Below are 53,629 nucleotides of genomic sequence, written 5' to 3'. Positions count from 1 at the left end.
GGTCTGCTTGCGCACTTTTAGCTCGCGCACGAGCAGATCCGTTTGCTCTCTGGAGAAGCGTTAGGTCTTTCCACTATTAAATTCCGTCATGTAAATATCGAATCTGCCATGGCGTGAGTGCAACTGGTATTTAAAGGGAATGGGAGATGAGACTCTGATTGGTTTAATGCACGTAAATCCCAAAACACACCCATTACTCATTAAGAGAATAGGGACCACCCTTTTAGACCATGAGCCTGGCGCGCCGACCATTTTTCCCGTCGTTAAACTAGCAAAAGTGGATTCAGACGCCCTAAGTGAACTTGTGCCGTGCGCTTTAGACCATGTGCTTAGATCGTTAAAATAGGGCCCATTGTCCATAATGATTAGTGAGATGGCACATTCGGACGGGACTAAAATCACTGAGAACCTCTGGTAATTATTACTTTACCCCACCTCTCCATGTTAAACCAGTCCAGTCCGAATAGGGCTTTACAATGATCTGCCGCTGACAAGAATGTAGAGAAATGGTTGACGGCTTATATCCAGACACTAATTGAGATTAATGATATTTGGGAAGTGGTCTGGAGCTCTTATGACTCAGTTCATGCTCCAGGGTCTCATTCCTTAAGAGATGTTTAGAGTTCTCCTGCCCACTTCTTTCAAATGCCATTTGACTACAGTATGAAAAGTTGGTGGGCCCATTGTGTCATGTTCTATCTGTAAGTTGTCGCTGTTCTGAAAAACGTGGTCTTGTTCAGCGTGTCCATCAGCAAGTGTGTTCGTTGCAGGTTTTACGTCGTTCTGTTGTGCAGGGTGGGGTTTTGTTTGCTACCAAGGAGGCAACTCCCATATGACCATTATCCTCACCTTCAGAGAGGCCACATCATTCATAACATTGCATTAAGGAGAGAGGTTCAATGCCAGAAAATCCCTTAAGAAAACAACTGCAACTGAAACAGTTTCAAAGGACATAAAGGTCCAGTTGCATTCAATTAAGCTTTGCTAGATGTTTGAGAATGACCTGGATGTTGGGAAACATGCACCGATCTAATGTCTTTCTTCTTTTGACCAGCTGTACGACAATGTGGCTTACATATTATTGTTTGTGCTTGTGGTTGAAATATTAAAAACACAAAGTCATAACTAATTCTGCAAACTTTTCGCACTGCCGTGTTAAAGTCGAAGTGACTGTATTTGCTTGATTAATATGTGTTCCTTGTCTTATTGTGAGCGATTCATCATGTTATATATAATTGTTTGTCGCTCTACCCTCTTATTTTTGCGATATCTCTGCTAATGAATCTGATGAGTCCCATTGGAATAAATCATGTCCCGCTAAACGTTTGTTTTCTGTTGAATGTCTGATTTTAGTTGGCAGTTACACTACTGAAATTGCAATGAAATTTTGTGGGACAATAAAGTCCATTGTTTATTGTCAATAGTGTAGCGTACAGAGAAATCACTTTCAAAGCAGCTTTCTGTCGTATGTTGCATTTATCTTGCTGTTGATATGTTTGGTCTTGGCAGAATAGATCTGCTACACTGCTGCTGAGTGAGAACAGGACTTGCTACTGCCAATACATACAAGACACGCTGCTGCTGTACAATATACACGAATTACCCGTATCAGATCTGTACAGGTGGAGCTGGGGAAGGAGGAGGGTTTCTGAAAGCGCACTGCAACTGCTACAGCAAATGCTGATCAGTATTAAAGGTTGAGCAGCGAGTTCATTGGCTACTGATACAGCAGGAACCAATCAGCTGTGCCCTATAGAGAATGATGTGATTATAAGCAGATTGAGTTAAGGACTATCAGCCTGGAGTTTCATGACAGAACTTTGCATTTATATGCTATTATAGTAATTATTTATATTTAGAATTAGCATTTATTTTTACATTTTCAGTTTTCATTTTATGTGTTTGTCATTTTTATTCCTTTTTTAATTTATATATATATTTTGGATATTCATCGGTGCATGTTAAATAGAATTGTTTGTCACTTCGCCCTCTTATTTTTCAACTTCTCTCCTCAAAATTTGATGATTCCCATCAGATAAAACCAATTCCCGCTCCAAACCAAGCAGCTTTCTGTTGGTCAAAGTGACGAATCCATGTGAGCAACTTAAACCTGTTGTGAAATCTGTGAGGGGAAATCTTTCACAACACTCAATCGTCCACGAAACTTGCCAAACAAAGAATGCGCATTTACAGAAGTAAAATGGATTAGGTTGTGAATTAACTTAATTGATGATAAATTATTGATGTGCAATGAATTGTGATGATTAATTAGCGTATCATGTAAATTCATTGGCTCAAAATATTTAGCCTGAATAAAATTCTGTAAATGATGTGCTTATAATTACTAGCCTAGTCTAATTCAGTGATACGGAAAGGGTCCATATGAATATTTCATTGCAAAAAAAGAAGGACAGAGACACTGCAGAGAGACCGCTGGAGGTTCTGCTAATGGGCCCCAAAAATATGTTCAAAGGACATAAAGCTGTCTCGTCTTGCTCAGTCACTCCAACCACTAACAAGGTCCACCATGAGTCACTGCTTCTCTCATGTGGTGCGTCAGCACTCAACTGTTTCGCTCAGCTTTACTCTGTGGTGTAAGTGTATCTCGCTGATGAGCAGAGAGTTTGATCTTTTATACAGGCTTCTTCTGTCCTTCAGGGATGCTTTGCAATTTAGATTCTGCTTTGAGAAACCAGTAGAGGCTTATGTGTATGTAGTTTTTGTAAGCGCGCATCTCAGGTGTTTTGTCCCTGACTTTGTTGGCAAGTCCACAGATCGCTTACGATCATTTGATGTGTAGTTCACACAGGCTTTTGAGCATGTTCGAGGAAGAACTCAGTCACTGGAGGTTTGTGTAATTGTTATGGAATCTTTGGATGATGTTTAAAAGGACGCTTTACTCAAAAATGAAAAGTGTCATTTTCTCCCCCTCATGTCGTTATAAATCTTTATTTATTCTGTTAAACACAAAGACAATCCCTTTAACAGTGTGGTTTTTAGACACTCATTTACATTTATGCATTTAGCAGATGCTTTTAACCAAAGTAACTTAATACGTATTTATAAAGATATTTTTGAGCACCTTTTTTTCTCGTATATTAAATAAATTTTACTCGTCTCTAAAAATTGCATGATTTGCATGATTTTTGTCTACATCTGTGATGTCTAAAATACCTACTGTAGGTCAAGCTATCTAAATCTGCCTTCTTTGCTCATGGATCATGAATGATCAGTTCTGAGCATTTAAAGGTGAACTAAGTAACTTTTTTTACCTTAACTGAACAGCTTCGGAGTCATTGGAATGGTTATATTACTTATTTCGGGTTGAATGGTGGTCGTTTCGCACCCCCCTGGTGCCCGTGAGTGGAAAATAAGCACTTGCAACTTTGAGACGGCGGGCCGCCGGCAGCCGCGCCAGGAAGTCTCGCGTGATATCAGGTCTCGCGATGTAAACAATTGCTTTACGGCCAAAAGAAATCTGCTAAAATGCTGTCATTATTGCGCTCCCTCACGCTGTCCGAACCCGAATGAAGAAGACGTTTTAAAGAATGTCCCATCTGCTTTGATGTCGTTGATCTACTAGCCTCTGGTGTCTGAGAATCACCAACGAGTTTTTACAACAGTGTTGTCAAATATCTATTCCGAAGCTGTAGGGGGAGCTCTAGAGAGAAACCTGCGAGCAAAAAGCGAGAATACAGCGAAGAAATCCCGAAGCTACTGAGTGCTGCTTTAAAGCAACACTAAGGAACTTTTGTAGTTTTCTTATGTCTCATTCGAACTACAGAAACGCGACCCGGTTTGGCAAACTTGCATAACGCGGTTATAGCAGATATAGGGCTGCAAAGCGAATCCATAAGTGCCTTTCACCCTGTTACGACTTAATGAACCACTGATATGATTTTGGAAACACTATTTTAAGGTAAAAAAAGTTCCTTAGTGTTGCTTTTAAGGTTTTGAGCCAATCACCTGAGATATAAATGTCATGTGACTAATCCCTCTGTAGGTGCAGGAAAATTGTCAAAATATGTCACTGGGAAAAATTCTACTTTTATACATGTAATATTTGTCATTCTTGTTTCATTTATCTGTTGCTTGCCAAAAAAAAAAAAAGAGTTAGAATAAATGGCAGTGTTATTTTACAATTTAAATATTATTATAGAATTTATTCATTTTCAGTTTTAACTCTAGTTTAAGTTTTAGTAATTTTATCATGTGGTTTTGTCATTTTTATTGTTTTGAATTTTTCCATTTAGCTTTATTTTATTTTATTTTTAGCAATTTTACTTAGACCTATTCCATTTCAAGTTTTCCATCTAATATTTATATTTTATTTCAGCTTTATTTCAATTAAAATGATTAGAATAAGATGCATTGTGTGCCTTATGTTATGCCAGTAAGTCTGAGCACATAAAACTATAGAGCTGTTGGTGCTCAAAATAACTACATGGGTTCAAGAGAGGACCGGATATAACAGAACATACAGTTTACAGCTGCAGACGGCTCAATATGACTCATATGTCTCAAAAACTCATTATATTAAGCATGGTTATTTTATTTCAGTAGCCTTTCAGTCTGTTCAGATTTGGTTTTACAAAACCCAGTCCAGCCCTGTTGTCGCCAAAGAGCGAATGAACCAGATGGATTATATTCAGTCGGCTCCAGTAAATGGGTCCTCTGGAGAACGGCTGCATACTTTCATTTGATGCTTTTTCATATGAGTATTTTCTGATATGTAAATATTTATGTCGTTGTATACCATGCAGTCAATCCAGGTCAAAATCCTAACTCCACTGCCTTGCTCTCCTCTTCTCCTCTTACACTTGAAGACTAGTTAAACTGGCAAGATTCAAACCAGTTTGATTTACCACAGCATCTGCAGAGTGCACACTAAGTTGTTGCAGAGTTGCACATTAAAACACAAACAGTGTTTTTTTCCCCTCTGGGTCCCGAGGGCTTTGATAGTGAAAGTTCTAGAAAACTGAGATGTTTACACAGATGTCATATTTCTAGTTTGTTTACTTCAGAAAAACAACGACTCAAGTACAAATATCAGTGTACTTAGTATGTATTGAAGTATATCAGGGTGGGATGCACATCATTGCAATCTTTCCAAATAAACACACAACATAAAGTAATAAAGTGTTTTTCTCATCATTTACACTTAGCATAATAATTATTCAATGACAAAAGTTACAACAGGCTTGAACTTGGCACAACTATTCTTCTTAGCTTGGCTGAATTCTACAATGCCGGCTCTCCATGAACTATTTTAGCTTGATTTGATTGGACCCTTCAACTTTATAAATAGGCTACTCTTTTTCGGCTAAAAGACAATGATGGCAGCAGGGATCACGGATCTTGTTTTGTCTCCCTCAGTCTCTCAATCTTTTCCTTTCTCTTTCCTGTTTCTTATCCCTCGCTCTATCTCTCCTCTCCATTTGTTCTCTCACTGTCTGCAATGATCGTTGTCTGTGTCTTGATTGTTTAATTTGGATGTCACTTGCCCACTGGCTCTGTGGTAATGGATTTAAAACTGTAACATCTCATAACCTTTGAATGCCTGTTTTCTTTTCTTTCTTTTTTTTTAATTAAACAAAGCAGGATATTGTTCAGGCTTAATCTTATGTTGAACATACTCATTAATGCGATACCTTTAATGTTTTTCCCACAGCTGAGAAAGATTTCTCTCTACACCCCACCGCCCACCGCTTGCTGCACGTGTCCTTCAGTTTCCTGAGCCGAGTGGATTATGCTTTTCTTTTTTTAAAATCCTATCTGGCATATAAAAGGCTACAAAATAGGGTTCATAAACTCTAAAAATATATTTAAATATCTATTTTTCAAAAAACAATTGAAAGACTTATATATATATATCTTCCATGTTCATTGAAGATCGCAGAAGATCAAACTAAATGTCTAAATATTTGCACATTTCTATTTATAACCTTCCTACAGTATATAAGAGAGATTTATATGTACATGTTTTCTTGACTTCCTAGGGATGACAAACATAACGGACGGACCGATGGATGCACCAATGGATGGCTGGATGGCTGGATGGATGGATGGATGGATGGATGGATGGATGGATGGATGGATGGACCGACAGATGGATGGATGGATGGATGGGCCGACGGATGGATGGATGGATGGGCCAACAAGATGGATGGATGAATGGACGGACGGATGGATGGATAGACCGACCGATGGATGGACCAACAGATGGATGGATGGATGGATGGATGGATGGATGGATGGATGGAATGGATGGACCGACGGATGGATGGACGGATGGATGGATAGACCGACCGATGGATGGATGGATGGATGGATGGATGGATGGATGGATGGATGGATGGATGGATGGATGGATGGATGGAATGGATGGACCGACGGATGGATGGATGGATGGATGGATGGATGGATGGATGGATGGATGGACTGTCAGATGGACGGACGGACGGAAGGATGGACAACAAAAAGAATGATGGATAGATCGACAGATGGATAGATCGATAAATGGATGGACCAACAAAAAGAATTATGGATAGATTGACAGATGGACGGAGGAATAGATGATGAAACCTCTGTCCTTGTTTGACTTTAAACAGGCTGAGCGTCTAGCCTAGCGTAACATCCATGAGATCTCGTTCTTGTTTCATCATAAACAGGCGACGTGGTCGCACATGGATCTGCTTTGGGAAAGCACTCTACACATCCGGCATCATATGAGGAACATATGAATTACGTGACAAGTCATAAAATCAAGCGAAATCAAAAGCATTCGGTCGAGCCCTTTCAGTGTCTCAGGGACTGAAGCGTATCCTCAGTGCACAAACAGAATAAACAGCGATCAGATGAATTCAAAGAGTTTAGAGGTTGAAATTCCCCTGTGAGTGAAGCCATGCAGATTAAAGCTGCTCTCAGTGCTTTACGTGTGTCTGAGCTTTTGAAGGTCAAGCTTGTGGTTAGAGCAGAAAATGCCCGGTATGTGCAATGTTGCCATGCTTAAATATGGCACAGCTGTGAATGAAGCTGCTTCAACTTTATTTACCCAACATTAATATGCTGGTGAGCATGGCACAACCTGTGAATGGCCGATGTCTGGGCCAGTGCAAGCGATGATTTCCAGAAAGTGTTGAAAATACTTTTTTCGGTTGTACTTTAATTGGAATATTTTTTATGTGTTGTGTAATAGGGCCAGAAACAAGAGTTATTAGAGCAGTCAGTCTAACTTCAATGAAGACCATATGTCTAATAGCGTCTCTACAGCTCTGAATATACCTGGGTCACATCCCAGAGGAATGGTTAATGGCTCGGAGGTTGCTCTTTGAGACTTAATGGACTTCTTGAACATGGACAATTAAAGGGTTAGTTCACCTAAAAATGAAAATTCAGTAATTACTCACCCTCATGTTGTTCCAGACTTTTGTTCATCTTCGGAACACAAATTGAGATATTTTCGATGAAATCTGAGAGCTGTCTCACTCCGATAGGCTGCTAGGTAATCGATATCTGCCATCCCAGAAGCGTTAGTAAAGACATTGTTAAAATAGTCCAAGTGACTACAGTGGCTCAACATTAAGTTTATCAAGCGACGAGAATACTTTTTGTGCGTAGGCTCAGAACGTAGGCTCACTATTGGCCGACGCTGGTCATGTGTGTAATGCTGGCCAATAGTGAGCCTACGTTCTGACGTACAACCCAGAAGAATAAAGTTGTTATTTTTGTTGTTTTTTGCGCACAAAAAGTATTCTCGTCGCTTGATAAACTTAAGGTTGAGCCACTGTAGTCGCTTGGACTATTTTAACGATGCCTTTACTAACGTTTCTGGGTTGGCAGATATCGATTACCTAGAAGCCTATGGAGGAGTGAGACAGCTCTCAGATTTCATCAAAAATATCTTAATTTGTGTTCCGCAAATGAGTGAAAGTCTTACAGGGTTGGAACAACATGAGGGTGAGTAATTACTGACAGAATTTAAATTTTTGGGTGAACTAACCCTTTAATTGTGTCTCAAATGTTCCAACTAAAAGTCGTAAAGGAGCTTCTAGAACACAAATAGAGACAATTGTTGACATTCAGCAAGAGTATAGAGCTATAAAAATGAATGTGGAGAGCAGATCAGATCATATGCTCTTGTTGGAGTTCATATAGAGGTCTCTGACTTTTGATTGTAGATTTTAGGATCTTGGCACAGTCTGAGACAGTTCAGATCTCTTTTGAAACTCTAGATTGTCACGTGAGAATGCTTTTTTGTGAAGAAAGTGTCATTTTGCTCTGTGAATTTGCAACTGTGAAATGAAACATCTCATTTGTGATTAATAGAATCTTTAGAATGGATATTTGCCCATTTTGGTCTCTTTTTGTCTTAGTTTATGTGCTCACGTTTGTTCCTCCCCGTCTGCAGTGTTTCCGAGGCTATACTGTGGTCACTACGCAGATGGTTTGTGCCTGAGAATCGAGATTCACTGGAGATTTCATAAAAATATATTCTGTTCCTAATTTATCTCTTCTGAGCACATCTGAATCACATCAAGGACTAAACTAAACCGAATGCTTTCATCATAAATGCCCATTTAAGTCATTGTTTTCAACTTTTTTTGAAGTTTAGCATACCAGACAAACAGATAGATAGATAGATAGATAGATAGATAGATAGATAGATAGATAGATAGATAGATAGATAGATAGATAGATAGATAGATAGATAGATAGATAGATAGATAGATAGATAGATACAGTAGATAGATAGATAGACAAACAGATAGACAAACAGATAGACAGACAGACATAGCTAGATAGAAAGTTAGACAGATAAGATAGATAGATAGATAGATAGATAGATAGATAGATAGATAGATAGATAGATAGATAGATAGATAGATAGATAGATAGATAGATAGATAGATAGATAGATAGATAGATAGATAGATAGATAGATAGATAGATAGATAGATAGAGAATGAAGTATATAGCAGCTGCTATGGGAAGCGATTATGGGAAAAATTCCTGTAAATTCGGAGCAAGATTCAATAAAGCTCAAATTGACCTTACGTTTTCTGTCTCGGTGATTTAAGAGAGAGAAAGAAATGCAGGAAGTTGTTTTTGATTTGTACCAGATTTTCCATTTTTAACAAGTCCCTATCGATATAGTCAAAACCCTTTGTCAGCAAACATTACACAACAGTGACAACACCAAAAAACCCTTTTTGACGGCACAAAACAACGGCAACAAAACAGCTTTGCTGCATTATATTTATAACTGGAAAAAACGCTGTGTTTTGGGATTCAGACTTGGTAGTGTTTGTGTCAGGGTAATTTATTCTATTAGTCAGTGAAAATCTCCTAAAAATGGAGATTGTAATTACATTGTAAAACATTCAATGCTCCTTTTTTTTGTAAGTTTTAAAAAGGCGCAATTATCCATTTTCTGCTATTCTAGGTTTCAGGCTTGTGTCTTTCTTCTTATATTCAGTTATTAATGTCAAGCATCACTATTAATGTTGTTTTTCTGAACCCCTAATCCCAAAAAAAAAAAAACATGATACTTTCTTGATACATGTCCACAAATGTAATTTTTATTAGGGTCCTGTTGATAAAACTTTTCCAAGTCTAAAGTCTTCTTTGTATTCCCAATTTGATGTTCTCCAGAGAAAGAGTGATTCACCATGTCAATGTTTTATAGATGGCTTGTGTTTATGACATGTTATGATTACCGCAGCTGAATGTTATCTCCACTTGCTCTGAGATCCAAGCAACATCTTCTGGATCTGTTCTGTTCTCTTGTTTTGTGTTTACAGTGTGAAGCTGTTCAACCATTTTGTGAAAACTTTGAATATAAAACTACCAAATCCATCCGGAACTGTTAACATCCATGTGAACTGCGGACGACAACCAGATTACACGAGCTGAACAAAAATCTGATTTTGTCTTTAATCAGCACATTCAGAGAAATGCAAATAAACACGATCACATACACTGATGAACAAACAAACACAAGTCACTAACACACTTCAGATGTCATAATCACTATTGGCTATTATAATGTAGTTGATCAGTCCATGTTTATGTAATGATTAGATTGAGATTGATAGATTTAGAAAACAGGGTGTTGTTGTATGAAGCAAGAGGAGTTCTGCTGTATCTCAAGTCTATGACCGCATCTACGCTGTCAAACAATCACCATTTTTTTCACTGATTTCTGGCACAAATCAGATCTTGAATCAAAGGACAGATAAAACGCATTGAGATTGGGGTTATTCAGGTTGAAAGTTGAATAGACAATATTGCAAACACTGCAATAAAAATCTTAATGACATATATTTTTTGTCTTATTGTCCATGTTAACATATGAAACAAAAGAAATCCATTTATATAAATATATATATATATATATATATATATACAGGCTTGGGAGGGTTACTTTAAAAATGTATTTCGTTACAGTTACAAATTCATGACACCTATGAAAAGTTTCAGTCTGGATTCAGGCCGCATCATAGCACTGAAACTGCGCTCGTTAAAATCACAAATGATTTACTTTTAGCTTCTGACCAAGGCTGTATCTCAATATTAGTTTTACTTGATCTTAGTGCTGCGTTCGATACTATAGATCATACAATACTCTTAGATCGACTACAAAATTATACTGGTGTTCAAGGACAAGCATTAAGCTGGTTTAGATCGTATTTATCTGACCGCTACCATTTTGTTTATTTAAATGGAGAAAAATCTATCATAACTCCAGTAAACTATGGAGTGCCGCAGGGATCTGTGTTAGGCCCTCTATTATTCTCAATATATATGCTACCACTTGGAAATATTATAAGGAAACATGGAATTAGTTTCCATTGTTATGCTGATGACACTCAAATCTATATTTCATCACGGCCAGATGAAAACGCTAAATTATCCAAATTGACAGAGTGTGTTAAAGATATAAAAGATTGGATGACGCATAATTTTCTTTTATTAAATCCAGACAAGACAGAGGTACTACTTATCGGTTCAAAAAACCACCCACAAAACCTCTCACAATACAACTTTAACATAGTAGGATGTCCTGTTACTTCATCCTCTACAGTAAAAGACCTGGGTGTTATATTAGACTGCAACCTGTCTTTTGAAAATCATATTTTATATGTTACAAGAACAGCCTTTTTCCACCTTAGAAACATTGCTAAGCTACGTAATATGCTATCAGTTTCTGACGCAGAAAAGTTAGTTCATGCATTCATGACCTCGAGACTAGATTACTGTAATGCGGTTATTAGCCGGTTGTCCTGCATCCTCAATAAACAAGCTACAGTTAGTCCAAAATGCCGCCGCTAGAGTTCTAACTAGATCAAGAAAATATGATCATATAACACCGATTTTAGCATCCCTACATTGGTTACCTATAAAGTCCCGTATTAATTACAAGGTATTGCTACTGACTTATAAAGCCCTAAACGGCTTAGCTCCAGTCTATTTAACGGATCTTCTATCGCCCTATAATCCATCGCGCTCTTTAAGGTCACTAAATTCGAGGCTTTTGGTCATACCTAGGATATCTAGGTCCACCAAAGGAGGGAGAGCATTTTCACATTTAGCACCAAAACTCTGGAATAGTCTTCCGGATACTGTTCGTTGCTCAGACTCGCTCTCCCAGTTTAAAACTAGATTAAAGACGCATCTTTTCAGCCAGGCATTCATATAATACTTTTAATTCTACAGTTAAATCCGACCTCTAGTTCATAAACGCCAGAGGAGAACTGGCCCCCGACTGAGCCCGGGTTCTCCCAAGGTTTTTTTTTTTTTTTCTCCATTAGGTCACCTGATGGAGTTTTTTCGGTTCCTTGCCACTGTTGCCTTTGGCTTGCTCAGTTGGGGATATTTGGGGATATTTAATTTAATTAATCAATCAACGATACTATTGATCAGCATTACCGAACGTAGACGTTCCACTAGAAACAAACATTGATGTATTGTTCTAATTTATTACTGTGAAGCTGCTTTGATACAACCTGTGTTGTGAAAAGCGCTATATAAATAAACTTGACTTGACTTGACTTGACTTGACAAATTACTTCCTGAAAAAAGTATTCAGTAACGTAATCCAAGTACTATAATATGAAAGTAATGTAACTGATTACTTTTGGATTACTTCAAGGTCACGTATATAAATAAAGTCAAGCAAGAAGAAATATTATAAAAAAAAACAACAACAACAAAAAACTTATTTATTAAGAATTTGGTCCAGTATACAATATTTGCAAAATATACACACAGGCCTGAATATATATATTTATGTAAAGGGCTATACAGACATCTAGTGGCTAATGTATTGTATTACAGATTATTTTGTTTTATTTTTAACTAATTTTTAACTAAAAAATAAAAACACAACATTTAGTTGTGTAAAATAGTTTATTTTAAAATAGGCCTACATGTTGACTAAAGCCGTGATCTTTCTAAATTTGCCTGACTGAACTTGGGGCGTTGGCAGTGGGAGTTCCCCTACGTTACCTAGACAGCGGACATCCCGTTACGTGAGAAAAGATTAAGAAAGGACATTTTGGGTACTAAAAAAGCTACTCTCCTAATTTCTACAAAATAGCAGCGGAATTTCCATGAATTAAAAGCAATTTTCCCCGCAGGCAGCATCGTTTCTACTAGGCTAGTAGCAGTGATTCAATCTGCGTCTGAGGAGATTGTAGAAAGCTGTTATTTGCACATGCACCAGCGCGTGGCACACGTGAGTTATTACTGGCAACAGAACCAGGAATCAAGCAGCGCTTAATATAGTGTTATTATGCCAAAATACTTATTTATTTAGTTTCAAATTAAACCATTGTAATCCTGAAAGTATTCCCCCTTTTTTCAAAATGTAACTATAATCTGATTACAACGTTTTTTGACGTAACTTTAACGGATTACAGTTATTGGATTTTTGTATCCTGATTACATAACGCCATTACATGTATTCCGTTACTCCCCAACCCTGTATATATATTACAGTTTAATGTGTCATACGTTGTTGCATATCAGATAGCTTAAAGAGCAACTTGCAGGTTAGAATACCCAACAAGTCAATGTATAGAAAAATAATGTAGGAACTAGATTTTCTTTAAAAAAAAATTATAAATATGCTACAGTGGCTTCTGGAGTCGTTTTTGTGAGAAAATTTTACTTCCGCATCTGAAAATGGGCGTGACGGGCGAGAGTCGTGACGTAGCACGAGGGAGAGCGGTCGATTCACACAACAGGGAAATATGGATTGCAATGACATTTCGGACGCTGAGGAAATTGTTTACGGACCACAGCCATACAATTATGAGCCTGCTAGGCTGCCAAGAGAGCAGGGACAGGCCAGGATTAATGTTAGACAGAACATATTGGAACTTACAATAACAGAAACTAAGCTTTGATCAGGCGTTTGTCATGCTCATTAATATCCGCCCAGACTAACGTTACGTGATATAACTTAGCAGTTTCTCATGGAGAGACAAAGAGATATTTATTCATGATACATTTTTTGTTCCATAGGTGCTTGTGTGGGAAATGCGAGGCAATGTTTACAGCTGAGGAAAGTCAGTGTTACAGGGAGGTGGATGCATACTGGGCCTTAGTGGAAAATGCCAAACTTCCATGGTTGCAGTTAGTGTTACTACAGTAAAGCCATGGTGAATGTTGCTGATCTGTGGACACTGGATAGTTCGTTCATTCATTGCACAATGTTTATTCCTGGTTTTCACGTCAGCGCTGTTTGATTCGTTAATAACGGAGAAATGTGAATATTTCTCACTAGATCTCGCAGCGATGTTATTACTTCAGTGGCGAACTCTTTATTTACTGGATCTCGCAGTTAGGCTAGTGTTGCTTGATCAGGCTCGCGCTGCACTGGTCCAAACTGATAAACGGTCCACACAAACACAATAACGAGTAACTGTTAGCTCAGTTTCGTTCCGCTTACATTGCGTTTGCCAGTTGATGTTGTGCTCGCGCCTACATCCAGCGGGAGAACCCGAAGATGCGTGCACTGAAGGAACCGCACTAGCTCTGAGTCTCACCCGGTTCTTACTTCGGTATCCCATGTTGAACTCCTTCATATCGCCGGGACGATAATCATCCGATCTGAAGTGAACGCTACACACGACCGCGTTTTCCGAAGCCGACGCGGAAGAGAAATCCCGTCTCTTCACCGCACAACCCTCACCCAGGCACGAAAGATAGCACCGTCCTTTTTCCTGTTAGGAAACCGGTGGACTCGATGTCCTGACAGGCTGGAGTTTTTGCAAGCTCCACAAACACATACATTTACCATGACGATGATAAATTGAAATACAAAAACTACTGAAAACACACTGTCTCACGACCGCTCTTACTGAATACCAACCCACTCTGCACTGAGCTGCGGCAGAGCACAGCACACGTCTCCCTCGTGTGACGTAAAATGACGCGATGTTGAAAAAAAAGCGGCTTGTACGAGCAGTCAAAGAAACGCTCACTTTATCTACTAAATTGGTGTCATTATGTCGTTTTAAAACATTTTAAATCCTGCATTATCTTTTCATATGGTATTTTCATACACGGTTATATATTCATTTAGATTTTTTTTTACCTGCAAGTTGCTCTTTAATCTTTTTAAGGGTTTTTATAGATATTTTTACTGTAAAAAGACTAATTAAGAATCCATTAAGAGGTGATTTTCTTTCTGTTTAAGCATCAATACACACAATAATGCATCAAATTAATGCATTTGATATTTTATGCTTTGCACATCATCAAACATCATTAGCGCAACATGCTCTTGAATTAATATATTTATTCATAGAGATTTTAATAAAAAGTATGTAAGCGGTACAAAGTTTCAGACTTATTTTTTTGATCATAGTCAAATTTGTGAAAAAAAAAAATTATATATATATATATATATATATATATATATATACACACTCACCTAAAGGATTATTAGGAACACCATACTAATACTGTTTTTGACACCCTTTCGCCTTCAGAACTGCCTTAATTCTACGTGGCATTGATTCAACAAGGTGCTGAAAGCATTCTTTAGAAATGTTGGCCCATATTGATAGGATAGCATCTTGCAGTTGATGGAGATTTGTGGGATGCACATCCAGGGCACGAAGCTCCCGTTCCACCACATCCCAAATATGCTCTATTGGGTTGAGATCTGGTGACTGTGGGGGCCATTTTAGTACAGTGAACTCATTGTCATGTTCAAGAAACCAATTTGAAATGATTGGAGCTTTGTGACATGGTGCATTATCCTGCTGGAAGTAGCCATCAGAGGATGGGTACATGGTGGTAATAAAGGGATGGACATGGTCAGAAACAGCAATCGACAGCAATCGAGACTCATCAGACCAAGTAACATTTTTCCAGTCTTAAACTGTCCAATTTTGGTGAGCTCGTGCAAATTGTAGCCTCTTTTTCCTATTTGTAGTGGAGATGAGTGTTACCCGGTGGGGTCTTCTGCTGTTGTAGCCCATCCGCCTCAAGGTTGTGTGTGTTGTGGCTTCACAAATGCTTTGCTGCATACCTCGGTTGTAACGAGTGGTTATTTCAGTCAAAGTTGCTCTTCTATCAGCTTGAATTAGTCGGCCCATTCTCCTCTGACCTCTAGCATCAACAAGGCATTTTCGCCCACAGGACTGCCGCATACTGGATGTTTTTCCCTTTTCACACCATTCTTTGTTTACCCTAGAAATGGTTGTGCGTGAAAATCCCAGTAACTGAGCAGATTGTGAAATACTCAGACCGGCCCGTCTGGCACCAACAACCATGCCACGCTCAAAATTGCTTAAATCACCTTTCTTTCCCATTCTGACATTCAGTTTGGAGTTCAGGAGATTGTCTTGACCAGGACCACACCCCTAAATGCATTGAAACAACTGCCATGTGATTGGTTGATTAGATAATTGCATTAATGAGAAATTGAACAGGTGTTCCTAATAATCCTTTAGGTGAGTGTGTGTGTATATATATATATATACCTGCAGAATTAATAATAAAATATAAAGTGTTTTTGAGCTGTCAAACCTGAAGAATAATTGCAGAAATTATCTTTCTCTACTGGAATTGTCAAAAAAAGACACAAGACTGTTTCTGTTTGGCATAACAGGCATTTTTCTTGGCGAGCTGCATAGAGACACTAACAAAACCGACAGCGCTGATGATCTAAATGGGAAGTCCGGCTCTCCTTTGTGAATAAAAATAAAAAATATCCTCATATAGAAGCCTCTGTAACCTCTGATAATCAATATTTTATAGTTATAATTGCCTGCCAGAATAAAGCAAAGCTACAATCCAAGCCATCCATCTTTTCTGACTTCTTAGCAGGGACGTGTTGCCGTCTGTTATTTGTGGCTAGCCCAAGAAAAATAAAAACCTCTTTGTTGCATTAAAAGTCCATTTGCGTTCAGGGCTGAGTGAACTGAGTTTAAAAGTCCAACAGCATTAAAGCAGAACCAGGAGTTGGCCTTAATGAAGCAGTTTTCCTGAAGCTCAAACAGTAGAGCGTTAGCGCTTGCAACACCAAGGTCATGGGTTTGATTCCCAGGGAAAGCAAGAACTGATAAGAATGTATTAATGTGTATCTTGAAATGCAATGTCAGTCTCTTTGGATAAAAGCATCTGCCAAATACATAAATGTAATTGTCATGACAGCAAACGCAGAGCGGTCACTGTGAAGGCACCAGAACAGCTGCATCTAATACTGTCCTACAGTAACATTAAGAAAGAGAGCAGGAGATCTGCTTCGTTCTGCATAACAAGTCTGGGCTAAATAACAGCTGTCGTGAAACCGAGGTCGCCTCATCTGTCTGTTTTTACGGGACACCCAAGGACACGTTCACAACTACAGGTCATCTGCGCCTTCATTGATGCTTCAGCCCGGCTAATCAAAATCATTACATATCCTGTCTCCTCAAAATGTACACAAATTAAATCACATGTGTTGGGACAGCTGGTTGGTGAGGCAATAGTGAGACGCTTATTGGTGTCAGAGGTTCTGATACACACCAGCAGGCGGTCAAAACGCGGCTCAACAACACCGTTTAACCTCGTTTCACCTGTCACCACGTTTATGGTGGTTTTATTATTAATATGTTGGCAATATTATTACAATTTAAAATAAGTGTTTTTCTATTTGAACATTTTCCAAAATGTAATTTATGATGCAAAGCTGAATTTGAATTTTCAGCATCATTACTCCAGTCTTCAGTGTCACATGATCCTTCAGAAATCATTGATTTGGTGAAATATTTCTGATTATTATCAATGTTGGAAACAGTTGTTAAAAACCGCGATGCATTTTTTTTCTGGATTCTTTGAAGAATAGAAAGTTCAAAAGAACAGCATTTATTTGAAATAGAATTTTTTTGTAACATTAAAAATGACTTTACTATAATTTTTGCTCAATTTATTACATACTTACTGTATAAAAGTATTAATTTCTTTCAAAGTCAACGCACATATGAGGTATAAATAAAGTCTTGTGTTAGTTTTTGTTTGTTACTGCCAAACAGCATAAAATACGGTTCAAATTTCAGTCAAGTTTCTGCCTGTTCTGTTTTTGCTCTCAAATTTCATATTTGGGTTTTGGTAATAGTTTCAGAGGGTTTGATTTAGCTTTCTGGATGGCAGTTTTTCATATTCTTCAACATTTTTAGCTTTTGTGCTCATGGTTGAGATTATTCTCCATATGATGTTTGGCAAACATTGGCATGCTTACAACTGTAAGAGTGAAAGAAATTATTATTATGAATTTATTAAATTCAGTTGTTTTCTTGAGGAATATTGGTAGCATTTTATTTTACAGTCCTTTTCCACATGCACATACTATGTACTTATTAAATAATTACAATAACTGGGTAATAACTAGGTACTACCCCTAAACCTAACCTTAACCCATAGTTACCTCATATTAACCAGTGCTTTCTTAGGCAAGTACACTGTAAGTACACATAAGTGCATGTACTGTAAAATAAAGGAAAATGCAACCGGAATATTGAAGTCATTCACTAAACAATATCTTGCCGTGTCTGGAAGCCTGTTTTCAAGTGTGTGTTTGAGCTGGAAGGTGCACTTCGGTCTGTTTTTTATGATGCACTTTTTTCTGAATCTGAATAAAACTTTTATGGAACAAAATGCTCAGACATGTACATGCTCAGATGTGAGATTTCACATGCATTTCTTGTAATGTTATTACTGAATTGCTTGTATTCACTGCAGACTTCAATACTCATCTGGTGGGTGAAATAAAAATAAATAAATAAATAAAAACATTCTAAAGCGTTTCAAAAATGAAATGAAAAACATGCCTTTTTTGGGCAGTTTTGCATTTCACCAGCCAGATGAGTAGAATAGTTTTTCTCATAAGATTTCTCAACAAGCCGTTGTGACAAGTGACAAAATGACAGAAAATGCCTGTGAAGTGTCACATTTGAACATGCATGTGTGCAGATTTTGCAGTGATTAAGGGAACATTTCAAAAAGGTACATGATGTCAAAAAGGTTAGCAACCTCTCGTGTAGAAAATGGGACAAAAAAACTACCCACATGAAAATACTGTACCTCTTTAGAATGAATGTCCATACCAAATCAATCTTGTGCAGGTTATTGTGTTAGTCTTGCTGGTTAAGCCAGTTAAAGGGATAGTTCACATAAAAATGAAAATTCTGTCATACAGGCACCAATGGAAGTCAATGGTGCCACACAACTGTTTGGTAGCTCATATTCTTCAAAATATCTTGCTTTTTTTTTTCAGCAGAACAAAGAAATTCATACAGGTTTGAAACAACTTGAGGGAGAGTAAATGATGGCAGAATTAAACATTTTGGGTGAACTGTCACTTTAAGAAACTTGGAGGGAACGTGAGCACACTAGTCCAAAACACTAAATATGCTGGTGATCATATGTAATGGTCCTTTCAGCGCAATTTAGTTTGATTATAACTCACATGAGAACCTTTAAGCTTTTCTTAATTAAAGTTTGGTTCAGAACATCATCGGTGATCTGCTAAAGCTTGACAAATAAAAGCATGTTTACATGAGCTGCAGGCGCCTGTTGACAACGGCCTCTTCTCTTAGTAGGCTATTATATTTATAACTAACCCATTTGAAGTCTGTTGGTTGACTGGTTTCTTTGGGCTCTGGCTGGTTGACAATAGCAGCTGGTGAGTCATCGGCTCACGGCAGAGTGTTCCTGATGCGGTCCGGGCCAGAGCGAGTTGGATCTCACATCTGGTTCTGATGTTCCCGTCTACTTCACCCTGCAGACAGAACCGAATCTGGCTCAGGGGATGAGGAACGGCCCGGGGAGCCCATTACAATCCTTGCTGAACGTCAAACTCATTTTTAGCCTTCAGAACAACGGCCTTTGCTTTCTTCTCTCCCACATTTTCAGCTCAAGAAACAGGAGCCTGTTGCACTGCGAAAATCCTCTAAATCCTTGACAGTCGGTCCAAAACCTGGTCCAGTGCAGAATAATTGGCCGGTTTTCATTTTCCCCCCGTCTTTCCCTAAAACTATTTTTTCTATTCTGTTAATTCCACTTTCTCAATGAGCATGTCAGTTTAATGCAGAGCATCTTACAGGACATTTATTGCAGATTCAGTCTGCTTTATTTTAGTGTCCAATTATCTAAAGACAGATTTTGCCGTGAGATAGAGCGGGAAAAATGATGCAACTAGGCCAGGTGAGTTTGCTCCTCAGTCACCTATAAGTGCACAAAGACATGGCACAGTACACATTTGTGCACCTTACATTTATGCATTTGGCAGATGCTTTTATCCAAAGCGACTTACATTGCATTTCAAGGTACACATTTACATTCTTCTTTTCCCTGGGAATCGAACCCATGACCTTGGCGTTGCAAGCACCAACACTCTATACTGTTTGAGCTACAGGAAAGCACCGTTTAAAAGTATCCAGTTTCCATTGTTTTTTTTTTTATCTGAAAAGGAATTGCATGAATTATTTTGATATAAACTAAACATTTCAGTTATTGTTAGGCTTCTGGATGTTCAAAGATTGTCCATTAACATACTGTATATTAACTCCCAGACTGACGTTCTGAACTTTAATGAGATGAAATTTTGCCACAAATGAATCATGATTATATAAACTGTTGGGAAACCCAAACACTAAAACAAAGTACAATGCTATTTGGCTCTAAAAAGACATTACAGCATGACAGACTGTTGGTTGACGATGAAAGGACAAACTGTGAATCACCTTCATGAGTTCAGCAGAGAAAGGATGAGCAAAAGGATCCAGTGGGACCGAACTCAAAACCACAGGAGCGCTCAATGTGTCCTGAGCAAACACTAACCGTTGGGCCGTAGCATTCATCATCCTTACTAAACATATATACCACAAAAGTGAACATTTGACATTGAAAAATGACCTACACAGTAAAAAAAAAAATATATATATTTTGCTGCCTTAAATTTTTAAGTACAATCAACTTGGATGTTTAAGTCATTTTAACATAAATTACATTAAACTGACTTTAAAAAGGAGTTGAATTGTATAACTTAAAGTTAAAAATTTCTAAAACTTATTTTGATGAGTTAAAGCAATGTAAAAACAATAACTTACTGATCACATCATTTTTTTACAGTGTTAGTCTGTACTGTATATCTATGACAAAGTCTTGACAAGTCTTGTCAGGCATTTACTTACTATTCAATTAAATTATTATTGTTACTATTTTTTATCGTTACAGTTTTATTTGATTTATTTTGACTGTGTACAGCCAGAAATGCTTTGATGCAAATGTACATTATTTATCATGCCACTTACAGTAAGCAAACTAAACTGAAATTGACAGAGAGAACAAAATCTGCGTCTGAGGACGAAACGTGAAACGAACAACAAATGTGGTGTTAAATGTAAAACAGCTGTGCTAAACAGCTGGAAAATATGAAGATAAAAGACAGAAATACTAAAAGAGAGTATAATAAATAATATGCAATAGGATACTCTAAAAAGCAAGTACTGTACATTGTAATATTGAAATGTTTTTAGGATTAGCACTACTTCTCAAAAGTTTGGGGTTGGTAAGATTATTTAATGTTTTTCAATGTAGCCTCTTCTGCTCACTAAGGCTGCATTTATATGATAAAAAATACAGTAAAAACTGTAACATTGTGAACTATTTTTACAATTTATAAGAACTGTTTTGTATTTGAATATATTGCAAAATATAATGTATTCCTGTGATCAAAGCATCATTGCTCCAGTCTTCAGTGTCACATGACCCTTCAGAAATTATTCTAATATGATGATTTGATGCTCAAGAAACATTTGTTATTATTATCAGTGTTGAAAACAGTTGTGCTGCTTCATATTTTTGTGGAAACTGATACTTTTTTTCAAGATTCTTTAATGAATAAATAATGTAATTATAAATAATTTGCAACATTGTAAATGTCTTCACTATCACTTTTGATCAATGTAATGAATCGTTGCTGAATAAAAGATTTATTTTCTTCTTTTTTAAAATCTTGTATGATTTACTTGTTTTAGCCAAATTCTAATCAAGCATTTCATAAATCCTTCAAAGTGAAGGAAATCCCAGAATACATTCCAACCATAGACTGTAAAATAAGATGGACGACGCCCCTTCGCTTTCTTCAATGCTGCGTTCCAGTCCAAAATTGTCATGCCCTTCACTTGCTAACTTCCCTCCGTCTCGTTTACTCGGATGTACGTCATTGCGAGTGCCCACTACTGGCGGAAACTGCAATGGGCTGAATTGGAACGTCCTAAGCCCTTGATCACTTGGAATCAGCTGTGTAGTTGATTTATTATTTACATTTGTTTTCCCTTTAAGAATTTGTTTAATGCAGCATCCAAAAGTATATATGGTGTTTGGGTTGTTTTCAATTAAAAAATTTGAATTAATATATCATAGAGTTGTTTGTTGTAGTGGTGATTAGACGAGATATGTGGTGACGTCACAATCGTACTGCATTGTAGGACATACAGGTGCCTGAAGTGTACATATGAAGTAGACTCGCTCGGACAGGGTCTGTCCATATAAACTTCCCTCGTCCACTTCATGAAGTGGAACGCACTTCAAAATGGCGGCGGGGATTCCCCTGAGGGGAAGTGCTTAGGGAAGTTCGCAAGTGCGTGTCTAAAAGTGGACTGGAACGCAGCACAAGATGTTAGGTCTGGCAACTCACCATAGACACGGCTCAATCCGAGGGGCGGGATAAACGGCTGTCTTTCAAATTCCCTCTGCACGCAATAGGACAGCGCTTCAACCAACCAGAGCGTTTTCCTAACAGCGGAGCTAACGTTAGTTGATAGATTCAACTTTTGAATCTGGCCGGCAAAACTACGAACACATCGTCCTTTTTTAAGAATGACTTAGGTGCCGCTCTTTGCTCTTTTCTCAAAGAAAAACTTAACTCCAAGTCCTGCAGAGTCGCGGCCAAAGCCGATTCGAAAGACTGTTATCCAGCAGCAGCCGCCATTCTTTGTTTTCAAGTGGTAGGGAACCATCGCAACTCTGTCGTCATTATGTGAAGCCCGCCCCGCCTACTCTATACACGATGTGATTGGCCTGACCCAATTTAGGTTTTTACAGCTCCGAAAGTCAACGGAGAGTTGCTAGACTACCCTGGCTGCAAAACACATTTTGCTGCCGCTAGGGTGCGTCTAGATTTGTAGGCTAACTTGCAGAGACATTTCTTAAAATATGTCAGTGCCATTATTTTGTCTCAAGATGCACACCAGGAATGTGTTTTCTAAAGCACATGAACTACTGAACTAAGGCCTAATCCTTGCTTAATTTAAGCCCTGTCTGTGGAACCAGGCCTTGGAGTATTACAGCTTTAGCTTTGCAGCAGGTCAATAACTCCATTAAAATCAAGTGCAAGTCCAGTCTCTTGGGCAGGTGCTGTTTGGAGCTTGTGCAGGTTTCCAAATGGATCACTTATGAGTTATGTAAGCAGTGTAGTAGCAGCTCACAAAGTTTTGAAACAGTTTTTGTCCAAGCAGTGTGTAAAAAAAGACTCAGTTTTGGCCCACACATCTGACAGTCAGTAATGATGAACTGAATGTGAGAAATGTGCACAGTCGTGGGTGTGAAGTGACTATATGATTTGTTAATTTTTAATGTTTCTACTGTCTGAGGCTCGGTGTGGTGCTATGAGAGTGTGAGAGGCCGAATTTACTGCATCTCTTTCTGGCAAAGATGAAATGGATTAATGAATTTTTCTTCCTTCCCCTTCAGCTGCTCGAGGACTTGAGATTTACAGACAGAAAGAGAGAAAGAGACCTGAGGAGGAAAATTGCATGAAAAAAGGGAGTCAATGAAGGATAGAAAAGTTCAATTTCGCAATAAGAGAAAGTTAAGTATAGTCTCTTTCTTTATCTTCTAGTTCATATCTTGTTGCCTGTATGATATGTTTACTTTATTAATAGACATTCCTGGTCTTATTGTGAACTAGTTCAGAGAAAACTGTTGTCAAAATATAGTACAGTAACTATATTTATAACTCCACTTATGAAAAGACTTTACTTTTCACTATCCACTATCTGGTCACTGTAAACAAATTGTTGAGTATGATCAACTTGGATATCTAAGTAATTTCAACTTAAATTACATTAAACTGACTTGAAAAGTTGAATCTTGTACAGTACATAATATATATGAAAATTATATATAAAATTTAACAAAACTTATTTTGACAAGTTAAAGCAATGTATACATTTTTATAAAAACATATGTCGTCATAACTTATTAATCATATAATTTTTTACAGTGTATGAAACGCCCACTTTTTATGGCCCAATCACTCAGTTATCCATTTCTAATAATGATTTACGGATAATCAAGTAAACCAGTTCATTTTAAAATATCATTAACAATTTTAAAGTTTTTCTTATGTTGACTTTATGAAAATCAGTAAAGATTTCACTGGAAACCTTGTGTACCAAGACCTGAAGATGTGAGTCTATAGAATAACATAAAAACATTGCTAAAAAAGTATAAACTATCAATCAGGCGACATAAGTTAAGGAAAAGATTGTGTGCAACAGGTTTTTCAGCAGTTTTGATCATGTTGATCAATTAGAGGCCTTAGAAATTAGCATGTCGAATATGATACAGTAGGCTTTTTAGGGTTAATGCACATTCAAATATTATTCATATTATTTGAATGTACATGAGCTACTAATATTTTCATCAATATATAATGTTTGTGTGATACATTAGCAAATTATTTCCTGGACGTTATGACAGATCCACCGTCACATCACTCAAATTCTCCAGAGCCGGATACATTTTCATTTTACCTGATGGTTAAAGCTATACTTGCCTCAGAACAGGTGTGTGTTCAGGCTGAGCAGGTGTTTGCACGCTGTTTTGTGGGTGTGATAAAGACTATGATTTGCGACAGATGAGACTAGCCTCAGGAGAACTAAAATGGGTGAAGAAATTGTGAGAGAAAGCAAGAAATCTAGAAAGAGGATCTGTTCCCACTACTGAGTCTTGGGAAATGTTTATATGCATGTTTATATGCAGAATTACAACCATACAGCGTGTGTGTGTGTGTGTGTGTGTGTGTGTGTGTGTGTGTGTGTGCGTTTGGTTTATATTACATTGTGGGAACCAAATGTCCCCAAAAGGATAGTAAAACCTGAGGGAAATGGGTTAATAAACATACTAAATTAATTTTTTTTGAAAATGTAAAAATGCAGAAAGTTTTCTGTGATGGGGTAGGGTTAGTGTTAGGAGATAGAATATACAGTTTGTACAGTATAAAAACCACTAAGTCTATGGAGAGTCCCCACAAAGATAGTGAACCAGACGTGTGTGCGTGTGTGTGTGTGTGTGTGTGTGTGTGTGTGTGTGTGTGTGTGTGTGCGTGTGTGTGTGTGTGTGGACATGTTTTTCTACACCGGTGGGGACTTAAACCTGAATGCACACAGACTCATGGGGACTCGTGTCACCATGGGGACCTAAATTGAGGTCCCCATGGGTACAAAAGCTTATAAATCATACAGAATTAGTTTTTTTGAAAATGTAAAAATGCAGAATGTCTCCTGTGATGGGTAGGTTTAGGGATAGGGGCAGTGTAAGGGGATAGAATATACAGTTTGTACAGTATAAAAACCATTACGTCTATGGAGAGTCCTCACAAAGATAGTGCACTGTGTGTGTGTGTGTGTGTGTGTGTGTGTGTGTGTGTGTGTGTGTGTGTGTGTGTGTGTGTGTGTGTGTGTGTGTGTGTGTGTGTGTGTTAGAGAAAGAGAGAGATAATCTTTACAAGCTTTGTAAACTACTCTGTCAAAGAGTGACAAAACTGTACATTCTGTCATATGATTTGATAATAGATGTAAGGTTATATATATATATATATATATATATATATATATATATATAAACTTGTAGAGAGGGCAACTCTCTGAGAGAACAAAGGAAATTAACATTTGAACTCACTCTTGTGCACCAATCGAGACGCAAGTCTCACCTCAGAATCATCCTATAATCTACACCTCTTTCCCTCTTGCCCCATTCCTTCTCTCTCATGCTGAGATCACCAAAATTCACCCATGAATCTATATGGTTTAATGTGAATAATTATCATATTACACATGTTTGGTATCATTTGAAATGTCTCAGTGCGACTAGTGCAAAGGTCCCATTCCCAAAGAAGTAAACCAAAAGGTAATAAGGGATTTAAGAGTTTAGAGATATCTTGTTAACTGCTGTGGGTGTGCCCCCACGTAAGTCAACTTCTGTCCCCAGTTGGTCTGGGACGGTGATTAATGCAAATTCCCACTGTGAACTCATAATTACATTTGAGAAGATGTTTCTGCCTTGGTCTGAGTATTTAGTGAGATGCTGAAGAAGGATTGTGGCGATTTGTAACTCAAATTAGCCCGTGATGCAAAGAGTTTGCAGGCTCTCCGCATCATGTATTTTATAATGTAAGGGTTTGCATCTTCTCTCTTTATTCCAGAGCATTTGGTGTTTTGTATTTATTATCTTTGAACTGATTATGAAATTGGCATGGTACATTTACCTACATTGACATAATAAATAGTAAACATTTTATTCTTACTGACTCTGAAATAGTTTTCCCAAGTAGATTAAACAGATTCGTATGTTACCGCAAGTTTTGCGTCAGATTAGTGACGACTAATATTTGGCATCAATTCAAGTGTACTTGGTTTGCAAAGACAAGAAGTGAATTTCCGTTTAGAACAGCAAATGCTGTTTGACCAGCCTAAATCTGGGTGTGTCTTACCTCTGTTTTAATTTAAAGTTACTTTAGATAAGTGTACGTGGGAAACCACGCCATGGCCAATCCAAAGTTATTATAAGAGAAGTAATGTTTGTCAGCTTATATCTGTAATAGTGGCCATACCTCTACTGAAGTAAACGTTAAAGGGATAGTTCACCCAAAAATGAAAATGCTGTCATCATTTACTCACCCTCATGTTGTTCCAAACCTGTATGACTTTCTTTCTTCTGCTGAACACAAAAGAAGATATTTTGAAGAAAGTCGGTAACCAAACAACTGATGGACCCCATTGACTTCCATAGTAGGAAAAAAAAAAAATATTATGGAAGTCAGTGGGGACCAGCAACTGTTTAATTACCAACCTTCTTATATATATATATGATATATATAAATGGGAGACAGTGGGTTAAAGTCTGGAATCTGTGTTCTGGTTCAAAAACCTTGATTTACTTCATTGTTCATCTTGTTGTTCTGATTGGCTGTATTGCAAGTTGATGTTGTTTTTCTCAGTGCTGAGCGGAAGAGTGAGTAAAATGACACGACTGTTCACAAGCTGCTTCTCTCTGGTGATTTATTTTATCCTTTTGAGTGTGTGTCACGCAAAGTTAACGAATACTTTACATGAGTTTTATGAGGAACATCTGTTATCTCAGCAGTGGTTTGCACACAAGATTGAATGAAAGTGGCTGCTATTTTACTAGATGTTCTTGCAATTTATGATCTATCTATCTATCTATCTATCTATCTATCTATCTATCTATCTATCTATCTATCTATCTATCTATCTATCTATCTATCTATCTATCTATCTATCTATCTATCTATCTATCTATCTATCTATCTATCTATCTATCTATCTATCTATCTATCTATCTATCTATCTTTCTGTCTGTCTGTCTGCCTGTCTGTCTGTCTGTCTGTCTGTCTGTCTGTCTGTCTGTCTGTCTGTCTGTCTTTCCACTCCCTTCTGTCTGTCCATCCGTTTGCCTATTCATGCACATTATCATAACATTTATTCATAACATTATAATTTTTTGGTGCATTAAGGAAAAGTTCACGCAAAAATGCATATTCTGCCATCATTTACTCAGCCGTTTTTTTCATTCTTCTGAAGATATGCCGTAGCTTTGTGGGAGAAACAGACCAAAATTATATTGTTATTCACTGAAAATATTATTTTAAAGATATTAATTAATTGGCTTTTCTGAAGACTTTGAAAGTAGCACATGAGTCAGATAGACTACTTTTATAATATATTTATAATATTTTTTAATCATACTTTATATGGAGCAGGTAGCTAGGTCACTATTCACATTCAGTTGAGGGTGAATAAATGACAGAATTACAATTTTTGGATGAACTGTCTCTTTAAATCACATTTAAGCTGTGTGAATGTCATTAGATAACAAAACATGAAGCCAAGTGTCATCTTTTTTGTGATTTGGAAGTGTCCAAGTACTTTCTGATCCGCTGTATATTCATTATCACACTATAGTTTTCAGTCTTTTTCTGTCCTATCAGCGATCCGTCTCAGAGCACCGTAAGGCCAGATGAATGTGGCTTTAAGTCTTTCTGTGAAGTTTATCTTTGACACCTCACATAATCCTTGAATAAATCAGTTTTGGTGATACAAGTGAGGTCTCCTCTGAGGAGCAAGGTGAATATTTGTGCCAAATCTCAGCCGTTTTAAGGTACTCTCCATCGCTGTTTCCTGCCCAGCTGCTCCAGATGTTCTCCTCCATCAAAGGCCTGCACATCTGCAGCATGAAGGAGAAAGACTCCAGCTCTACAGACAGGCTCTCGGAAAAATTGCTACAGGGCAGTTGTAGCAGGAGACGTCTGTTCTGGAGTTATGGATACTAATATATCACCGGTGAGGATGCAAACGGACAGAGTTATAGATGCATACTTACACACTCAGTGAAGGAAGTTTCAAAAGGAGGATAATTCGGGTATTCACATGCCTGATTTAAAGTCAGTCATGTCTAGAACTATCCATCTATCTGTCTGCAAAGATAAGTGTATATAAATATATATTTTCCCCTCATTTTGGCTCTGTATACCACCAGAATAGAATTAAAATGAAACGATCAAGATGAAGTTGAAGTGCATACTTACAGCTTTAATTAAAGGGGTTGAACAAAAACATCATGTGAACTGTTGAGGAATACACTGTCCTCCTATTTTCAGGGGCTCAAATGTTATTAGACAAATATAATCATACATTAAAAAAAAAAAAAAAAAAAAAAAATGAGAATCTTTTGCAGGTCTGGAATGCATGGACATCGCCAAATTTCCTCCTTTGTGATGCTTTGCCAGGCCTTTACTAGCCTGACTACGTCAGACTTCATACTTCCGCTCAATTTCATTTCGCTTCTGTACTCAGTCTGAGATAGCGTCCGTTTTCCCCGTTTTCCTCCAGCCTGAAAACAGCCGGCCAATCAACGAACAGACGGCGGGCTGAGAGCCGTGACGTAGACGCTGATTATACCGTGGATGCATAGATTTACTTCACATAATCTGCCAAAGTCGCGCACAGCCATGTTCACTCCGGTATTTCGCTCGATGGTTTTGTTTTCGCATCATATATGTGTTTACAGTGGAAGTTAGATACGGCTGAGCATGCGCATAACACACGCCATAACCAAACGTTATGTGATTGGCTTACGGGTAACCAATGATTTTAAACTTCAGACAAGCGCCCCCTATGCCATGCCAGACTCTGTCTAAGAAGCAAAGCAAAGTCTGATCTGGCCTTTCTATTCTTGAGGCTTGTGAATGGTTTGAACCCTCCTTAGACAACAACATAGGTTCGGCCCAGATCCGGCCTACATCTGGTACGCGTGGCCGACACTATATCGCTGTCTGTATCTGCTCTCGTGAAGTCTTCTCTTGATTGTGGACTTTGACTATGACACGTCTTCTTACTGGAGAGTGTTCTTCACTTGGCTGGATGTTTTGAAGGGGTTCATGATCCCGCGATCATCCATCACCGTTGTCTTCCGTGGACGTCCAGGACTTTTTTATGTTGCTGAACTCACCAGTGCATTTTTTTTTCTCAGAATGTCCCAAGCTGCTGATTTGGCCACTCCTAATGTTCCTGCTGTTTCTGATGGATTTGTTTTGTTGGAGAGCTCCTCTGACCTCATGATGTGGGTTCACAGCATCAGCTCTCAAACGCAGACGACACTGAGAATCAACCGCAGACCTTTACCTGCTGAACTGATCTGGGAATATCCCATCCCTCTCCGTCAAACAGCTTTGAGTCAATCGACCAGTTAACTTCTAGTCCCTTGAAAAAAAAAAAGAAAAAAAAGGAGGGGGTGGGTACATATTAAACAGCTGTAATACTTAAACACGCCAATTTGGATGTGAATCCATCCATCTATCTATCCATCCATCCATTATTTCTTTCTATCATATATTGTTCTATCGTTCCATCCATCCATCCATTCATCATTCTTTTTATCTATTGCTCTGTCATTCTATTGTTCTATCTATCGTTCCATCCATCCATCGTTCTTTCTATCTATCATTCTTTCGGTCTATCTTTGTCTTTGTCATCATCTAATTATTATAATTTTTTTAAACTTTTTTACTTACCAAATTTTAATAAAAATTGCCTTTTTAATTTTTTTTTTTTCAGTTTTTTCAAGAACTGGTTTGGAATTTAAAAGGCATTCTTAATTTGCTTCTGAATGGCACACAGTTTTTGTTTGTTGATGGCACTTTGTATGAAATTTTGAAATTCATAAATCTTTATGTGTGGCTTAATTAGCCACCACATTAGGGCACATGCATTTATGCACATCTTTTCAGGTGTGTTTTCTACAGATTAATCGAGAATGCTTGATAACCCTGAGTTTGCTTATTGTTCTGATCCCTCTGCATGCTCCCATAATGACATTCTCAGACAGGAATATGGCTGTGCGCGGAGGAGCCGTGGCTTTTGCCAGATTTGCACTCGGCTTGTCCCGTTTATCAGCAGATTTATAGATGGTGTGGAAAAGCCCCCTCATTCCTAAGCAGAAGTCTGGCCAATCATCACCACCAATACTTTCATCTCACATTACTCCGCCATGGTGTCTGCTGCCACAGATGCCCATCCGCTGCGTAGGCAAGTACATGTGCTTGTGTTATTATTGAGCAGAATGAAAATGCCAGTCAATGTGGGCACTGAATATTACTTTCAGCATGCACTAACAACTAGCTACCGGAATAGCATCTCCCGCTCCTTTTCAAGGCCTTCATTTGCCTGTGTTTATATTGCCTGGTCAGCGTTAACATTGAGAAAACGTTTTCTTGTTTGGGTGTCTCGGAGGGAGGCAGTTAAAGCAAATTTAGTTTTGCAAACTGAGACGAAAGATTAGCGTTTGGAGATTTATAATATTTACATTACTATCAAGTCTACATAACTATCAAATTTTAACTTTTGGATGGGATGTTTGAATGACAGAAGGTTTTTGGAGCTTTAAACTGTAGATTGCATTATCGCTGCTGGCTCAAGCGTTTATGATTCTGTGAAACCCTACTCCCCCTCCCTTTTTTCCGACCTCTCTCACTATCGCACACAGACAAAGAGCGTTATCCTCGTCTGGAATATTCTTCATTGGTCTGATGAGAATCCAACCGACAAGATCCGTAAAGAGTCAAAGGTTATTGTCTCACGCAGGGAGAAATCCAAACAACTGCTCCGTTAGAAAGAGGGGGAACCAGGGGACATACTCTCAGTGTCCACAACAACGCCAGAATCTGTAGCTTTCATGGTTTACATCACTGACAGATCGTTTTTCTGAAAACATGACTTTTTAAATTGCCATATATGGATGTGTGCAATACAGAACAGTCAAGTAAACACGTCGTAATACAAGATGTCACAGTTTGGCCAGAAGCGTTACGGTGGTGGTCAAACCTCAGTTATTGAATGTGGTGATCAAATATCATTAAAAGAAATATAAGATCTAGCCAAATATATAAGTCAGCCTGGTTCACAGATGTAATAATGGCATCTGCTGCAGGAAAAGTCCAAAAAGCCATAAATAAGTTTGTGCTTCCATTTCCATCATCCTGAAGTCAGTGGGTTTTTTGAATGGGTTTTAGGTTAAATGCTTGAAATAAGATCTGTGGCTAACACAAGCACAGGATATTTTCACATTTTCACACCCACTTGTGATTTTTTGTAAAGCTTTTACATGTTTGGAGCAAGGTGGTTAATAAATGAGACTGTCAGGTACATTAAACGTCATCAGCCGAACAGATAAACTCATCTACTCACTAGTCGCTTCCACAGCCTCATTGTGTTTATAATCATTCTCAGACTATTATAACTCAAACTTTCCAATCGATAGATTTTACATTAAGACATTTTTTTTACATTTGGTGACATTGAAGTTATGGCATCATGGTCTAGGTCGACTTTAGCTTTTTACTTCTGCCGTTTGCATTTAAGCATCAATTTCCATAAAAAGTTGTGTTCACCTGTCAAGATTATCTTGACGAACAAAACGTGAATCATAAACTTTTGTTGATCACAGTTCTTTTTTTTTTTTTTTTTTTTTGCAATAATCCAAAAGCCAGTTGGAAAGCCTAAAGAGAAGAACCAGGGTGATGATAATGTCCGGGTTGGTCAACAAAAATATTTTATCCCTGCAGCCCAATTATTAACGGCCGCTCAAAAGTAGCCATATGTTCTGACAGAATTAAACTATTTGCAATCATGATGTTAATGTTTCATTGTTATCGTTTTAGCAGTGTCCAAGTTTTTTCAAGCTTTCAAATGTAAGGGCTTGTGAAAAGTATGCTTTAAGAGTCCACAGAGCCAAAATTGCTCATTAATGAAGAAATTCTATGTATATTTGAGAAACAAAACCCTTGTTGTAGCAAACCTTATGACGTCTGGACTAAACCCGGAGAAAGTTCAAGGCTAAGATGCTTTCAAAAACGATTTCTGTAAGCAATCAATCAACATCTCTGATTCGGCATGCACTAGTTTAAAAGCCATTTAACAATATTCATTGGCCCATGTAATTCTTATGGATTTGATTTAAATCAGTTTATCTGTTGAAGTATTTTTCCACGGCTCATTCAGGATGCACTACATCATTTTTGTCACAAGAAGGCACTCCAGATAGAACAAAGACAGACGGTGGGACTGTTGGTTTCAATTCTCTCAAAATAGCCCATGAAGAGCCAGTTCATAATGGGAAGGGAACACTTAGCATGAGGAACTGCATACAAATGGTAGAAATGAATAAGTAAAAGCAGATCGTCAGATTAATTAGCATGTCACATGGTTAGCTCGAGGCTAGGTCAGTGTGCGAATTGTGTAGGATTGCAGCTTAGTAGAGCGAGCTTTTGTTTGCTCTGTCTCAAGGCATGAGAAGGAGGTGAACTGGGGAAAGGAAGAACCGTTTTCATCCTCGCTCTCTTTCTTACTGTTTTTCAATCCGTATCTTCATCTCGACAAAATTCAGTGCACACTGACCAACCAGTCAAATTTAATGGTAAGGGAGGGCACTCTCACCCTGGTGTATGTGTTACAGTGTAATACTCATAAACCTAAGGGCTATAACTACCCAAGACTGTTGAGCACATGGCTATTAAGCAGTTAATCAGATTAGGGAAGATGGGTTAATATCCCTCTCATGGAGCGCTAAATATAGTATATTTGAAGTGCCGCTTAACGAGAGGATAACGTTAGCCCTGCCTATACGTTAACACACCCTCAGACCCAATTATTCATCCAGTCAGACCCGGATGGCAAGCTGAACTAGCGTACGTATGCCAAAAGTGGGAGCTAAGCTATTAAAGCATCTAATAATGTGGGTGTTAGCTAAGTTAGCTCCCAATGCCACATAGTTAGGCTAACATTCAATGTTTGCTTTCAAGCATTTTGGGAGAAACCCCATGACCTTGTCATGTGGCCATACTTCGCCATTTAAGTTACAGGAACTCTCTTAGCAACATTTGTTTGACAAATGACTCATCTCAACTTTTTTGGGCAAGAATCATATTTTGCTTTATGAGAGAGACGGATTTTACTTTCCAACAAAAGCAGAGGGAATATTATTACTTTGTCTCACAAGGTCATGCCGTGATAAAAAGTCTAAATATTAAATGTCTGATAATAAAGTGATCAGTTTGCATTGCATTGTCCAGTTTAAACCAACTGCGGGTCTCCCAAAATTCCTTTTAAATTCTAATTTAAGTTTGAATTGAGGTAGCAAACAGAATGAAGAATAGCAATTCAAGTTTAAATGTAAAGCAGATTTCAAATATATTGAAATTAAATTGATATAACACATTTTTTACTAGAAAAGGAAGGTTTATCAATGCAGTTTGTTGACTTCTCAAAGTCACGTTTGAAAGTAAAAAAAAGCAATGTGTATTTTGTTTATATATTTCATCATATTGAATTATTACTTTAGTGCACCAGAGTGGAAGAACACTTTATAACCCACAATGCATTGAATTGCATAGACAGAAACTTCCTCTTCCTGCCGTTCCAGTTCAACTTTTTAATACAAAGGGAGTAAATTATTTAGCTCTAAGTCTTACAAAACCACAAGACCAGTTAAATAAGCAAGCAAACTTAGGCTGGTTTAATCTGTATTTTGTTTCACCAGCAGGCCTCCTAACAGATATATGGACAGTGAGAGGAAGATGAAAACAAAAGTGTGAGAGACTCAACCTGAAGATGCACAAATCAAAAGGTAGAAAATAGTGCTGTTAATTCGATTAATTGCATCTAACATGCAATTATGAAAATATATAATGTGTGTGTGTATATATATATATATATATGTGTGTGTGTGTGCACACAAACTTTTATGTTAGATGCAATTAATTGATCGATTCGACAGTACTATTAGAAAATATATATTCGAAAGTTTTGTAGCCAAGTCAATGGTGCTATAGCAGCAATTCCTATTGAGAAAGGGGATAAGCATAAATGAGGGAGAGTTAAGGACAGGCAGAGCGATATCCAGTATATGCCAACATGACGCAGGCTACAATAAATCTACTTACCCTGTGTGCTGCTTAGCTAACAGTTACAGGTCTGTTGAGAGACATACAGTTGCCAAAGTACATTAAAAGCACAAGATTATATAGAGAAATCGTTAAACAGGTAGATTGGTGCTTCATGTACTCTAAACAGACTAACCATCTGCTACTGTAAGCATAAGAGACTAACAGTCTCTGTAGGAGTGCTACAAAAAATGCTGGGTTTTATTGTGGTGCATTTGCAAGTGTTAATGTGATGCATTTGCAGAATCTAGATGTTTTTAACACATCTGGAAACACCTTCTTATACCACCATGGATTTCTATACTAGTCAATTCTTGTTTATGCTAGTAAGTGCTAGTGTTAATCTAGCACACAGGGGTGTCCAAACTCGGTCTTGGAGGGCCACCGTCCTGCAGAGTTCAGCTCCAACTTGCCTCGACACTGCCTGGAAGTTTCTAGTAAGCCTAGTATAAGACCTTGTTGATTAGCTGGTTCAGGTGTGTTTAATTGGTGTTGGAGCTAAACTCTGCAGGACAGTGGCCCTCCAGGACTGAGCTTAGACACTCCTGGTCTAGCATGATTTTAACCTGCAAAAACATCCTACAGTAAATGGATTGTAGTGCTCATTGGGGCTTTCTGAATACCATGCTGTCTGTTAGTTTTGTTAAAACCACACAACAGGAAGAGATCAGGATCAAATAGTGACTTGTGTGGTTTTTTTTTTTTTTATTGCTAACAAACATTACTGAGTCAATGTATTTTTTTAAATCACCATTTAATGTCATTCATGTTTGCAAATACATGATGCATTGCGATATCAACACTCAGAATTTCACGTCTGAATTCACATACACGTTTAATTTAGAAGATAAGACACACATACACAGGGTCATTCACACTTGTGTGGGCATCCAACCATAATGACTCAGAATGAAAATTTACACCAACGCTTGTTGAGAATTTGCTGCACTAATGCTCGGCCGGGTTTTCTTTCGACTCATAAAAGACAACAGTACTCTTCACAGCATTAGAGTAAGGTCCTAACCAAGACCTTTTCATAAACATCACCAATGTACAAAAATAGAAGAATCAGTAGAAAAATAAGAGATATGATGATAATGTGAGGGAGCGTTTGAGAGGGAAGTGTCCATCTCTGTATGATCAGTTAGAGCGAATTTATCCATGAGTGCAAGCAACAAACTTAGGCCCTGTCCCAACTTGCAATCCTGCAGACTCGTGACAGCCATTGCATGCATGTAACCGCATGGTGTCCCATTTTTGGATTCTGAAGGTTGCTCATGAGTGCACCCACTCATACAGTCTATGCAACATTGCGTCACCAAAGTGTAGACTGAGGAGGACCACAAGGGCTTAGGGGAGCATTTGGGACAAGGCTTTAACAGTATGCATCTCAGCTTTTTGATTCAGACTTTATGGAATAATTCAAATGGGGTTCCAACAGCATGTCGATGCTCTTACGTCAAGTATTGTTGCTTCACAATCTTGAGGAACATTAAGAATATCTTTGGTATTTGTTGAACTTCCCTTAATTTTGCTTCTGCTTCTCACTGCTGTATGTCTGCTGGTCTTAATCCCCCAGGTTATGCAGGTCAGATGTGTCAAAGGTATAATCTCGGGATTTGGTGGCTGTGTGATAATTAGGCCTGCAGAAAGACGCCAGGTAACCTGGATGTAACAACAACAATTTGGACTTAAACAACTTTCATTAATTCTCTTCCTGTTCGGCCTCGACCTGTTTTACCTCTCTGCCTTAGATGTAATGGCATTGCCCTGGACATTTTAATCTGAGCTAAGCCAGCGCTGAGCCAACAGTATATTGAGGTCAGTTTAGATGAGACAAGAAGCTGTGAAAAACTCATACGTACATGCCTCGGGTGGAAATATGCAACACTTTCATATAGGCCCCCTAATTCTCACTATTGTGGTGCCAAATTAATAGATTATAAGAATTAGGTGTTGCAACTATTGGTTGGAAATTCATGATCAAGTGGCTTTCAAAATTCATAACCCATTTACTACTGTACACTACCCACAGTTATATGTGACTCCAAAAAGATGTACTTTAGGGTCATTAAACAGAGTGACTTTCATTTTTCAGTTAAAGGCACTTAGTTGATAATCTGTTTTGGGTATCTGGTATCTACGAGAATATCCTTGGCTTGAGAAAAGTGTCCATTGATTTCAGTTCGTTATTTCTGATAGCATGAGTAATGAGCATTAAAAAAACGAACAAAAAAACACATCCCTTGCTAATCTTTCCGCCCTTTCAACGCAGTATGCAGGATCTCTTCGATTCTTCAAGTATGTCTATCACACATACGTACAAAAAAACAAGAAAAGAAAAAAAAAGACAGTCGCTTTTGTGTCTGTGTAACTCAGATGCTCTTCATAATGTGTCCATGGTGTTTCCTCTCAGCCAGTGTTGTGCTTCTTTAGGCCTGGCACTTAGCCATGGAAAGCCTAGGTAGAACATGCTGCCAAATGGGAACAAATCCAAGTTACCTCACTCTTCTTCTCTTTTTCCCATCAGGCACGCTCGTAGCTTCCCCTTGCAGCGAGCTAGCAACCGCCAATTGGGAAAGTCTTGGGTTTTCCTTACATTGTTGAGCACACAAATACAGACTTCTCAACTTGTCATTGGGCGGGTGCTCTAACTGGACATGTTGGACCAGATGTGAGTTAACACATTTTGGTCAGTTGCAGGGCAACCATGGCGAGAATGTGTGAGTGGGTTGGCAGGTGTAGACTGGCTGCACCTGAGCAATGTAGTAATTGCTAAAGTTGCCGTCCGCAATGTACGGCGCAGGCTGGTAAAAGCAAGTGACGTTAGCCACATTGGGAATTACATTCTGCTCTGCCAACACGCGTACTGCCAACATGGTGATAAGGCTCAGAGCCTGTCGCCTTTCATGTCCCATCAAGCATACTGTACTTTCATTGACGACACTGTGTAGGGTGGTCAGGTACTCATACTTCCGGTCCTCTAGTCCCACAAAGTGATTCTGCAGATAGGACTCGAGCTTGCGCCTTTGTTCTGCCACATCCGAGAAGTCGATGAAGAACCGGGAGCACATGTAGCGTTCGAGAAGCTTCATCTCGGCTTCCGAAGCGGCACGGAAACCTCGCACCAACAGGTGGCAGTACTTCAGCAAGCCGCCGCCCCGGATCTCTTCTGGATTTCGTGTGCAGATCAGTTTCCGTTGCAGGTGGTCCAAGGCTACGCTGAAGTCTCCGTAAACGCTCTCTCCCACAATGGAGGGATGGAACGTCTCAGCCATGGGGTTCTCCGAGCACTCGTAGAAGAGGAGGAGGGAGTCCAGGCGGATCTGAAAAGAGTCGACGCTGAATTCAAACTGTCGCCGCAGGGAATCCACAAACTTCAGTTCGACGTTCTTCCCGCTGTTGTTGGAGAGGGAGATTAGACTCCAACGGTCTGAATCATTACACACTTTCACCATCTTCTGCACATAAGCCTCCTGAGGAAAGAGGAAGAATGGTTGGGATGAGGACAGTGTTCTCTTGAAATAGTCCAATATATAATGTTCAATGAAAAATGTATGTGTGTGTCTTGAAAGATGGAGATGCACAAAACTGTATGTGGGTGTTAAAGCAGACAAATAAATAATTATTTAAATCATTGCTAAGTTCTCTGCATTATTGAAATGCGTGCAAGAAAAGTTAAATATGTCTACAATAAGCATTTTGTCAATAGTAGAAGACTGCAGATGCATAATTTTGACATTGTAAAGTCACTTTGCATATCCAGTTAAGGCATTACATTGCATTGCTATAGCTATAAATTGTATCAGCCTAATTTGCATACATGAAAAGGCTGTGTGCTTTTGCATACGGTAGAGAGAGGTGAAAGCGGATCCATCGTAAATTGGTTTAGAGAAATCCTCTTTGTAGTAGAAACCAACGTTTTTACAACCAGTGACCTTATCTTATTGCAGCTTAAATCTAATAGACACTAGAGGCATGTCTAGTCCAGTCAATGTCAAATTATAACATGTCATGCACTTCCCCTTTACTTAACACATGAAACATGGAATTATATCATTGTATTTAGCTGAATCTTGCTTATCCAAAGTGACAGTAGCTACACTTAGAATAAGGGCAGTCCTGATGGGATAGAGGTTAAGTGCCTTGCTCAAGGGTGCAGTGCAATGATGAATCAATCAACCCCTGCAAGGTTTCAATTACTAGCTTGGATTTTTAGCTACCTTGCTTTAAAAAAACAAACAAACATATTAAGCCATTCTAAGCAGGTTTCTTTATCTGATTTAGCTGGTCTCCCAGTCTGACCAGCGGAAAAGTGCCCAAAACACCTGTAAAACCAGCAAAAAAACCCAGTTTGGGCTGGTTTAAGCTAAGCAGGACACTGGTTTACAATACAAATAAAGACAAATGAAAATAACTAACAAATAATACGCTCACTAAATCTTTACCTTTAATGTCACTGGAGTAATTTTCTCTTTATTCACTCCTTCAGGCAGAAAATCCAGGAGGGAGTCGAGAACGATATCCTTGACGGTCTGAAACGCCACTTCTCCTTTCAGATCCGCGCAAAATATGAGATCCAGATCCTTGTAGCCCAACCCGCTGTCCTCGTGGAGAACGTGACTGGCCGCGGAACCGTTCAACCGGACCTCCCGGACGTGGATCTTGCGCTCTTCCATGCGACACCGCACCACTTTGACAATATCCCGAGGTTTCATCTCCAAAGTGGGGAAGTTCCATTTGCCGTGAATAGGAATGGATTCGGTCAGGATGACATCCAAACGCTTCACCTGCTCCCAGTTCAGCACGCTCAAGTTACTCAGATTCTCTTCCATGGCGAGTGATTAGAGATCGGTTTGAGTCCTAGAATCAGGTCTGTAACTTTATATCGCTTTAGCCATGTCCAACGAAACGATAAGCGGTTGTAAGGAAAATGTTATAATTTCATGAATTTATTCTAGAGAAGAGTCAGTCAGGTGAGAGTTTATATGCCCGTCTATGCATTCGTTTTGCATGCAGCGCACCGCTGCTGCGCCTCACCACTGTGCGTAAAAGCTCGCCAGATGTCCCGTTTGCGCACAGCGCTGAAGTTCGTGGCGACGGCGGTGGACGCGGGTTCTCACGGCTCTCGGGGAGCCGTGAGAATCAGAATGTTTGCGGCATGATTGCGATGAGTTTTCAGGTCGGACAAAGAAAAAAGGGCACGCCTTTCCAAGAAAACGAGTATCAAGTGGCAAAAGACTGTCCCTCTTCTCTTTTAAAGTGAAACCTGGACGCTTTGAGCCTTTACATGTTGTTTTATTCTGTGAAAAATAAACGTATAAATCAATAAATCAATAAGTTGCAAGCCCGATTAATACATAAATTGCGCACTGAATGAATATAGATATGCATAATCAATAATACGTGTTGAACGGATTACATACCTGTATGATCACATTGTCAGCTGTTCTGTCAAACTGCTGGCTGCTCATGTCATCTCGGCTGCACAGTGAGGATGCATAGAGATTAACCCGTAAACTAAAGCAGGAGTGACGGTGAATTTGAGTGACAGCTGCGCAAACCAATCCAGACACACGCTTCTCGCCTACAGTAATATTATACACAGTTATACCCCTTTACGACCTGTTAAAGCAATACACGGATATTTATAATAAAGTGTAGCTTAATAATTAATGATTAAAAACGTTTTTTTTTTTTAGGATATTTATCAATTCTGTTTCTGTAGCCCCAAGAATCGACTTGGTATACATGTCTCAGAAAAATATTTTTATAATTTCTAAAAGACATTAGTGTAAAGGAATACGTAGCCTATATAATAAATGAACCAATTAAAACTGACTAGCAAAAAAAACATCCCTTCTGCCTTTATAGATAGCTGTGAATGTCAATGCTGCCCTCTAGAGAAAGTCATCAGATCTTAAACTTGAGATGCACCTTTATACAGGTGAGTAAATAGAACTATATTTTAGGGACAAATTTGCAGAAAAATGTGCCTATATTGTATCTGACAAAGGGGCGTCTTCATAAGGAAATGGTTTTTTAAGACGCTAATGTCTTTATTGGCTTTTAAAAGTGCTGCATGTTTTATTTTAGGGTTCGGGGTATGTGTTAGGGTTAGTCTGTAGTCATTATAATTAGCTTAATTTAAGGGCAAATGAAGTCTAAGGGAAGTCAAGTCCCTGTTTAGATGGCTATGCAAACGGAGAGGGAGGGAGACGAAGTGTGTGTGTGTGTGTGTGTGTGTGTGTGTGTGTGTGTGTGTGTCATGTAAGATAGAAAGAGACTAGCTGGTAACTGTGTGTAGGTATGTGTGTATAAATGTCAGGCTGTCACCCAGATTCTATCAGGGGGAGCGGACCTGCGTCACAGCGGTAACAGCCAATAAAGCAGGATTATTCTAGATTACCCCCTACACCATGACTCTTTGGCGCACTTCTGAATGTGTGTGTGTGTGTGTGTGTGTGTGTGTGTGTGTGTGTGTGTGTGTGTGTGTGTGAGGAAGAGAGGAAGAGAAGGCAAAACTTGTGTTTAGTGCTTGCATCCGAAACAGTATGAATTTACTCTGTACAGTGCATAAAAAAGAGCATGTCATGAACATTTTTTACATTTGTGCACTTTGACATTATTACTTTTTTAAATTGAACATTTATATACATTGATAGAAATAATTATAAAAACATCAATTGCTATGCAATGCAAAAAGACTAGACTTAAAATGCTTCGTTTTCTTAATGCAAACTGTAATCTCCTTGAGTCTTTTTTATTTTCGGATGATATGTGACCTGGACCTGATTCCTGGAGGAGTTGCATTGAAAGGGTCAGTTGAAGCGGTCAGGCATTTCCGGTCTCTCTCTCTCTCTCTCTCTCTCTCTCTCTCTCTCTCTCTCTCTCTCTCTCTCTCTCTCTCTCTCTCTCTCTCTCTCTCTCTCTCTCTCTCCACATGGAGTCATAAACTTTATCACACTGTTTTTCGTTTATTTGCCCGGATGCTTTCTCTTTAGCTTAGGCTAAAGTATATACGTGTGAACATACTACATTAGGCTACAGTGTCTTGTCTTTCTAGTCAGGTAGACATTGTCGAGGTAAGACAGATTGGCATCTGACCCCTGCAATGAGATCAGAAGAGGCTTTATCCAATCCAGCACCCCAGCTATACCACTGAGACAGTTACACACTTTCTCTTGCTCTCTCTACTAAATCCCTGTGAGTCGGGAGAAGGCTTAGTAGTAAAGCCTCAAACTGAGGTATCATTCCATAAACCATACGTTTTTATTTGCATATTTGTGGCGTCAGTGTCATTGATTAGATGAAAGCAGCAACTCTCTATCATTGTGCTTCGTCGTATTATATATTGCCTTGTACTTTCACGACTCTGTCATGCACAAAACTGTCATGCCCTTCACTCGCTAACTTTATTTTTAATTTATTTTCCCTTACGAAATTGTTTAATGCAGCATTCTATATATATATAGGTGTGTTTAAGTTGTTTATATATATATTTTTTTTATAATTAATAGATTATTGAGTTGTTTGTGGTGGGGTAAATTAACCGCAATGTGCGTTGACGCAGGCCCGTCGCGACAAGGCAAGCAAACCAAGCAATTGCTTGGGGCCCCGAGCTGGCCTGGGGCCCCAAGACAACGACTGGTTAAGAATAAAATGCAACGACAAACTGTGTGAGCGCCCCTTTGATAGTCAATGCAGTAAAGTGCAATGACACTGTTATCGGGATCCCCCTCAAGGGGGCCCCTCTCAGTAGTCGCTGACAGCAGCCAGCCAACCACGTGATCTCTGCTGCCGCAAAATACAAAAAACTCCTCGGCAGTCATCATGAAGCGGAATTATGCTTCAGGAAGCCAGAAAAGAATGAAGAGAAAGTAAGATGAGGAAAGAAAAAACAAGATAGTGGTAAAGTAGGGGTGTAACGATACACGTATTGGTATTGAACCGTTCGGTACGAGGCTTTCGGTTCTGTGTTCGGTACGCGTTTTCAAACCGAACGTTTTCGTTGGACCATTTGTCCTGCCGACCAAAATTTCGTTATTTCAAATGTAGGCGCGTTGCGCGAAGGCAAGCGCGCTCATAATGTAGAGACGCCGGCGCGACCACAACATTGCCCAACATCAAATGGCAAACGTAATGCAAGCGGAACGAAACTGCTCATTATTGTGTGGTTGAAGGACCGTTGTTTATCAGTTTGGACCAGTGCAGCGCGAGCCGATCGTGATCATGCGACACTGTTACTACACAGCACTAATAAGAGATCCAGTAAAGAAAGCATTTGAATTCGCCACAGAAGTAACATCGCTGCGAGATCTAGTGAGAAACATTCACATAGTTTGGCAGGAATAGTAGGCTATAATGCCTTCAAGTAACATTACGTTGGTTTTATTTTGATATTATGAATACAATGCCCTCAAATGTTAATCTGAACTAAAATAAACATTTGTTTATAACTACTACAATATTAGGCTACATTTAATTTTTTCCAAGGAGCTGTTTTGTTTTATATGCTCCTAAGAAGAGTCAATTATAGCTCCAGAATTGCTCAAAGTAAAAAAATAATAATCATATTTTATGATGTTAGTTTTAATTTAAAAAAAAAAGAAGAAAAATAAATAAATCAAGGAAATTTCTCTGGCATTTCTTTCTTTTTGCTGTATCGAAAACGTACCAAACCGTAACACAAGTGTATCGTATTGAACCGAACCGTGGATTTTATTACACCCCTAGTGGTAAGTGATAAACTACACTGGATAAAATAGCTCCACTTGTCTTGTACAAATAGGCCTAGTGTAATTTTGCAGCAGTAGGCAGCCTACCGTAGGCTAGAAAAAAATATGTTTATGTTAGCTACCTGCCTGACGGCAAATGCTGCTTGTAACAAACAGTTAGTGCAACTTTTTTTTCGAACGGATGGAATATGGTTACATATTATAATATGTTTTTTATTGGGGGGGCCTCCATGTCCATTTTGCTTGGGGCCCCCAAAGTCCTTCAAACGGCCCTGCGTTGACGTCACAATCGTGTTGCATTGTGGTATATGGAGCTGCCTGAAGTATATGAAGTAGACTCGGGCTGCGTTCCAGTCCAAAATTGTCATGCCCTTCACTCGCAAACTTCCCTCCGTCTCGTTCACTCGGATGTATGTCATTGCTTACGTTGCACGAGTGCCCACTATACTGGCGGAAACTGCAATGGGCTGTATTGGAACCAAGGGGGTAATCCATCAGCCGGAAACTGAAGCTTCCCCGGGTGCCGCCATTGATTAGCAGACCCTCACCTGCTGTTAGCATTCCATTGACTCCCATTCATTTTGGCGTCACTTTGACAGCGAATAACTTCACATCTGAGGCGTTTAAAGACTCCATTTGTCCATTATTTATTTCTAAAGAAACACGAAAATGTATAAAAGGCTCCATTACATTGTAGCTTATGTTATGGCCCCATAGAAGCAGTTTTTGTAAAAGTAGGCTAACGATTGCGTCATAACCTGCGACTCTCTGTCGCACAGTAGAGAGATTACCGTATGGACAGGAGGAGAAGCTTGCGGGCAATCGGGGAGACGTGGAGGCAAAATGACAAAATAATTAATCAGAATACTTAGCAAAAGTTTCTCCTGCTCCTAGCTCATGGAAACCTCCTACTCACGCTCTCCGTCTCTGCAAGTTTCGGAAGGGAATGGTTCAGATTTCTCTTGGCACAGCTACTAGAAGACAGACGGGTTGCTCACGTCACATCTACGTCGTCAAGCTCAGTTTGAGTCTGCGCAGTACGGTCAGCCATCAGGAAGTGAGTGCTTCTAATTGACTTCACTTTTCTCCTTTGAATCCAATGGGGTCGCTGTGTCCATTTCTTTTACTGTCTATGATTGGAACGTCATAAGCCCTTGATCACTTGGAATCAGCTATAGAGTTGATTTGTTATTTAATTTTTTTATTCCTTTAAGAATTTGTTTAATGCAGCATCCAAATGTATATAGGTGTGTTTGGGTTGTTTTAAAAAATATATATATATATATATATATAATTAATATATAATAGAGTTGTTTGTTGTGGTGGTGATTAGACGAGATCTGCGGTGACGTCACAATCGTACTGCATTGTGGGACATACAGGTGCCTGAAATGTACATATGAAGTAGATTCGCTCCTTCGGTCAAAATCGATGGAACGAGGGTCTGTCCATATAAACTTCTCTCGTCCACTTCACGAAGTGCAACGCACTTCAAAATGGCAGCAAGGATTCCCCCGAGGGGAAGTGCTTAGGGAAGTTCTTATCCTATTTTTATTTTATTTTTTATTGCAAAAAAGGGTACACATCACAGTTGACTAACCAAAATATACTTAACAACATACAAAATGATAGTACATAAACAGAATACAATACAATATTGCCAGGGGAAGCTTATGGGCCATTACATCGAGAAAAAGGACCATATGTTGACAGTTTTAAATGCCTTTTTGTTGTTGGAGCCAGAAATCAGATTAATATAAAGTACAACTTCATGGAGAAAAATTACAGAATTAGTTTTTTTTTAGTGCTGAATTTACACTTATGAATGTGAAATTTTGCCAAAAGAATTAATACATTTATAATGAAGCACATCTTTTCTTTACTTTGACTTCTATAAAAGCAAAATTCAACATTCATCCACAATAAGGAAATTGCACAATTGCAAATCCTTTTGGCGTAACTGGAATGTTATATGTTGATAAAAACTCTCTATAGGAGAAAAGTCGCCCCTCTCCATTAAATAGCTGTCCACCAGCAGAATCTGATTAAGTACACAATTCTCAAAAAAGAGTGACTTGTTCTTATATAAAATATCTCTGTTATTCCAAATTAGATGCCTGTGAGGTGAGAAGTTATGCTTATAAATTAGAGACCAAGCTAAAAGGACCTGCTTGTGAAAAGTGGACAGTTTTACAGGGAGTTTTTCCACATTGTAGTTACAGTTCAAAATAAAGCCCAGACCACCAAAGCGAGAGAATATAGTGGGGAATAAAATTCCAAATCGAGACAGGGATGTCCAATCTTGCTCCTGGAGGGCCACTGTCCTGCAGAGTTTAGCTCCAACCCCAATTAAACACACCTGAACCAGATAATCAAGGTCTTACTAGGCATAGAAACTTCCAGGTAGGTGTGTTGAGGCAGGCTAGAGCTAAACTCTGCAGGACAGTGGCCCTCCAGGACTGAGTTTGGACACCCCTGATTTAGGGTATTGAAGTCCAAAAAGTTGAGCCCACCAGATTCATAATTATTCATAACAACACTTTTTTTAATATAATGGGTACGATTTTTCCAGATGAAGTCAAAAAGCATTCTATCAATGTCTTTACAGATTTTACTGTCCAGGTGTAAAGAGAAAGCTGCGTATGTAAGCCGGGATATCCCTTCAGCCTTGGTAAGCAACACTCTGCCTTTTAGAGATAAGTCCCTTTGCAACCACTGGTTCAATTTGTTCTGAGTTTGTTTAATGATTGGAGAGAAATTTAATGGACATCTCATTTTCTGATCTTTAGAGATAATACCTAAGTACGTAACTTCTTCCTTGATCGGAATGTTGCAAATAGTTTACAATCTTTTAAAGGCAACAGTTCACATTTATTAATATTTAGGTATAGACCAGAGGCCTCTGAAAACTGGTTAATTACTTGAATGGTGACAGGCTAGCATTTTTTAAAAAATATTGTGGTATCGTCAGCAAGCTGACTGATGATGATATCCCTACTACCCGCAATAGAAATTCCTTGTATAACATGATTTGTGAGAATTTGTGTACAAAGTAAAAACAGATAAGGGGAAATCGGGCATCCCTTACGAATGCCCCATTCCAGATTAAATCTAGGGGAAGTTCCATTTTTCAGTTTGATAGAGCTATTGCCAGTAATAAGGTTTTAATTGCTTTGCAGAAAAAGTCCCCAGATCCAAATTTCTCTAAAGATAGAAAAATATATTGGTGGGGAAGTTTCTATCCACCTTATTTAGCAACGCGGAAGTAAATACGATGACGTACTTCCTTCTAATGTGTTAGACTTCTGTTTCACTAGCCGGTAGGAAGCCATGTTGTGGAAGCACGCACAAAACACTATTAAACACTGTGATGGTTGATGTTTATCACATCCGCGGTGTATAACTGTGGGGTGATGAAATGAAGAAGTGTGGCCTAGATGGGTCGTCTCAGCAGCTCGTTTAACAAATGGCATCTCTGCATATGCTGTAAATTTGGGTTGCTTTTGACGTTCATATATATGGGAACGCAATGTGCGTTATTAAAATATAAATATATAAATAAAATAAATACAAAAAAATCTATTTTTGTTATTAACAATATGAGAATCAATGAATTATGAATAATTTTCTGCCATTGTAAGAATGAACATGTAATCATGTAATCAAAAAGGAGTAACTGTAGTCTGATTACCAGTATTTTAAAACGTAATATAATTCACGAGTACTTAATTTTTGGAATCTGATTATGTAATCCAGAGATTACATGTAATCAGTTACTACCCGTTTCCATCACCCATCACCGTTTTATGCACATTTTGAAGTAGCGCATCAGAAACGAGTGATGGAAACGGCAAATTTCAGAAAAAATATCCCTTAATTCGCAAAAAAAGTTCTTACGCACGCTTGAGGTGGTTTTTGACTTGTGCGAAAAAAAGCGAACAACGGGAGATGGAAACGCATTTGCTGAATATGTAGCGAACATTAAACCCACGCAACTAATCGTCTTTTTCCGCTGATGGAGTTTTTTTTACAGTTGGTTACCAGCATCATCCGCTCGAACAACTTGATGGAAAAGCATCTAATTCGCATTTGTTTTTTTAAATTTTTTGCAGACTTTGAAAAGATAATCGGTCACTAAATATGTCACGTATTAAAAAGGCCCTAAAAGCGGCCAGGGCTGAGCACCTCCGCAAACTAATAGAAAATAACCAAAATAATCCAAGGTTTTTATTTAACACCGTGGCTAGACTAACAAATAAACAGACATCACCCGAACAAAATATCACGTTACAGTTTAGTAGTAATGATTTCATGAACTTCTTCACTGAGAAAATAGAAAACATCAGAACCACAATTGTAAACGTTCAATCTTCAATCGCGCCTTATTATTCAGCCTCAATTATCACCCGCAAGAACAATTACAGTGCTTTACAACTATAGAACAAAAAGAGTTAAATAAACTTATCATTTCATCTAAAACAACAACATGTTTATTAGATCCTATACCAACTAAACTATTGAACGAAGTGTTATCTGTAGTGGAAGAGCCTCTCCTCAATATTATTAACTCATCTTTAACTTTAGGTTATGTTCCAAGAACATTTAAACTGGCAGTTATAAAACCTCTCATTAAGAAACCACAATTAGATCATAATAATCTAGCAAATTATAGACCCATTTCAAATCTTCCATTTATGTCTAAAATACTAGAAAAAGTTGTGTCCGCTCAACTGGGCTCTTTCTTGCAAGAAAATGACATCTATGAAAAGTTTCAGTCTGGATTCAGGCCGCACCATAGCACTGAAACTGCGCTCGTTAAAATCACAAATTATTTACTTTTAGCTTCTGACCAAGGCTGTATCTCAATACTAGTTTTACTTGATCTTAGTGCTGCGTTCGATACTATAGATCACACAATACTCTTAGATCGACTACAAAATTATACTGGTGTTCAAGGACAGGCATTAAGCTGGTTCAGATCATACTTATCAGACCGCTACCATTTTGTCTATTTAAATGGAGAAAAATCGATCATAACTCCAGTAAACTATGGAGTGCCGCAGGGATCTGTGTTAGGCCCTCTATTATTCTCAATATATATGATGCCACTTGGAAATATTATAAGGAAACATGGAACTAGTTTCCATTGTTATGCTGATGACACTCAAATCTATATTTCATCACGGCCGGATGAAAACGCTAAATTATCCAAATTGACAGAGTGTGTTAAAGATATAAAAGATTGGATGACACGTAATTTTCTTTTATTAAATCCAGACAAGACAGAGGTGCTGCTTATCGGTTCAAAAAAAAAACGCCCACAAAACCTCTTACAATACAACTTTAACGTAAAAGACCTGGGTGTTATACTAGACTGTAACCTGTCTTTTGAAAATCATATTTCATATGTTACAAAAACAGCCTTTTTCCACCTTAGAAACATTGCTAAGCTACGTAATATCCTATCAGTTTCTGATGCAGAAAAGCTAGTTCATGCATTCATGACCTCGGGACTAGATTACTGTAATGCTTTATTAGCTGGTTGTCCTGCATCCTCAATAAACAAGCTACAGTTAGTCCAAAATGCAGCTGCTAGAGTTCTCACTAGATCAAGAAAATATGATCATATAACACCAATTTTATCATCACTACATTGGTTACCTATAAAGTTCCGTATTAATTACAAGGTATTGCTACTGACTTATAAAGCCCTAAACGGCTTAGCTCCAGTCTATTTAACCGATCTTCTATTGCCCTATAATCCATCGCGCTCTTTAAGATCACTAAATTCGAGGCTTTTGGTCATACCTAGGATATCCAGATCAACCAAAGGAGGGAGAGCAATTTCACATTTAGCTCCAAAACTCTGGAATAGCCTTCCTGATACTGTTCGTTGCTCAGACTCACTCTCCCAGTTTAAAACTAGATTAAAGACGCATCTCTTCAGCCAGGCATTCATATAATATTTTTAATCTTACAGTTCAAACTACAATCCGGCCTCTAGTTCATAAATGCCAGAGGAGAACTGGCCCCCGACTGAGCCTGGGTTCTCCCAAGGTTTTATTTTTTTCTCCATTAGGTCACTTGATGGAGTTTTAGGACACCATTAGATCACTTGATGGAGATGCAGGTCACCATTAGGTCACTTGATGGAGTTTTTCGGTTCCTTGCCACTGTTGCCTTTGGCTTGCTCAGTTGGGGATATTTTGGGGATATTTAATTTTATTTTATCAATCAATAAATTCCACTAGAAACAAACCTTGTTGTATTATTTTAATTTAATACTGTGAAGCTGCTTTGATACAATCTGTATTGTGAAAAGCGCTATACAAATATACTTGACTTGACTTGACTTGACTTGACTTGACTAAATGTTGCTTTAATTGAAATAGCAACATCACCTTCATGACTGGCAATAACAATGGTAATAATAAGAAAACTAAATAAATAATCAGAAGAAAAGCCACAAAACGTCTCAGGTTACGACTGTAACCTATGTTCCCTGAGAACAGGGAACGAGACACTACGTCAGAATGACGCTATGGGGAACGCCTCAGGCGTGACAGGTGTCTGAAATCAATATCAAATCACGGCAATCACATTGACCGGCGACAGCCCGTGAATCATTAACGTGAATGATTAACATGCGACCTGCAAGTATAAAAGGGCGCCTTGCAAACATGACAACATCCTATCGTCTGAAGGGACTGTTGCAGGCAGGCCCCGAGGCATGGCAGGAAGACGTAGTGTCTCGTTCCCTGTTCTCAGGGAACATAGGTTACAGTCGTAACCTGAGACGTTCCCTTTCGAAAGGGAACTCTACACTACGTCAGAATGACGCTATGGGGAACGATATACCAACGCCACCATGCTAAGGGGAGTGCATGCCAAAGGCAGTGACAACTGTCAGAACCGGCAATTCAAATGAACGCTAGTACCACTCACCCCCAGGTCACACTGAGCTGTCAGTGACAGCACTCCCTACGGTCATAGCCCAAGCTAAATGACACCACAGAAAACCTCCATAAACATAGTTTAGTGAAAGGTCTACCTGGGCCTGCTCAAGGGCCTAGGACCACAACTTCAACTTCTTAGAAGGGGTCCCTTCTAGGGAATGTGGCTAGGGAACCTGAGGGAACCCCAGCCAGTCACTATTCAGGGGAACGTGCCACCTGAAATGCCACCAGGCAGGCCTGACCTGGTGTCACCATATAAGACACTACAGTCTGGCCACTTCCTGTCTGTCCGAAGACAGAGCCTCTGGACACTTGCCTTTAGGAAGGCATCCAACCCGAGGGACTGCGAAGCAGGCAGTAAACCACTCGGACCGGATCTCAGAGACGGGATATCCTGGAGAGTATGACTCAGCATAGTGCTTTACAACCCTTGCCAGCGAGGGGAGTTTCTCTACTCGATCCACGGATCAACCCAGTGTTTGTGTTTCAAAACACTAAGGAGGCCTGTGAGGGCCTAAGGACTGATCTAACTGGGAGGCCTCATGAGAGGCCTACGACCGACTGATCAGACTCAGGAGACCACATACTCATACTGACCCTCAGTGAGGGGAGCATTAGATCTACCTGGTAGGCAACCAGGCTGTAGCAGGATAAAGAGGTTCCAGGAGGGAACCCGTAGCAGAGAATACAAACTTGAGTCGAGCCAGTGCGCAAGCTCACCTTCGGTAGCTGCCTGATAAGGTCTGCTAAACTGAAAGTAAGCGGCCACTAGCTTACAAAACCCAGCACCACAGTGAAACTACTCAGGGAGACCTGGAGAGGCCTACTACCTGACAACCACAGTATGTGGGAGCTCACCTTCAGAGAGGCCTGGTGAAGCCTACTATCTGATAACCACAAAACGTGGGAGCTCACTTTCAGAGAGGCCTGGAGAGGCCTACTACCTGACAACCACAGTATGTGGGAGCTCACCTTCAGAGAGGCCTGGTGAAGCCTACTATCTGATAACCACAAAACGTGGGAGCTCACTTTCAGAGAGGCCTGGAGAGGCCTACTACCTGAAAAACCATGCTCAGTGGAACACACAGTAAGTGGGAGCTAACCCTTCAAGGAGGCCTGGAGAGGCCTACTACATGACAACCACAGTATGTGGGAGCTCAACTTCAGGGAGGCCTAGTGAGGCCTACTACCTGATAACCACAGCGCATGGGAGTTCACTTACAGAGAGGCCTGGAGAGGCCTACTACATGACAACCACAGTATGCGGGGGCTCAACTTCAGGGAGGCCTAGTGAGGCCTACTACCTGATAACCACAGTGCATGGGAGTTCACTTACAGAGAGGCCTGGAGAGGCCTGCTACATGACAACCACAAAACGTGGGAGCTCAACTTAAGGGAGGCCTACTGAAGCCTACCACAGTACATGGGAGTTCGCTTACAGAGAGGCCTAGAGAGGCCTACTACCCATTACCAGAAAAACCACATTAAGTGGAAACTCAAAGTATGTTGGAACTCAACTCCAGGGAGGCCTGGTGAGGCCTACTACCAGAGAACCATGACATGAAGGAGCTTACTTTCAGGGAGGCCTGGAGAGGCCTACTACCTGAAAACCACAGCTGACATTGGGCCAGACTGGCATTCCAGTTGACTGTCTATGGGGCTTTGCCTTCAGGGAGGCCTTATGAGGCCTACTAACTGATAGTTCAACCTCAGGGCCACTTAGTACCACAGTATGAGGGATTTAGCCCTCAGGGAGGCCTAGTAAAGCCTACTACCTGACCCCCACAAAAAATGTGGGAGCCCATCTCCAGGGAGGCCTGAAGAGGCCTACTTCCTGAAACAGTCTAATCAGCTGGATGTGACTGCTGCTGGGGACTCGCCTAACAGGGAGGCCCGGTCGAGCCTACTAGCTGATAGCGAGTCTTTCTGCTACTTTAATGAACACTGCTGGAACCATACTAATAAAAAACTTTCCTAAAGTTTTGACCTAGTGTATGCTCCACAATGTTGTGACCCACCTCCGAGGAGGCCTGTTAAGACCTACTACTCGGTAGTGAGTCTTCTGCCCGAACTACCAGGGCCAACCAACGAAGGTGAGCTGGCCTAGGAGCCCTATCTTAGGGGCTACCCGGTCAAGGAGGCCTGCTGGGGCCTACTACCTAACTGTGCAGCCTTCAAGGCAGAAAAACTGTTACTACAGCACTTACAGCATCCTGGCACCTAATCACATTGCCAAAGGCAGTGTACTCAGCAAAAAGCAATACCCTCATAGCAGGGGAGTACAACATACGCCACTCTGCCTAGTGGAGGCCCCATTTTAAGGGCCTACCTACTAAATGCATGGGCATCAGCTCATGGCAATGCTCTGGCTTCAAGGGAGCGGAGTTCAAATACCGGAATGAAATGTAGTTAGAACTCCCTGCTCACCCGGAGCCATCGTGGTGTGAGGTAGATAATACAGAGCTGAGAATGGATTACTCAAAACTACCCCGCGTTTAGTGGGGGAGAAACACCATATGCCCCTGAAATGTTAGACAGGGAGCGGGCCTGCAAGTGGCTCCAAAGGGTGACAGGGATTTGTCCTGTGCCCAGCCTGGGGAAGCGGAGCTTGCTTGCAAGCCAACCAACCTTCACCCATCGTTCGAGTGGTTCAGCTCAACGGGCTGAGTGGAGCCAGCTCTAGAGGCCTAAAAACAAGTAGCTCTGTTCGACAGGGTCTGGCAAACTATCACATCGCAGAGCGAAAGACAGCCTGACCCGCCTGAAGGATCATACCTCAACTACCACCCTGCATTACTCTATCACCCCTGAATGCAGTGAAAGGGGCGGGCCTTGGCCAACAACTCCCATTTAAGGGAGGAGGCTGAAATCTAGGGGAGGAAGCCTAACACATAATGAATGCGGCAGCTATACTTAGCAGAACGCCTCCAACATCCCAAACATAGCCTAGGCCAGCTACAGAGGCGGCCCGGGTTAGGGCCGACCCATAAGCATAGATCTACCTGAGGGCTCAGAGGAGCCAAAGCCAACTTGATTGAGAGGCTGTGAAACACTCAACCTACTGACACCTTACAGAGCTCAGGGGAGCGAAGTACTCAGGATACAAATGTCACAAACTGATAGGTAAGACATAAGATCTATCTGAAGCGCCAGCGTCAGTCTAAACCTAAACAAAAAAGCTTTTTTTTTTTTTTTTTTTTTTTTTTTTTTTTTTTTTTAGGAAGACCAACTACTCTACCCCTGGGTGGCTAATAGCCCTGAGGCTAAACAGAAATGAGCGGCGGCCCACCACGCATAAAAAATGTTATGACCGGAAGGCCATCACACACTCAGCACGGAAGCCAAATCTTCTTTGAGCTTCTCCCTAATTCGTTCCAGCCACCAACTGAGGGGAGGCTTCAGGGCCCTGAAGTCCAAAACTTACTTTACCTTATTCCTCCTTGCCAGTACGACTCCCTAGGTCTATACAGGGAACGAGGTCTGTAGAGAAATAAATGTCAGTGTTATTTGTACACACAGATATTCTTAAAAGACCAATCAGCTCACCTGCGGCATGCGGAGTGAAGACTCCACCAGAGATTCACAAAAACCTGGGGTCCACCACTTTTACATGCCTAAAAGAGGCGCTCACA

At 39.4% G+C, this 53,629-nt stretch overlaps 1 protein-coding gene across 1 annotated transcript; it reads right to left on the bottom strand.

Moving 5' to 3' along the window:
* Window positions 1–34,899: 34,899 nt before the first annotated feature.
* On the bottom strand, window positions 34,900–39,816 carry tent5ab (terminal nucleotidyltransferase 5Ab). The gene is made up of 3 exons (XM_081387256.1): window positions 39,730–39,816; window positions 38,752–39,606; window positions 34,900–37,779 (listed from the first exon to the last, which is right to left on the bottom strand). Exons 2-3 carry the CDS (start codon window positions 39,136–39,138, stop codon window positions 36,997–36,999), a joined length of 1,170 nt encoding a protein of 389 aa, XP_081243382.1. The 5' UTR covers window positions 39,139–39,606; window positions 39,730–39,816; the 3' UTR covers window positions 34,900–36,996.
* Between the last annotated feature and the right edge of the window lie 13,813 nt (window positions 39,817–53,629).

The sequence above is a fragment of the Scardinius erythrophthalmus genome (genome assembly GCF_964197995.2).
Source record: "Scardinius erythrophthalmus genome assembly, chromosome: 15".
NCBI classification, from domain to species: Eukaryota; Metazoa; Chordata; class Actinopteri; order Cypriniformes; family Leuciscidae; genus Scardinius; species Scardinius erythrophthalmus.
This window is presented reverse-complemented; position numbering and strand designations above follow the sequence as displayed.

What these genes read in the sequence shown, in the direction of transcription:
- tent5ab (XM_081387256.1), bottom strand. Translation starts at nt 39,138, where the DNA reads ATGGAAGAGAATCTGAGTAACTTGAGCGTGCTGAACTGGGAGCAGGTG. An exon ending in TTACTCCAGTGACATTAAAG is followed by an intron (nt 37,780 to 38,751) that starts GTAAAGATTTAG and finishes CTCTTTCCTCAG; the next exon opens with GAGGCTTATGTGCAGAAGAT.